The 52,705-nt window shown below is 34.8% G+C and overlaps 1 protein-coding gene and 1 non-coding gene across 3 annotated transcripts; one reads left to right on the top strand and one right to left on the bottom strand.

The window, feature by feature from the left end:
• Positions 1-10,142: 10,142 nt before the first annotated feature.
• Positions 10,143-45,872, bottom strand: Tcea1 (transcription elongation factor A1). 2 transcript variants are annotated; one of them, XM_047516291.1, is made up of 10 exons: positions 45,623-45,872; positions 38,677-38,739; positions 30,691-30,796; positions 25,659-25,746; positions 20,921-21,063; positions 19,498-19,554; positions 16,813-16,967; positions 14,686-14,832; positions 13,447-13,518; positions 10,143-11,367 (listed from the first exon to the last, which is right to left on the bottom strand). In XM_047516291.1, the coding sequence occupies exons 1-10, from the start codon at positions 45,683-45,685 to the stop codon at positions 11,359-11,361; spliced, it is 903 nt and encodes a 300-aa protein (XP_047372247.1). In that variant the 5' UTR covers positions 45,686-45,872; the 3' UTR covers positions 10,143-11,358. The 2 variants fall into 2 exon arrangements, with proteins under 2 accessions (XP_047372247.1, XP_047372240.1); XM_047516284.1 differs by having other exon boundaries at positions 20,921-21,066; positions 45,623-45,870.
• On the top strand, positions 36,428-36,500 carry Trnaa-ugc (transfer RNA alanine (anticodon UGC)). Its single transcript has one exon. It is a non-coding gene; the product is annotated as a tRNA-Ala (tRNA).
• Positions 45,873-52,705: the final 6,833 nt, after the last annotated feature.

Genomic DNA, 52,705 nt, shown 5'->3' with positions numbered 1-52,705 from the left:
TAACAGAAGAAATTAACTGGTTAATAAATACAACAGGCATAATAAATATAAAAAGATAATCATATAAATACAGTTTAAAATGATAGTGATTACTATTTCTACATAGATTTGCAAACATCAAAAGAGTTAATGGTATCCAGTATTATCAGCAAATGTCAGAAAATGGGAACTTATACCCAGTTGACAAGCAGGTAGACTAGTATGACTTTTGGAAAACAATATGTCAATATCTGTCATTTTTAATATACTATCTACTAGCTAAGCAGTTATACTTCTAAGGCTCTATCCTAGCAAAACATCAATTGTAAACAGAATAAAGATAAGGGTATTAATTATAGTATTGTTTATGGTAACAAAACCTACCCCATAGAATAGTTGAAAAGAGAATGGCATATACCCATGGATTTCTCTATAGATAAATGAATGTGATATATCTGAGTTAGCAGGTAAGCATTCTAAGATAAACTGTGAAGAAAAAAAAAGTTGAAGGATATGTATATGTCCCCATTTATATTAATAATGGTCATTCCAAAAACATTCCCCTCATTGACTGAGGTAGGTATTAAGTACTTTATACAATATTGTTTAGTCTTATTGGCTGAAGTACTATTGGTTGAAATGGTGTTGCTATTTATAGAATAGGCAGAGAGGTGGCATACCCTCCTCAAACTCATAGCTAATACATGGTGGAAGCAGGTTTGAATCTGAATAGATCATAAGCCTACTCTGTAATGACAATTTCCTAGGAAGCAGGACTACGTAGCTATGAACAAACACACATGCACGACATACACATGCACGCGCATACACAAATACACAAAATCACAAAGCTGGGAAGAACATTCCCTCCAGTTCATGATTTTAACCTAATGGAAGATAACAGGAATCAGTTTTAGGCATGGTAATAGCCTTCAATAAAGCTACTCTGCTATCCAGACTTGTGGAAGCCTAGGCAGCCACACTATTTTTCTTATAGAATTTAAGATAAAATAAACATTTATTTTAAAAATTGGCTTCATGGGGCTGGGGTTGTGGCTCAGTGGTAGAGCGCTTGCCTAGCATGTGTGAGGCACTGGGTTCGATTCTCAGCACCACATATACATAAATGAATAAAATAAAGGCCTATCAACATCTAAAAAAAGTATTTAAAAAAATCATCCTTCATAAATATAGATGGTTTTACTGCCTTACACAAGTCAAATAGTGAAGCATTTTCTTTTTTCTATTATTAAACTTGAAGCTAAACTACCTAATAAGTTTCTTTCCTGGGATCTGAGTAATCAAAAATTTCAATGCTGTGGGGCTGAGGGTATAGCTCAGTGACAGTACACACACAAGGCCTTGAGTTCAATCCCCAACAACAACAAAAATTTCAGTGGTGAATTGTCTAAGCTGAATAAAAGTATAGCACTCACCAAAAAGCTTTTCCTGAATAATGCCCAACTTAACCTCATGGAGGGATGAAACTAGCCGTGATATTACAGTGTGTCTGTTTGAAATAATTGTTCCAGAGGAATATACTAGAAGGGCAAACAATTGACCTAAATATTCATTATTAAAAAAAAAAAAAAAAAAAAAAAAAAAACTTGAGTTCAATTTGATTAGTCTACGAGTGGGAAGTCTAGTTTTTTTGTTGTTGCTTTTTGTTTTTGGTACTGAGGTGGAACTCATCGAGGTGATTTACAACTGAGTGACATCCTGTCTTATTTATTTTATTTTTTTGAGATAGGGTCTCACTAATTTGCTGAGGCTGGTCTCAAACTTGCGATCCTCCTGTCTCAGTCTCCCAAGATCCTGGAATTACAGGTATACACCATCATGCCCAATTTGGGAAGTCTGAAATTTTACTTATCTACTTAAACAATACAGAGGAAAAAATTTGCCATCAGTTCCTTTCTCACCTTGCAGAGTTCTATCTCTTCTCACTTAAATAAATCCTACTACTCAACTATTGCCTTTTCTTATTGTCCATGGGTTTTATTCTTCAAATCTGCAAGACAAGAAGCCAGAATGAAATTGGTGAATCAGAATCTAGTTTCATCACAAATTCTGGTTTCATTTTTGACACCCAAGAAGGGGCACATTGGAAAGTTACCTGCCAACGCCACAATAAACCTCTCTCTTGGATTTCCCTAATAAGCAAGATGCCCAAACTACACACAGCCTTATGAATGGAATCCAGAACCAACCATGTGTGAGGCACTGGGTTCGATTCTTCTATTAGGGGTCCTCTGTAGAAGGACTGTGACTGCTATGTCCTTTTAACACTTCTTGCAGCCTGAAGCAGCCAGAGTGATCATTACCCCTTTCCTCTAATGGTAGTTAAAGGCACTTCTTCAGAGGGAGGACAACAAACATAATTAATGGTCAAGCAATCAGAGTAATGGGGCTCAATGAGGATAACCTGTAGAAAAATCCAAATATTCCAGGCAACCCCTTTGTCCTAGAATTGTGGGAAAATACATTTGGGGAGAGAACACAGTAAAGTTCAAACTCAAAAGGCTAAAGGACACAGCCAATTCCAACTGCCATTAACACTTTTCCAATAACTGTTTAGCAAAGGTTCTGATCAGTGCTCCTACCCCAAAAGCCCCCAGACTACTTTAAGTGGAAAACTAGCTCTCAGTTCCCCTCCTCTCCTTGTGAGAGTTCTCTTTTATTCTTGCTTAAATAAGTCCTCCTCTGATTTGGGGGAAAAGGTACACTCATACATTGCTGACAGGAATGCAAATTGGTGCAACCATTATGGAAAGCAGTATGGAGATTCTTCGGTAAACTTGGAATGGAACCAGAATTGACCCAGTTATCCCACTCCTCGGTTTAAACCCAAAGGTCTTAAAATCAACACACTACAGTGACACAGTCACATCAATGTTTAAAGCAGCTCAATTCACAATAGCTAAACAATGGAACCAACCTAGATGCCCTTCAACAGATGAATAGGTAAAGAAAATATGGTATATATAAGATGGAATATTACTCAGCTTTAAATAAAATTCTGGCTTTTGCTGGTAAATGGGTGGAGTTAGAGAATACCATTCTAAGTGAAATAAGCCAAACCCCAAAACCAAAGGCTGAATGTTTTCTCTGATATGCAGGAGCTAATTCAAAATAAGGGGGAGGAGGATAGGGAAGAATAGAGTTACTTTATATTAGGTAGAGGGTAGTGAAGGGAGGGGAAGGGGTTTGGAGGAAGGAATGATAGTAGAGTGAAACAGACATTATTACCTCATGTACATGTATGACTGATCGATATGATCCTGCAATATGTATAATCAGAAAAATGAAAGATTATACTCTATGTATGATCTATCAAAATGTATAAATGCATTCTACTGTCATATACAATTAATTAGAACAAATAAAATTTAAAAATTAAAAATAAATAAATCATCCCTTCACTGTTGAAAATAAATAAACATTACAGAGGTTTTAATGGGGAGAGGTTTTAATGATCGTACAGACATGCTTCGACTAAAATTTTTTTGGTTTTGTTTTTTAAGAAGATTAGGACTATAATTTTAAGGAAAAGGATGAACTTTTATGAGAGCTCCATGGGAAGAAGGGACTCACCTAGAGAAAATACACAAAAGGAAAACAAAGAAATAAAAAGTAAGTCACTATAAACCATCAATAAAACACAAAGGATGCTAACAAGACAGGAAAAGAGACAAAAGAGTTTGAAGACAAAAAATAATGAACAAGACTCTTAATAATTACTTTTAAGTGTAAATGGAGTAAACTTCCTAATCAAGAGACAGAAAGTGGCTTAATAAATTAAAAAAAAAAAAAATCCAACAGTGCCCTGTACACAAGACTCAGGCTTAGAATACAAATAGGTTTAAAGTTTGGGTCTATGCAAATGGTGGCCATACTTACATCAGACTGAGTAAAAAAAATGCCATGAGACAAAATAAGACATTATATGATACTAAAAAGGCCAATTTACAAGGAAGGCATAGAAATTGTTTATGTGTATGTGTCTGTATGTGTAATCAAAGCACCTATATATAGAAAGAAAACACTGAGAGAACTGAAGGGAAAAACAGCAATCTAACAATAGTAGGAGACATTTAATACTCCACTTTCAGTAATGGATAGAATATTCAGACAGAAAATCAGTAAAGAAACAGGATATGAATGGCACTACAGACCAAGTAGAACTAACAAAACTGCGGAGTGCCATCCGTGGTCTGCAAGTAAAACCAGTCTTGGTTGAGCTATCAGACACAGAAATCTGGCTCTCAGAAACTGACAATCATAAGAAATTGTTCCAGAATGCCTGGAGTATGTAGTTTCTGTGTGGTGGTTCACCACCAGAATTTTCAGGCCCTGCTGGGATGATCCATTAGAGTAAAATGGCTTGTTTAACTCCACCCCATCCTGTTTCTCATGGAAAAAGCTCCTACCTGTCCCCCTTTGATCTGTACCACTATAAATAAAGGAAATGTAGTTTCCTCCATTTTCTTAGAGCCAGACCCTTATAAATGGCTCAACCCCTGATGCCCCATTCAAAAGATAACTGTCTCCTGTTGTTTTTTCTATTAAATAAATTTCTTAGTGATTAGTTTACAGTCATCCCATCCCTCCAACCTAAACCCTTTCCCTCACCCACACTGGACATGAGGAGAGACAGAACGTTCCACCCAACAACAGCTTTCTACCTTTTCTTCTCAAACAAACAGAACATTTTCTAGGACAGATCACAAGTGAGTCACAAAAAAAGTCTTAACAAACAAACAAAAATATTTAATTCACATCAACTACCTTTTCCAACCAAAATGAATTTTTATAATAAAGAAAAACTAAAAAATTCATAAATATGTGGAAATTAAAATAACACACTCTTGAACAATTGATGGGTTAAATATCTTGCAACAAACAAAACTTCTAAAACATATGGAATTCAGGAAAAGCAGTACCAAGAGAAAATCTTACAGCAATAAACACATGTTAAATAAGAATAAAAAATATCAAATAAACAACCTCATATTATACCTCAAGGAACTAGAAGAACAAACTATGCCCAATATTAACAAAAAGAAGGAACTAATAAAGATTAGAGCAGAAATAAAACTGAAAAATTGGGAAAAAAATCAAAATTGAGTTGGGTTTTTAAAAGAACAACAAAATTGACAAACTTCTAGCTAGATTAAGAAAAAATAATGGCTGAAAATATAATCAGAAATAAAAGAGATGAAAGAGAAAATACCTTTCTAATACCTCAGAAATAAAAATGAACGATTATATACAAATTGGATAACATAGAGAAATGGATAAATTCCTAGAAACACACATTCTACCATGACTAAATCATGAAGAAATAGAAAACCCAAAAGAGTCAATAAGTAAGGAGATAATAATAACACATCTTCCATTGAAAAAAAAGTCCAGGTGCAGATGGCTCCACTGGTGAATTCTACCAAACATTTAAAAAACTAGTAACACTCTCAAACTCTTCCAATACTTAATGTGGGAACATTTCCAAAAATACTTGAATTCGCCAGAATTACTCTGATACCAACATCAGAAAAACACACTACGAAAAGACTACAGGCCAATATTCCTGATGAAGGTAAACACAAAAATTTCAACAAAATACTAGCAAGCTGAATTCAACATCACATTAAAATGATCACACACTATGATCAAGCAAGATTTATCTGAGATGGATGCAAACATAGTTCAACATTAAAAATTCAATGTGTGATACCCCACAGAATGAAGAATAAAAATAATTTTCATATCGAGTTGCCAAAATAGCATTTAACAAAATTTAACAATAATAAAAACTCTTGGCAAACTAGAAATACAAGGAAATTACTTAATAAAGGTCATATATAAAAAGCCCACAGCTGACATCACTCAAACAGTGAAAACTGTTTCCTCTAAGACCAGGGAAAAGAAAGGATGCTTACTTCATTCTATTAACAGAGTTCTAGCCAGAACAATTAGGCAAGAAAAAGAAATTAAAGACATCCAAATCAGCAGCCAGGTACAGTGGCACATATCTGTAATCCCAGCAGCTCAGGAGGCTGAGACTGGAAGATCATAAATTTAAGACCAGCCTTAGCAACTTAGCAAGGCCCTGTCTCAAAATTAAAAAAAAAAAAAAAAAGGGTAGGGATGTGACTCACTGGTTAAGTGCCCTTGGTTTCAATCCCTGGTATCAAAAAAGTAAAATAAAGGCATCCAAATCAGAAAGGAAGAAGTAAAATTATGTCTGCTTATAGATGTCAAGTTCTTACACGTAAAAATCTGTCTCCAAAACAGTGAACCTCTTAGAGCAAAGGAAATTCAGAAAAGGATACAAATCAACACAAAAATATCAGTTCTACTTATGTATGATAACAACAAACTATCTGAAAAAGAATTAAGAAAATAATTAACAATTAATTAAATGAATTAAAGACTTAGACCTGAAACCATAAAAGAAGAAAACAGGAAATGCTCCATGGCAATAGTCTTGGTGATGAGTTCTTGGGGATGATACCAAACACAGAAGCAACAAAAGCTAAAATAGACAAGTGGGAGTATATCGAAGTAAAACACCTCTGCTCTACAATGGGAACAGTGAACACAGTGAAAAGGCAATCTCTAAAATGGGAAAAAATATTTGCAAATCATTTATCTGACAAAGGGTTAATATCAAAACTATATAAGGAACTCCCACAACTCAAGAAAACAAATAGCCCAACCTAAAAAAGGTAAAGACAGTTCTACAAAGACATACAAATGTCAACAGGTTTATCAACTATGTTCAATATCACTACTCATTAGAGAAGTGCAATCAAAACCAAAAGGTGGCATTTCATACCTATTAGAATGGTTAGCCATTTTGAAAACAAAAAAATAACAAGTGCTGGCACATATGTGGTGAAATTGTGGAATCTATACACTGTTGGTAGAGTGCATATGGAGAAGCTATTTTGGAAAACATTACGAAAGTTCCAAAAAATTTAGAAATTGAATTACCATTTCATGCAGTAATCCCATTTCTGGGTATAAGTGAAAAAAGAATTGAAATCAGAATGTCAAAGAGAAATATAAACTCCATTTACTGCAGCATTACCACAACAGACAAGATGTAAAATCCACCTAAATGTGCATTGACAGACCAATGGATTAAGAAAACATGTTATATATACACAATGGAATATTGTCCACCCAAAGAAAAGAAGAAATTCCTACAAAATATAACAGGATCATGGTGATGGATAAAACTTGAAGACACTATATTAAGTGAAATAAGCCAATCTATAGGACAACAAATACTGCATGATTCCACTGAAAGAAGAAATCTAAAATAGTCACACTCATAGAAACACAGAATAAAATGGTGGTTGCCAGGAGTTGGGGAGAGGGAAAATGGGAAGTTGCTGTTCAAGGGGTATAGTTTCAATTATGCAAACATGAACAAGCTCAAGAGATATGCTGTAACACATTGTGCTTATGATTAACAATACTGTGCTGTAAAAAACTTGAGTGGGCAGACCTCAGGTTAACTGTTCCTACCATAAGAAACATTTTTAAATTTAAAAAGATGGGCAGATCAGCAAGGGAATTCTGAATTAAATCATTCTGATATTGACCTGTTGCCTTAACAGAAACTTTAATGCTCCTCTAGATCTCTTCTGCTTCTGCAGGTAACTGGAAACCTTAGCAGCGCACTCATGGCTCTTGATATTCTGTATCAAAAAGTTATTAACTCAAATACTCACCCAAAACAATTTTTTTCTGTTGCTTAAGCACAAAGGAAACTGATATTCTTTCAAGATATTTATAGTAGTTCTAATTTCCACGTAGCTGGATCCATCCCAGATTTCTGCACGTGGTAGGCATTAGAGGCAGAGAAATCCATATATAGCGCATGCTAGCTTAGCTATCATTGTTCATATAGTAATCCCAAAGAAAAGTATGGGGTGGGATAGGACACTGAATTAGATTCACGAGGGACATATGGAGGGAAGAAGTCATCCTCTAAATGATTCCAGAAAATGCTTAGGAACTAGAGCCAGAGAGAAAAGTTATAGCTATGCCTTTTAAACTCTAGTGCTCTCATGGTGGTTAACTTTTATGTATCAGCTACACTTTCATACTGGCATTTTTACACAAACAACTTTCATTTCAAAGCAGTTCATCAAATTTTGGAAATGTGAGTTCATTTAACCAGACTATATGGCCTAATGCATATGAAGTGTTTCTATCTTTACACTTATGGCCATTAAGAAAAAAATAATAACTGTCTTTTTTTTGGGGTGCTGGGGACCGAACTCAGGGCCTTGTGCTTACAAGGCAAGCACTCTACCGACTGAACTATCTCCTTAGCCCCAATAACTGTCTTTATATGGTATCCAGGGAGAACTAGAAGCAGGCCAATCATTTGAGGCAGTTCCCCACGCTTTCATTTACATCTTCTGGTAAACAAGTGCAAAAATATACAGGTTGATTTGAGGGAAAAAAAGGTTTTTTTCCCCAATTAATAAAACAATTGAATCACTGTAAAATTAAAGCACCAAAATGGATCATCTCCCAACATCGTATCTAGATTCTTTCTTTCAAGTTAGGAGTCTAAAACATTACCATCCAATGCCCATTGTACTGCTTCAGGTCCCTGATCTGTGAAATGTTCTTTACATCCTAAATTCTATATAGCCAAGAACAAAGGTATTGCACTGACACAAACATAACCAAGAAAAAACTATTTCATGAGCACTTAATGTAAGATAAGCATTCTTCTAGGTGCTAACTAAATAGCAGAGAACAATTTTCCTACAAGAACTTAACAAGTTCACCTTCACCAAGTTATATCTACTGGTTATCCTACACAGCCACAGTCATGAGATTTTTTTTTCCAATGTGCTTCTCTATTACTTCTGACTGACCTCAATTTACTTAAAGGTTCTTCAAAGTAATTCTTCTAGTACCACCTAGGAATTCATCAGTATTTCTTGATTATTTCTTGATATGCAACTTTCACTGATGATTCCCTGTCAGTAATTATTCTTATCACATTTCCCAGTAAGATATTCAATTTTTCTTCAATGGCTAATATTCTATAGCTGAAGAGAAGGTGGGGGAAAATGTTGACTAAAACTCCCCTAGATCACTACTGTCTGATTACAGTTTTTATTTTGAAAATTCAATTCAAAATCCCCAAATTATACTGTGACATATAAGAACAATCTTTAAGCAGCTATAAAAGTAGAGACTGTCCTTCTGTTGTCTTATTAATATTTTAAACATTTTCCACTTGTGAGGTATAGACAGATTTAGATATTTAGGCATTTATAAATATTTCAGAACTTTTGCTACAGTTTAGCAAAATTTATGAATCAACATTCATCCACAGTTGGGTAAGCAAGTACACCAAGGTTTTTACTGTTTTCCCAGGATGGTTCTGTACTATTCACCACTTTATCTTGACTACCTTATTCCTTTATGGTTATTTAACAGCCACTTTGTCCAGAAGTAAACATCATAAAATATTACCCTTAATAGTACTTACTTCTAATTATTTGATAACTGTTCACTATTCCTCAACAGTAAGACCCACATACTATAGTATGTGCACACAGGGATTCACTCGTGTCTACGTGGAACCACCACTCCCTCCCAATCACCAGCAGTCCAGGAAAAGAAAAAACATGCTCTAACTATCGCTCAATTCTCATCTGAGCACACTTCACTTACACAAAATTATACTCTAGAAATACCCCAGTAGTTGGAGGACAAAGGGGACTTTTTAAACAAAAGGTAAAACAAAATTCAATGTCTAAAAAGAATGACAAAATGTGATACACACTTATCAACAACAAAAAAAACTTTATTGAGTTACAAATTTTAAAATGGATCACTTAATTTAAAAGTGGGACTATTTTAACCTTATTCTTAAAAATGTACTTTTTATTTCTGAAATGATATAACAAAAGGTTCAACTATGAGCTGACAAAGTAAAGGTGGGTTAGTGCCCATAGTCCAATCCTTAACATGGACATCAAAATGATTTGCAATAAGAAAGAGGAAGAAGGTAAACAAAGGAGAGTGCAAAGCACGTATGGAGGTCTTTCTATGGTAAATGACAGAATGAATCTTCAGCATGACAAATAGCACACTTTGCAATGGTGGCCTTTTAAGATGTGTTAGAGCAACTGTACCAAGTAACCTAGGTAAAAACCTTTTTTTTTTTTTTTTCTTATTCCTAACATAACAAATGGTAAACACATAAAAAATAAAAATTGCAAGATATGTACTGTGAAGTGACTCACTGTAACCCATGTTTTCAGTTGGTTCAACAATCTCATTCATCATATAAAAGAACAAGTCTGCAAATAAGACTCAAAACAAAAATATCTTCTATCAATCTCCATACAGAAAGACCACAGCTTGAATGATTCCTACAATCCTTATGCTTAATCCTTGGTCAGTATAGATTTTCAAATAAAATGAAGTCATGAACTGTTTACAATAACTACTCTATACTAAGATGCTAACATTTTCTTCCCAGTACATTTTCCTATGAGGGAAAAAAACTGTCAGAAGCTTGGTTCTTTGCCTGTTTAAAGGGATTTATGAAAAGCCCTGTGAAACTATAACAATGTTCTTTTATAAAACTAAAATACACTACCAAGTCAAACAGGTAAATAAACAACAAACCAAACTGATTTTAACAAAGTCAAGTCATGTTTCCAAAAGTAAAATCTATTAAGAACAATTAATATACATGTACAAGAAATTACAAGAAATGATGATCACGGTTAGTTACAGATGCAAAATAATATCTAATTAGCCCAAGCATGTGAACATAATAATTAAAATCAAATTCATATGCTAGTTCAAATATTATGTACAATTTAGATAAGCTGGTCAAGTATTATTTGAATACACACCATATTTGGTAAACCTAAACTTATATTACCTTTTCTCTTCCATTAATATTTGTAGGTACATGCCAATATGGGAAAAATGTAAATTTTATTTATGTATTACAGAGAATAACAGAATTTCTACTGTGTATGCTTCAGACTGTAAAAAAGTTAAGGAACATTTTCCTTTAAGAAAAAAAATGAAAATAAATTGCCAAAAGTTTAATTGATAAAAGTTTAATATCAGCTTACTTGTAAAAATGAAAAAAAAAGTATTGAAACAGATATCATAAAATTATTGTATGATCTCCCTACTGATCTGAAACTACAGAAGGCATTGAAGGAAGGGGTATTAAGTCAAAAACAAACACTAACCCTGTGGGATGTATGCTGATTTAAAAATCTGACTCGCAAGAAACCTAGTTGTTTGGCCTAGTTTTAAAGCTAATTACAAAATCCATTTTCTTAATGGTCCAGATCCAATTCTTCCAACTCAACAGAACTGTCAAAAGAGAAGAAATATTTTATGAGAACTTTAAGTGCAAACAAAGAGACATGTACTTCCCATTTAACATAATACACACCGTACCTTTTTTTTAAGAGGCAGTTTTGGAAAAGATACATTTTTCACAGAGTAGTCAACTTTTCAAAACTACTTAAAATGAGCAGGAATAGGTAACTAAATAAAAGTATAAAACATTTAGGGTTTGGGGTTTCTTTTGTTTGTTTGTTTGTTTTGGTATTGGTGATTGAACCCAGGGGCACTCAACCACTGAGCTCATCACCAGTCCTTTTTATATTTTATTTTGAGACAGGGTCTCACTGAGTTGCTTGGGGCCTCACCAAGTTGCTGAGGCTAGCTTTGAAATTGAGATCCTCTTGTCTCAGCCTCCCTTGCTGCTGGAATTACAGGCTTACAGGCGTGCACCATTACAATTTTTTATTAAGGGCCTCTCTGTTTTTAGGTTGAAACAAGTAAAAATTCTGCTGGGTGCAACGGCACATGCCTTGTAATCCCAGAGACTCAGGAGGCAGAGGCTGGAGGATTGCAAGTTAAAAACCAGACTCAGTAATTCAGTGAGGCCCTAAGTAACTTAGCAAGACCCTATGTCAGATTATAAAATAGATTGGGTTGGGGATGTGGCTGAGTGGTAAAGTGCCTCTGCGTTCAATACCCAGTACTCACCCCCCCAAAAATGTAAAAATTCCTACCAGTTTTCTACATTAAACTGAACTTCTTATATTCACTAGGTACTGTCATAAATTATGCTGATTAAGTTTGTGTTCAAAACAAGCTGCACAATACATTCTCATAATAAAAAAACTGACCCAGTATGCAAAACAAATATAAGAGAAATTTCTAAACAAGCCAAGTTTGTTCAACAGAATTGAAATTTTAAAAAATAATAATAATCAATGTCCCTCTCCTAAATCAATGTAAAACATTTTACCAACTCAGAAGGGTAAGAAACACTGCTTGAAACCATGAAACATTTTCAATACCAGTAAATTTTTCAGCTCAGAATTAAATATCTGTATATAATAGAAAACTACTGGACTTAACCCTTTAATAGTGTCTAAGGCCAAAGTCCCAAATTATATTTGTGGAAGTTATTTTTCTGGCTTCCAAAACACTTCTAATTTCCAGAAAATGCTTTGACCTATATGAATAATTCAAAGGTAAGTATTAAACAAAAGTCTGTCAATGTAGCCAAAAATAAAATCCCTTTCATATACTTTACAAAAACTGATAAAAACAGACAACATTTTTGGGACTGACAGGCACTTTAAATATATTATCTCTACTCTTCATCACAATCTGCAATGCCAGTTGATTTACATTTAATACATGAGAAAATGATAGTTAGTGAAGGAATGTGGCAAGGGATTTTAAAATCAATTTATGTGGTTCCAAAGACATTCCTACCATGAAAGTCTCCCAACCTCAAACCCCTAACATCCCTATCTATATTAATAGATAGGCAATATTAAGGTTTAGTGAAAATGCCTATCAAACCATGATACTGCTCATCTATAATTCCTAAATAATAAAAATTATTGGGCTTAATTTTCAACAAGGTAAAGAAAGTTTTACAGAATAAAAATCAATTAAAACAAGTTTCAAACATAGATTTTTCTGGGAGTTCAAGGGCAGAAACAATACAATGAATATAGTATATATAGGACTGTGTTATGGTAACTGGGCAGGCATTTAAGATTCTCTCCTGGGAGCTAGGGAGGTAGAGTTTGGTGGTGGAGCATTTGCTTAGCAAGGCCTTGGGTTCAATCCCCAGTAACTAACAAAGAGAAAAAAAAAAAAAAAAAAAAAAAAGAAGATTCTCTTCTGGCTACTCCTATTTCTACACAAAAACATATATACAAGGTAGTAAAATCAAGTAAATTATTTTTAGTAGGATACAAAATAGCTTATTCCATTACTAGCAGTTAATCAGGGACTTCCACATTACTGAATAATGTAAGCATACATGTATGACTTAGATACAAAGTAAATTTATGAAAAGACTGGAAAATATTATTCTATTATAAATGAGTATAACATGAATTCAAGAGGGTGCCATACCTTCCATCGATTTCCACATTCATTACAAACAACAAATGTTGTCATTGGTTCATCAGCACTGCGGGTTTGTACCTAGAACAAAATCAAGTAAAAAATCCTACTTTTAGCAGTACCATAAAGAAAAAAAAAAAAAAAAACCTGAAGCATATCTGCATATAGATCTGTAATAATCACAATGGTACCACAATAAAACATATAAGAACCTAAAACAAATCCAAGTAAACAAATTAATATCAAAGGAGCATGTATTTCCAAACTTGATTTTTCTAAACCCCTTTCCTCTTTCATGTTTAATTTATCCCAGATAAGTGGGAAAATCCTCTAAAATTACCCATTAAATATATCTAACCCCCACTCCCAATTTTTTTTTTTTTTTTTTTTTAAAGTAAAGGCTCATTTGAGTTTGTTATTTTTTAGGTGCTTAATTTTTTTTTTTTTTTTTTTTTTTAGATGTTGATAGACCTTTATTTTATTCATTTATTTTTATGTGGTGCTGAAGATTGAACCCAGTGCCTCACACATACTAGGCAAGTGCTCTACCACTAAGCCACAACCCCAGCCCGTTGCTTAATTTTCTTACAAGAAAATTCAATTCCCTAAATCCATGACCTAAAACATACCATGTTAAACAGAAATTTTTTAGTTTGGTAGATTACAGTTGTGGGGAAAAAAACAATTTGGCAAATAAAACAGCAATAAATCATTTTCACAGACATATAGAACCAGAAATACTACAATGTGGATCTTTTCAGTTGTTCAAGAGCAAAGAGCCCAATTACATCACGCATGAATATAAAATTCATCAATGTTACAAAAAGGAACACCTTTCATCTGTAAGCCTGTTAAGCCTTAAGTACCCATATGGCAGGAGAGGAGACTGTAGAACTTTCCTTACTTTAGATAGTCCTGAAAACTAAAAAGAATTATGGCCTGTTTACATAATAACCAGAAATCAACTGTTGATGAGCTGTTAAAAAACAAGTCATTTTATTAAATATCCTATATTTTATTTAACTTACAGATAGTTTTCACAACAACTATTTCTATGAATGTATAACTTTATCAATTTATTTTCTCTTAACTGCAATCAGTATTAAGAAAAGCATTCTTTCCCTTAAGAGATAACATCTCTTTTTGAAAATTACCAAAAGTACTGGTAATTATCCTTACTACTTGTTTTAAAACATTAGTTGCAAGCATTATTAATATGAAAATAAGAATCTATAAACAACCACAAACCTGTGTGTAAGTACAATTCTTCTTTTTACATTTACCACATGTGAACAAATCAGTCTGAGTTCCACCCGTCTTGGCCATCTGATGCTCTCTGATGGCTTCTTTGGTCAAGTTTTTCCGCATCTCTTTGAGCTCATCACTAGCCATTTCCTACAATGGAGGTGACAATGCCGCTCAGTTACAGAAACCTTCTACAATATGTACATCCTATAGTCTAAATGTTTTAATGTTCAATTAGCTTAATAATACTAAAAATTAGCTCTTATAGTTTTAAAAGTATAAAATTAATATTTTTCCTCAGAGGGCTTACAAGAGTTTGCTTCCTTTAAAATTTTCTTCAAATACTTGTAAGTTTGCATGTGAAAACTGGATTTAATTGTTGTTTAAAGGCCAGAAACAATGTAAACCTGTAACAGTGAGCACATCTGGTATCTCTAAATACCACAGCCCAGAAGGAAGCGAGGGACCTTTGGAGAAATGTTTTTATTCAAGTCTTGAGGTAAAAAGTGCAAAGATAAGCCAGGGTCATGCTTTTATACCAGAAACCACGGAAGAAACCAGAGAGTATCATGGTTGAGTCCTATGGAAACAGAGGTCAATGCGAAGGAACTCCTATTAGCCAAAAATAGGATAATTTCTTGAAATTAAATTACTGTAAAGAACCAATCCCACAGAACAAATAAAAAGTCACAAGTCCATGACAATATTTAAGAGGGGGAACATATATTCAAAAACAAATGAAAGTCACCACTAGCAATCAACTAGGCACCAACTACTGACTCTGATAACTCATAAACAATGAGAAAACTTACAGAGTCTGCCTTTCCTACCAAATCAACAGCTTGAGTTTATAAGGAAAAGTCCTTTCTTTATCAAACAAACCTTGCTAATAAATGTAAAAGGAATAATTTTAGAAATCATTCCTTTGTAGCCAAGGATCATCAGTGGATAAACTCATTAGATGAAAGGTTGATAGAAAGCTTTACAGTTTACAAATCACTCTAATTATCCAAACTCAACTAACAAATCTTAACACACTAAGAGATCAAGACATGTGCCTCCTGCTGTGAGAAAACTATAATAAAAAGCATCACTTATTAAATATTTATACAGAAGTAAATGGAGTTTGAATATGATCAAGTCTACTGAACTAGCTTCCAAAATACAGAAAATAATGTGGACAGAAAAAAATCAGACAACATCATGAGAAACAAAGTCATAATGTGAGATATGGAAGAAATCCCATAATGTGGGATACAGAACTGATTTCTTCAACAGAGTAATAAAAGGAAATTAAAAAAAAAAAAGGAGGGAGGATATAAGGAAAAGGAAAAGAATAAAATATGTAAATTATGTAAGAAACATATCATATTTGTAAAAGTATCTCCCAAATATAAAAAGGCTTAAAAAAAGATACAATGTCTAGGATGTACTTGAAAATAAATTCAAGAGAAAAAAATGGGGGGTGAAAAGTTAAAACGGTGATAAACTCTCAAAAATACTGGAAGCTTGAGTGATGGATACATGGCATCTCACTGCACTATGTTCACTCCTTTGTAAAAGCTTTAAAATATTTTATTCAAATTTTTAAAGGAATTTTTTAAATGCAGCAATTTTTGTTAGCTATGCAAAAAAAACAAATTCACTCTCTTGGATGCTTAATAGACTGTAGACACACAACAGCTATTATCTATGAATAACTGTCTATAAATAGCAACCTTAAAATTTTCGTTTTTTTCCATTATCTCCTATATAAATTTAAGAAAAAAATCAGTAAGATAAAAACAATTTCCAAGTGTTTAACCATGAAAAAAGGCTTAAATGGTACAGACTATTTGCAATTAGATTCATGATTCTATAAGAAATCATAAAAAGTAAAACACTTTTGGTTTTAAATAATTTTTTAAAAAAGCACCCAAAGATCACTAATGGTATAGTGGTACAGAAGGAGTAAAGCATTAATGCAAATTCAATAACATTAACTATCTGCCTGGTATATTTATGTATCTATAGAACCAGTTAATAGAAATTACATATGTAATATTTACATAGTACCTTATGATTTAAATAGGCTTTACACTTGACATTATGCAATCACATCACAGAAACTTAACATATAGGTAGACTCACCTCTGCTGTCATCCTAGCAAATAAGTCAGGAGGAATATTCCCACACAGTACATTTTTCCTTAAATTTGGATTTTTTGCATCTTTAAGATTTGATATCCTACTTCGTACTCTATTTTTGTATTTCATATCTGTATTCCTTATTTCTTGATATATAGGTACTTGGCTGTTAAGGAAAAATGGTTAAATTATAAAGGTAAAACAAATTTTCCCCTGTTCTGCCAAAATGAGAACTCCTAAAATTTCTAAGGAGTTCACAAAAACTGTCTCCAATTTAATAAGTTTTAAGGGGCTGGGGAGATAGCTCAGCTGGTAGAGTGCTTGCCTCGCAAGCACAACGCCCTGAGTTCGATCCCCAGTACCGCAAAAAAAAAAAAAAAAAAAAAAAAAAAAAAAAAAAAAAAACCTCCAAGCAATAAGTTTTAAAAAAGGCACTCTTTCTGATTCCTTGATTCATCCATAATTGGCAAATAAGTGTCAGTACTTTTAAACTGCAGACGAGTAATGCTTTTCTCTTGTTTAATCATAGCAGCATGCAAATCAACAGGGTTTCAAAAGTAACTCAGGTATTCAACCCAAGTGAACAATTTTTTTAAAATGAGCTTGAGATGATACAAGCTTTAACTTGTCCAAATCTGGATTCCACTGAGAATCCTAAGTTTTAATGGCATTGGCCACAGAGTTTCCTTGGGGCTTTCCGAAGAGACCAAGGTAGCCCTGGAAGTTATCTCCTTTTCCAGCTCAGTGTGAAGCTAGTTTAGCAGGTTTCTCTCCACCAAGGTCAGCCCACAGCAGAGGCTGAGGCCTGGAAGAAACTACCTTCCTAACAAGGATATTTCCTTAACAAGAACAGTTCCATAAGCAGTGTGGAGATTCCTTAGAAAACTTGGAATGGAACCACCATTTGACCCAGCTATCCCACTCCTTGGCCTATACCCAAAGGACTTAAAATCAGCATATTACAGAGATACAGCCACATCAATGTTCATAGCTGCTCAGTTCACAATAGCCAGGTTGTGGAACCAACCTAGATGTCCTTCAATTGATGAATGGATAAAGAAAATGTGGTATATATATACAATGGAATATTACTCAGCCATAAAGAATGATAAAATTATGGCATTTGCAGGCAAATGGATGAAACTGGAGAATATCATGCTAAGTGAGATAAGCCAATCTCAAAAAACCAAAGGAAGAATGATATCGCTAATAAGTGGATGATGACACATAATGGGGGGTGGGAGGGGTTAGTGTTAGGGTTAGAGTTAGGTTTAGGGAGGGGGGCAAGAATGGAGGAAGGAAGGACTGTATAGAGGGAAAAGAGGGGTGGGAGGGGTGCGGGGGAAGGGAAAAAAATAACAGAATGAATCAAACATTACCCTATGTAAATTTATGATTACACAAATGGTTTGCCTTTACGCCATGTACAAACAGAGAAACAACATGTATCCCATTTGTTTACAATAATTAAAAAAAAAAAAAAAAAAAAACATGGGGATTGTATAAACCAGCTGCAAAAATTAATGAACAGATTACTTGTTAAAATATGCAGACTCTTCATCTAACTGTTTGATCTACTTGAGTTCAGCTGGTTTGGTTCAAGGGGGTGGGTGCAAACCCTGGATCCTTAGCCAGGGCCATATTCTAAACTCTTGATATAATTCTCTTTGTAGTTATAATATTAGTCTATCAGTATGTTATATCCTCTCAAAGAAAGTTTAAAATTTTGTATACCGCTTACTGTTGGAGATTAAGTGATCTCCTTTGGTTAGAATGACAAAAACTTAAAAGAATGGTAACTGAGAATAGCACAGATGCCCTAAGTTTTGGTCACACTCTCACCTAGGTGAGAACCTCAGCTAAAGGGGGAACTTGTTAAATATAAATTAGAAGCCATTGTTTTGGATTAAGCTCCTGTACTGGTCTTCAAGATATCAGGCTGAAATCAGACTGGAGTCACCAAGGTGAAACTAAGCTTTTTATTTATCTTCTGAGAAATCATAATGAGATAACAGCCAAATTTCCCAAACAGGCCAGTTGTAATTGGTATGATACTGAAGTTCCCTCTGCTTTAGTCCTTATACAAAGAGAGTAACCTGAAATAACCTGATGTTAACTAATCAGTTATTTTCCTATTGTTACATTTCCCTATTCTACCTTACAAATAAAGTAACTTTTAAATTAAAAAAAAAAAAAAGAAAGAAAGAACAGTTCCATGTCACACTGTCAGCTACATATTACCTGCTCCCCTCCCACATGCAAGACCTGTATCCAGGGACCTTTCTGTGGTGCCCAGCACACACATTTCCTTCTAGGATAATGAGCTCGGGAAATTACATGTGCTTCTACATGTGAGAAATCTTCACACGTAGGGATAGGTAGGTATAGGTAGGTGTAGGTGTGTTTGTGTGTGTTTTCCATGCCCTTCTGCACAAATGAAATTAGATACTACATTCTCAATTTGCAAGGCATAAAAATAAAAATACCATCAACACTATGTGGTTTGCTTTTGAATGACAAGAAAAAACAAATGGAATAAACTAAGATGAAAGTCCTTCTTTCTGATCAAAAGTATACAATCAAGAAAGAAACTGAAGAATAAACCTTAGAATTATTTACAAGAAGAAAAAAGTACAATTATCCTAATAGATTACTTAAAACAATTATAAACAGGCACACAAAGGATATCTTCCTCGATCTGAGATCCTAGTTCTTCCTCATCAGCTCCGATAGCAATGTAGTCATCTAAAAACAGGCATAAAAAATTGTCAAGTTATGGCAACATACTAAAAGAAAATTCCAGCAGGTAAGTAAACTGCATTCCTATTTCTTCAACCCCATTTGCCTCATATAAAAATTCTTTTAGTTTAGTTTAATTAGAATCTGGTCTCTTACTACCCACTAGACTCCTCCTTTCAGATTCACCTAATATCCACAGTGCTCCTGCACTGATGATTCCTTTTCCCTCAGGAGTAGGGAAGTAATTCATCTAGCAGGCAATTCTTCATTTCACAACTCCATAAATTCTGGTTATTCTAGCAGAGCGTAGACAAAGAAAGAACTGTCTTGTCTCATATGACTCAGGGTTCAATGCAAAGAAATCATCTGCCACTCACATATATGGACACACTCAGCAGAATCCTATACAAATATTCAAAAGGATAAAAGGAAATAAATAGAAACTAGGAAGAAAAAAAGAGACAGTGAGGAATTCAAACAGAAAAAGGCAGAAAAAAAAAAATAGGTCCAACTAGCAATGGTGGTTGAGCATAAAGAAAATAAAAGGTATAAAATGACAAATATTCCTGTATATGAAACGTTTTCTTTTCTTTTTTTTAATCTGTTACATATAAATTATATGAATTTATGGGGTACTATGTGTTGTTTCACTGTATATGATACTTTAAAGCCAAAATTAATTAATTTGTTTTTATATGGTACTGGGGATTGAACCCAGAGGTGCTTTTACCACTGAGCACATCCCCAAACCTTTTCATTTATTTGAGACAGGTTCTTGTTAAGGTTGCCCAGGTTGGCCTTAAACTTGCAATTCTCCTGCCTCAGTCTCCCCAGTTGTTGGGATTATAGGCATGTACCATCATGCCTGGCTTAAAGTCAAAATTTTACATGCTAAGACTAAATACTTTCAAATACAATTAAGTTCTCCTATATAAATCAAGATTGCTTTTCCACCTGTAAAAATTAGAAAATGAAATTACGAATACAAAACTTACATAATATATGTCATGTTAAACATTTCAGAATTCAGAAATTGTTAACTTTCAGAATCTAAGGACAGAGAAATGCAGATGAAATGAAGGTAATAATTAAGATTTGAGGGGGGAAGTTTAAAATTTTTATGATCAGGAAAAACATTCATATACTAGAATGAATCTACTACTTGGAATTAAATAGTAATACGCAGATATTCCAGTACTCTTCTTTCTTCTTACTCTTCTTCAGGGACTGCTATTAGCTCCTTCCCAAGCTAAGCAGTGGTGGGCAGCTACCACCAAGATGGTACTTATAAAACAACAATATAGAGGTGGAAAAAGTACTAGTAGTGGTGATGAAAGGGAGGACAAGTAAAAATAACATACACTAAACTTACCTCCTGTTCGCAGAGCTGCAGCAAGCATCTCCCTACACTTTAACCGCACAGAATCAGAAGTGCTCGGTGCCCGAGGAAAAGATGAAACATAAGTATCTCGAGCATTTGTCTCATCCTTCCTGCTGCTTACGTTGCCACTGGAACTACTAAAACACACATGCCAAAAATAAATTAAAAAAAAAAAAAATTCTTAAAGTATCAATACTATCACTCTCTGAAAACAAAAATCTGGGGTCTAAATAAATGAAATGGTATGTTAGTGACTTGTGTAAGGAAAAAAGTTACCTGCATATACAGTAAAAATAAGTTCTTAAATTATTTAAAAGAGAGACATCTCACGTCATCTTACCTTCATTGCCCTTTTAAACCTTGAACAATGTTTTAATAGAGAAAATACACATAAAAACTCACTATAATACATGAAAAGTAAGGCTCATGGTTTGAGGGAAGGGGTGAAAGGATGGGACCAAAAAGGTATGGAGGCTAGCAAACAAAATTAGAGGGAGGAAAAAAAAAGTTTGAAAAATTCTATTCCAATTAAGACAATGGGTTTCTAATGATGTACACTGAAAAGTAAATCTTGAGATTATAAAAAGGTCTCAATTTCTCTCCAGAAATACCAACTCTATCTGGGTAGCAGGACAGTTTAATGACTTTCTAGTCAACCTAATCACTTTAATTGCTCTGATTAACTTATTATATTAGATTTTCACCAAAACAGGTTCTTTTAAAATACTTTCCTAACTAGTTTCAATTCAGTTGTATCACATAAAAGACATCTACCATAAACCTTTTTCTTTTTTTTTATTTCCCTTTGGTACCAGGGATTGAATGCAGAGGCACTCAACCACTGAGTCACATCCCCAGTCCCTTTTTATATTGTATTTAGAGACAGGGTCTCTCTGAGTTGCTTAGGGTCTTGCTAAATTGCTGGGGCTGGCTTTGAACTCATGATCCTCTTGCCTCAGCTTCCCAAGATGCTGGAATTACAGGGGTACACCATCAGGTCTGGCCATAAACCTTTCTCAAAGACTGATTAAATCACTGCCCTTCATAGGTCTAACTTGCTGCACTGCTGCAAGAATATACCCTTCTTGCTTTCTCTCCAAAACATAACCACTGCTAAAACTTTGAAAACAGGTTACAGTGGACAAAATGGTCATCTGTACCTTCTAACTTTAGTCAATTCTTTCTGAAGCTTTCTATTATGTCTCTCTATACTTACAAAGCACTGAATACAAGCAGGTTTGCAATGGCTTTTCATTTCCCCCTAACCACGCTAAGTTTCTTTTTCTCTTTTTTTTTCTTTTTTGAGGAAAAAACATTTTATTTAATTGTGAAGACAGATTATCTCAACATTTTATATAGACAAGCAAATACATATATACATGTTTTCAAGACACATAGTAACTACTCCAAGAGGACTTGACAGAACTTCATAAGACAGACACAATGATATGACTAAGTAGAAAAAGGACATTTGATTCTCTTTATTGGGCAACAATAATTCAGTCCTTCTCCCACCCCCCAAATACTTCAGGAAAAATAAAATGACACTGTCCAAGAACTTCCAAAGGTATTATAAATATATTTTGTTTACATACTGTGTTATACATAGTTCATCCTAAATATACTGGGTAATAGTGTAACATTTATGTTAGTTATGCTGATTTAAACAAAAGAAACATTAACTTCTTATACCATTGATAGGAGGTAGCTCTGCACCTTGGAGGGAGAGTTCCAGTGAAGTCTGGTTCCTCACCCACAGAAACTGGGACCAGGCTAAGATTCTTAAGAGCAAAATCTCTTAGGATTTAATTTTCTTTGTGCTTTTAATATGTCAGCAGTAAATAAATGAATAAGCCAATTTAAAAAAAAAATCTTCTTAGGGGTGGGTGTTGCGCAGTGATAGAGAACTTGCTGAGCATGCTCAAGGCCTGTGTTTAATCCCCCGCACCACCAAATAAATAAATAAATACTTCAATTATATGCTTTTGCTTCTGTCTGTAGCCAAATGCCTAGCCCAGTCAATGAAAACTACTCAAGTGAACTGATGGAGTCATTTCTCACTTTGCTAATGCTGGCCTCATCACCTAACATTCTGGTATCTCTTTCTAACCATTTAAGCACATAATTTTCTCAATTTCTTGAACATAAAATGTAAAACTCCATTCAGCTACAAATCATTTAGATCTAATCTTATACCCTCCCTTCAGACTAATTTCCTGAATCCTCTACTTCTCTGTGTATGTGTAAGCACGCACCTGCACATCCGTAGACAGACACCACCCAATCACTTTAACAGACTTCATACATAATAAATCTATGCTTTTGCAGTCAGGCTCTACACCTAAACTTCAAGTACATAAACTGATAAAAATATACTAAGAAATGAATATGCTTTCAATATCTACTTAAAATATGTATCTACATTTGTTCTGGACACAAACCAGTGACCCTGAATAAACCAAGCTGAAAACATGTTGAAACATTCATTAGGTTGGGGTCTATAGTTCTCAAAATTATCAAGGTCAGATTGAAGAACTATTCCAGATTAAAGGACATCAAAGATATAGGACGACAAAATACCATACAGTACTTTTGGAGAAACATTTTCCCTTTGCATTAAATGACATTATTGAGATAACTGCAAAAGTACGAATAAGGTCTATGATTAGAAAACAGCATCATATCTATGTTAATTTCCTGATATTGAAAGCTGTACTATGGTTATATGTAAGAAAACATGATATATTTAAGGGTAAAAAGCACGCTGTGCTTTGCACAGTGTCAGCAAAGCACTCATTTGGTTCAAAATAAAATTAGTTCATGTGTATGCATTCACATGTATATATGCATATAAAAAGCACGCTGTGCTTTGCACAGTGTCTGTAAAGCACTCATTTGGTTCAAAATAAAATTAGTTCATGTGTATACATACACATGTATATGTGCATATACATATATAAATATTAGAGGAGCAATTGGGTAAAGAGCTTACAAGAGTTCTTTATACTATTTTGCAATTTTTTAATAAACTTATTTGTATCATTAATATTTTTAGTTGCAGATGGACACAACACCTTTCTTTATCTATTTATTTATCTACTTATTTATTTGTTTGTTTATATGTGGTGCTGAGGACAGAACCCAATGCCTCACACCTGCTAACCAGGCACTCTACCACTGAGCTATAACCCCAGTCAGCAATTTTTTTATAAATCTAAAATTATCTAAAAATAAAAAGCTACAAGAAAAAAACTGCACAAATTTTATTAACAAATGCTGTTGAACCCTACCTTTGGTTTACCTCTTTTAACATCAAACATATTTAGTACTAAAACATAAAATAACACTGTGTGTGATATTAATACAGGTTATTAAGAAAAATAAGGAACATGCCGGGTACAGTGGCACATGACTTCCAGCAGCTTGGGACACTGAGGCAGGAGGATTTTGAGTTCAGAGTCAGTCTCAGCAATTTAGCAAGACCCTGTCTCTAAATAAAATATGAAAAAAAGAACTGGGGATGTGGCTCAGTGGTTGAGTGCCTCTGGGTTCAATCCCTAGTACCAAAAAATAAAAAGTTAAAAAAATAAGGAACACTGCCTGGTGCCGTGGTGCACACTTGTAATCCCAGCTACTTGGGACGGGGAGGCAGGAAGCAGGAGGATCACAAGTTTAAGGTCAGCCTAGGCAACCAAGCAAGACCTTGTCTCAAATTAAAAAGAAAAAAGGCAGGGGGGTGAGGGTGAGGAGAATGTAGACCAGTGGTAGAGTGCTTACCCAGCACACAAAGTCCTGAGTTCAATCCCCCAAACCTCAAAAAAATATAAAAATTGTTTAACAAAGAATAATACATGATGAATTCTGGTAAACCTGGAAGAAATACAATTAAAACAGAAGTAGCCTTAATGTCCTTAATACCTCTAAGGATCTAGGTAGGTCAAAATTTCAGGGACAAAACAGAAATTAGGAAGTCAAGAGAATAGAAGCAGAAGTTATAAAACCTGGGTGCCTTAGGAGCTTGATAAAAACAATTCCTAATAGTTCCAGGGTGAGGCCTGAGCATGAGTTTCTAATAAGTTGCCAGGCTCCTTGCTCTACTTTGGACTTCTTTGAGAACCACTGCTCTAAGTCAATGTCAATAGTTAAACTACAAGCTTCACTAGAACTAGAGAACTATTTGTAATCTATTATGAATACCAACATTAAGCAATGTGTTGGATACTGCACAGTTCATGGTATGTAATAGCAAAGAATAAATGCAGAGATCTTATAGTAGCCAAGGAACAATTTGAAGAACCCTTTATTGCTGAACTTCATATTTTAAGTTCCTATGACAAATGGTTAAACTTGAAAGGAAAAAAGCATAAAAATGAAAATGATCCAGGGCAAAAATAAATGCAAAAAAGAAATGTGGTAAAGAGAGGAAGTAACCCTTTGAATCCCAAAGCAGTACATTCATTAACAATTCTAACAATTCTAACAGTGGAATTCCTAAGCACAATGCAAGTATACAATTTCTTTTTATTTATGTAATCTACTACTTTTCTTTTAAATTTCTTCAAAATCTTGCTAAAAGCCTTAGAATACTTGGCTATATTCATTTACTAGCTCTATTTGATTGGAAAACAGAAAGGAGTACAGATATGTGATCAGAAGACCATAGAGAAAGTGATAGAGTTGATAAAACTATCTGACTTCAACATTAATGAATTTCCATAAAGTGAAATACCTTTCTTCTCTTGCCTCAGGGCTATTCTGTGAAGTAATTGCAGGTTCTTTTTTCTTTTCTTCAGGGTCTTTATCAGTTGATGGTCCATCTGAAAACGTATGAAATTCCTAAGTTGCTAGTATCTATGAAAAATAAAAACTGAAATATTGCATGTTAACAGGCTACTTACCCAAGGGGGAAAAAAAAAAGAATTCTAGGTTTCCCACCAGTAAATGACGTTTAGGCAAACTATTCTATTAGCATACATACTTGGGCATTTTTCGTAACCCCACGTTCAGTTAGCACTCATTTGGTAAGAACTGCAAATTCATATGCCAAGGGAAATCTAAAAGTTTAAGAGCAAAGTATAGAACAAAGAGAAGGAAAGAATATGGGAAAAATACGAGCACTGTCATTTTTAAAATGAAAGCATATTAACAATATACTGTTTTAATAGTTTTTCATGAAGTCAAAAAGGTGGTACCTAAAATATAAATGTTTCTGTGACAGTAATAAAAAATATTTTCATATAAAATACCTCAGGATTAGTAAGATCTATCTAGTATCCCCTCAATCTTAAATGATCTGTAAAGCAACACAAAGTACACAAGTTTTAAGATTTAAAGATGTAAGCAGTCAGACACTGTGAACGGATTTTAGGCTGATTTTAGCACTGACAAACATTCACATCTAAATCAAATCTGCCTTGAAGACAGGTTTAGAAAATGTTTAGGTCTACAATAGAAATTGCCTCACTTATTGATATTTTGCTCCCTACAAAAGTTCTAAGAGATACATAAAGAATTCTTTCAATTTTCACATCTCTCTATACAGAATACAAAAAGAACATACACTCAATTGGATATAAGGATCACCTAGGGAACTTTTAAACATACCCTCATGCCAAACTCCATTCCAGATCCAGTGAGTCCAAATCTCTGGCAGTAAGGCACAAGCATTATAATTTTTTAAAATTCCCCACACAAGTCTAATATGCCAGCTGGATGAGAAGCACTAATAGAGAAAATCCATATTACAATTGCACAACTTATCTTGTAAAGTGCAGCTTTATCAAACCTAAAATACAATTTAAGCCCTCTGTGATATGAGTATACACTTTAATTTTCACATTCTCATTTCACTGTTCCTTTTTCTTCTCTATGATTCACCTTGAAAGCTTTAAAACCTAAAGATGGTATATTATTTTGAGGCAGAAAACAAAGATTATTAATGATACATGGCATGGACTAAGAAGTAGTCCAAAAGTAATAGGGAAGAAACTATTTAAAAGGAAAGGTGATATAACAAAGAAACATGATCTTGCAAGGATCCAATGCTGCCAAAAGTGCAGTTAAAATTGATCTCCCACACTACCCTGGCACAGTGAATTGGTGTAATCCTTTTTAGAAAGCAGAGAAGTAAGAGGCATGAATACAATATCATAGGCAATATAAATATAGCACAGCCCCAGGAAAGGCCTTGGACTATATGCAGTCAGATTCTAGGTCAGGTATTCACCACTGATCCAACTGTGTACAAGGTACCTAAGTGATCAATGCGTTGGTTTCATTATACTGGATTATAGTGAGGATCACTATTACAGGTCGACAGCATATCCTAAGTATTCAAAAATATGCTCATAGTAGTAGTATGTGTAGTAGTAGTAAATCTTGGTAGTAGTAGTAAATCTTCTAGATATCTAGCTAAGGATCTGAAGAAAAAGTTTTAGGCAGAAAAATATTTATTAAGACATTAGTTATAACAGCCATAACTTAAAAACAAAAATAACAAACCTAACAACAGGCAAGTGACTAATAAAAATCAAGGCAGTCATTGGATTATTTTGAAACCAATAAAAATAACAGTTATTATGGACAAATACAAAATATTTTCATTAAAAAGGCACTAGGTATACATGAAGTATAAGTAAAATAACAGTTGAAACACAATCTGTGCATTAGGGGGAAAATAGTTAAGAAATACAATAAGATATTAATTTATGGTTGCAGTCACAAATAGACAAGGATTTTTTTTCTCCTCTAACTTCAAATTTTAATGAATAAGTAAATCTTCACATAATAAGTTTTTTGTTTGTCTGTGTGTTTGTTTTTTTGTTTTGGTACTGGGGATTAAACCATGTCCCCAGTCCCTTTTTTTTTAATTTTTATTTTTTTTTAGATGTGATGGACCTTTATTTTATTCATTTATTTATATGTGGTGCTGAGAATCGAACCCAGCACTTCACACATGCTAGGTAAGTGTTCTACCACTGAGCCATAACCCCAGCCTTTTATATTATTCTTGAGACAGGGTCTTGCTGAATTGCATAGGGCCCCTCTAAGAGAATGGCCTTGCCAAGAATAGTCCTGAACTTGTGATCCTCCTGCCTCTGCCTCCTGAGCTGCTGGGATTACCAAAGCACTGGCACAAAATAAGGTTTTTAAAGAAGAATGCGAACGCCAATAAACCTAAGAGTAAAATTTCTTTAAATATAAAATCAAATGAGCAAAACTGCAATGTCTAATATCTTCTCCCACAGAATATAAACCATCTTTCTATAAGCAAAAATAAATGTGTAAAGGTTCTCAGTCAACTTTCCATGACTAATCTTAATTACCTGAAAATACAAAATTAAAATTAAATAAAAATCTACAGTTTCCACCTGTCTTTAAAGATCAGACTTTTTAAAAAAATTTTACTCTGGAACAATTTCAAATATGCACAAATGTAATAAGATTAGTTAAAGAACTTCTATGGACATATTATTAAGATTCTCCAATTACTAATACTCTGGCACATTTTCTTTCTCCTTCCTTCCTTCATTCTTTTTTTTTTCCCTTCTTCCCTCTATTTATAGATATAAATGAGAATATGTACACACACAAAAATTCTCACAGTATAAACTTAGTTCTTTTGAACCATTTAAAATTAAGTAGCAGATATCATGTTCTTTTTATTGGTGGGTACCAAGGACTGAACTCGGGGGTACTCAATCACTGAGTCACATTCTCAGCCTTATTTTGTATTTTATTTAGAGACGGAGTCTCACTGAGTTGCTTGAGCACCTCACTTTTGCTGAGGTTGGCTTTGATGACATCCTCCTGCCTCAGCCTCCTGAGACTCTGGGATTACAAGCATGCATCACCACACCCAGCAGACATCATGTTCTTTTATCCCAATACCTCCAATGTTTCCTAAGAATAAATTAATCTTTCATATAACCAGGAAAACAACTAGCAAATTCTGCCATTGTCCTAATAATGATCTTTTGGGGAATGGTTTTCTTCCACTTCAAAATTTGATACAGATCATGTATTACATTTATTTTTCTTAAGACTAGGCTTTTAAAATTTTATAGGCTTTAAATTTAAAATTTTAATACTATCAATACTATCAAAGCACTGAATAGATCATGAACTGAATTTTTTTATACTAGGGAAGTAAGCTGATTGGTTTGTGTTAAGTTTTGGTTATCTTTTCATATGCATAATAAAAAAAAAAAAAAAAAAAAGCACTGAATAGGACCTGCCAAAGGAACCAGGATTCAGTTTAAAGGGGTGATCACTGGTCAAATCTGGGACAATGTCAATACCAAAATAAATCTAAACCATAACAGATTATACCATGAATCTATACCAATAACAAAATCACTGGGAGATAAGAGGAGAGTGCTTTCTTAAGTATAATAATGACTTGTAAATACTTAAGTGGAAGAATCAGAACATTCCAATTTTGTAGCCATCACTGTAAAGACTGGTTTGGGCAGTATTAAACTGGGGGTCAGAGAGCAATCTGATAAAGTGCAAGATGATTTCAGGGTCTTAAAGTGTCTCCCACAGAGTGACTGTTAGAGAAAGAAAAGTAATAAACGACACAGTGACTGAGTAAGAAAAATAATACACTCACACCCTGACTGAGTGTGATACCTTGAGAAGGATAACACAGGTAAGCAGCATTCCAACTATGGACGTACAACCTGATTTAATAACTAGAAAACAATACACAGTCCCCGAAGAAGGAACAAACTATTATTAAAAGGGGGGAAGGGTGCTTTACATTCTTCAAAATTTCAATATCATAAAAGAGAAAAGATTAAGAATAATTTCACATTAAGAAACTAAAAATCTGCTCATGGGCTGGATACTGCCCTAGACAAGCGGGGGGCGGGGGGAAGGCCATAAATGACATTGATTGGGACAACTGATAAAACTGAAATATGGACTGTAGATTAGAATACTGTACCGATGTTAAACTTCCTAACTTTCCTATATTATGGCTATGTGAGAAAATAAGCATGTTCTAAGGAAATATACACTTAGGTTTTACAGAGTAAAAGAGCATGAAATGTCAATCTCCTCTCAAATGATTCATAAAGGTAAGAAAGCAAGAGAAAGAGAAATGATGATAAAGAGATGATACAATAAATATGGTAAATATTAAAAATTAATGATCTGGATAAAGGAAAATATATAGGTTCTCTTTTATTATGCTTGCAAGTTTTATATAAGTTAAAAAATTATTTCAGGCTGGGCATGATGGCACATGCCCATAATCCCAATGACTCAAGAGACAGGAGGAGTTCAAAGCCAGGCTTGGCAACTTAGTGAGACCCTGTTTCAAAATAAAAAGGGATGGGGATATCAATGGTAGAATACCTCTGGATTCAATCCCCAGAATCACCACAAAAAAATAAAAAATAAAAAAAAAAAGGTATTTTTCAGTGCTGGGTTGTAGTTCAGAGGTAGGGCACTTCCTCAATATACACAAGGACCTGGGTTCAATCCCAAGTACCACCAAAAAAAAATTTTTTTCTCAAAAATTTGTACACCCTTTCCCTTCCAAGAAAATTCTTCGTGAAGAGCTTATCTAGTTGTGTTCAAAGTCAAGAAAGTTGAAATGACTAGCCTAAAAAGCAAAAATTTCAGAGATTAAATTTTCCTTATAATGAGGCATTAGTTTCAGTACATCTAAACTCATAGAGGAAAATAAAATTAACAACCATTTGACAAATCCGAATATTAAAAAAATGTATGTAAGGAAAGATCAATTATACCTAATAACTTTTTCCAGGATTTGATGAGAGATTTTGCTAAAGATGTAACTTCTTCATCTGTACTCTGCTTGCGAATAGCATTAACTGACATTCCAATTCTTGTGGACTGCAAGGCAACAAAAAAAAAATTTGTACACCAATGTATTTCAAACAATTAGTATTTTACCCATACTTTCTTCTTTCTGAGATTCCTGTTTCTACTTTAGAATAAAATAATACTTCTATAATTTGAATTCTTATAATAGCACACTATACGGACTTAAGTAATGTATATGTATCTTCAGATCAGAAACTGAACTCATTCATTTCCTATCACTGAGATCTGCAAGCATTCAATGTGTAAGAAGGCTTGTTAACAAATGAAATGAAATCAGTCTTTCCACAAAGAAGAAATATGAAATTGTACTTGTATACAAGGCATTCTGAAACAGTCATGACCAATATATACATCTCTTAGTGTCTATATTTTATTCTCCACAAAATATTTCATAGAGCACCTGCTGCAACTTACAATGAAGCTATTCAACAAAAACTACCATCAACAGATTTAAAAGGGTTTTTTTGGAGGGTGGGGGATCTGTAACAAGCATAAAATCACAGATATTTAAATGGACTCCACAAAATATAGATAAAATTATTCACATGGGAAAAACTTATGTGCCCAGGATTATACCCAAAGCATCAACATTCATTAATTTCCTATAATCCTTCAAAGTTGAGATCATTATCCTCATTTTCAAAAATGAAGAGATTGGAACTATCAATAAATAACTTGCCCAGCATTACAGCATTACTAATTGGTAAGGCTGAGATTTTAATCTCAGTTTGTCCACCTGCAAACAGTCCATGCTGTTTTCAACTCCTCAATGGTATTCAAACTGTGCTCAAAGAACACAAAAGCTATGACAGTCCAATTATGGATGATAAATAAAAAATGATAAATTATTTACTAACTTCAGATTGCCAGTAGACAATCTTTGAAAACGTATGGTCTATGGAAGAAAAAAAACAAAAGAAATTCTTAGTAGTTATAAAGAAGGGAATCCCTGCTGTAAGCTTTGAGGCAGAAAAATAAATGGGTTCTTAAGGTTTCCTTCTAAATTATTCAGTTCTCAGCAAAAAAAATTCAGGACAGTTTTGTTCAAGAATTTAGAATATGCTATTGGCCAGAGTATTCTACGCTACATCTCTTGGAAAACTAAGTAAAGCACATAAGTTTCAAAAGCAAAAAGATAATGGTGACCCTATAGTTTTTCAAGTCCCCAAATGGTTTTGGGTTATCAAATCAACATTTAGGGGGTATTTGTTTTGTTTGTATTGGAACTGAACCCAGGGGCACTTAACCATTGAGCTATATCCCTATCCCTTTTTCTATTTTGAGGCGAGGTCTCACTAACTTGCTCAGACTGGCCTTGAACATGCAATCCTCCTGGCTCAGCCTCCCAAGTCTCTGAGATTACAGACCTATCATTTACAGATGAGTGGAAGAAATAAGTTACTAACATAGTTCTGAAGTTTAGGACTAACACAGATTGGCCAAGAAAATGGTATTTTCAGAGGGGTTTGAGGACAGCAAGGGTATGGGAGATTAACAAATTGTATGTTGTGTGCTTTTTAATTGTCACAGGATTGTTCTGATTGCTAAAAATCAATGATAATCTCACTCAACACTAAGAAAATCCATACTGAGAATAAATTTACCTGTAATAAAATATGTTTTCCTAAGGAAGAGATTGTCCAGTCAAACTAATAAGAAATGAGGTTGGTGAAGTAGAATGCAAAAATATTTGAGGTGTGTTTCTATTTCCTCTAGGAACTATTCTAGGAAGAAAGGAGAAAGTAGACAGGAAGGATTAGGAAGCTGCTTACTTGGATACCTGGTTTAGATTTGCCTCTAAAAATTCTTCAGACTCTAGGATTTTCTTCCTAAAATGGTTATACTAAGAATTACAGAATGTATTAGGTGAACTATAAAAAAAAATTTTGTATTCAAGAAACTATGAGATTAAACAGCTTTCTTGACTGACTAGTGAAAATTTTTAGCATAAATTATACATTGTGAAAATCAAGCTAAGAAAATATGTGATTTTGCCCAAGGATTCTACAGAACATCAGACATAAAGACATTACCTTAGAAAGGTGGAAAGTGCAGCACATTAAACAGACTTAAGGAATCAGCTGCGTACTGATGGTAAGGCAGAATGTAAAGAGTACTAAAATTAAGAGATATTTTAACATCGCAGGAAACAAGCAGATTAGTGGGCTCAAGAAGAAAAATGTCCTTTATGATCACTCATGAGTTTCTGCCAAGATGATTTAAAGTCAACCACTAAATCTGAGGTAAAAGCATATCACTGCCAGGCACAGTGGTACATGCCTGTAATCCTAGTTACGTGGGAAGCTAAGGCAGGAAAATCCCAAGTTCAAGGTCAGCCTGGGCAACTCAGCAAGATCTTGTCTCAAAATAAAAAATAAAAAGGGCTGGGGATGTAGCTCAACAGTAAAACACCTCTGGATTCAATCCCCAGTATTGTGCAAAAAAGTGTAACTACAGTTACACTGTAGTTATATATATAAATCTACTATAAAAGACTGAAGGAAATTAAAGAAACCTAAAGAAAACATATCCTATGTTTAAGGATTAGAAGACTTAACAGACCACAATGATGATCAAGATAAACTAGATTCAAGTCAGGTGTAGTGGCACACATCTTTAATCTCAGAGGCTCCGAAGGCTGAAGCAGGAGGATCAAAACTTTGAGACAAGCCTCAGGAATTAGCAATGCCCTAAGAAACTTGGCCAGACCTTGTCTCAAAAAAAAAGTAAAATAAAAAAAGGGTTGAGGACATGATTCAGTGGTTAAGCACCCCTGGGTTCAATTCCCAGTACCAAAAAAAAAAAAAAAAAAAAAAGAAGAAGAAGAAAGAAAAGAAAAGAAATTATAGATTCAATGCAATTCCTATAAAAATCTCATTTGCCTTTTGTGTAGAAATTGACAAACTTATCCTAAAGTTCATATGGAAATGCAAGGAACACAAAGAGCCAAAACAATCTTGGGAAAGAAAAAGTTGATACGGTCACAATTCCTGATTTCAAAACATACTACAAAAGCTAAAGTAATCAAGAGAGCATAGTACAAATATAAGGAGAGACAGGATATGAATGGAATAGATTGGAGACTCTGAAAATAAACAAATTGTTACTAAAAAAAAAGTCAAGACAATTCACTGGAGGGGAAAAAAAAACATTCTCACCAATGCCGCTGGAAAAACTAGATATCTATATGTAAAATAATGAAATCAGAGCTGGATGTGGTGTGGCATGCCTGTAATCTCAGCAGCTACCGAAGCTGAGGAGGAAGATCCCAAGTTCAAAGTCAGCATCAGAAATTTAGCAAGGTCCTAAAAGCAGCTCAGCAAGACCCTGTCTCTAAATAAAGTATTAAAAGGGACTAGGGGTGGGGGTACGCTGTGGCTCAGTGGTAGAGCATTTGCCTAGCATGTGTGAGGCACTGGGTTTGTCCTCAGCACTCCATAAAAATAAGTAAGTAAAAATAAAGGTATTGTGTCCATCTACAGCAAAGGAAAAAAAGAAGCCTGAAGGACTTAAAAAAAAAAAAAGGACTGGGGATGTGGCTCAGTGGTTAAGTACCCCTGGATTCAACTTCAACTCCTGGTACCAAAAAAGAGAATGAAATCAGAATGTTTATTACACCCCACACAAAAATTAACTAAAAATGAAAAAGAGTAAATCTTTGTGACCTTGGATCAGGCAATGATTTCTTAAATATGACACCTAAAGCACAAGCAACCAAAGAAAAACAAAGTGGACTACACAAAATTTTAAATTTTTGTGCTTCAAAGAACACCATCAAGAAGTAAAAAAGATGGGCTAGGGAGATGCTCAGCTGGTAGAGTGCTTGCCTTGCGTGCACAAGGCCCTGGGTTCCATCCCCAGCACCGCAAAAAAAAAAAAAAAAAAGTAAAAAAGAATCCACAGGAGATAATATTTGCAAATCCTGTATCTGATAAGGAACTGTATTTAAACAAAGAACTATTATAAGTCAATAATAAAGATGCAATATGATTTTTAAACTGGGCAAAAGGGTCTGAATAGACATTTCTCCAAATAAGACATAGAAAAAGCCAACAAGTGCATGAAAAGATGCTCAACATCATTAAGTCATTAGAGAGGTGAGAATCAACACCACTTCACATACACTAGAAAGGCTATAATCAAAAACACATCATAACAACTGTTGGCAAGGATGGAACCCTCATTTACTGCTACTGGGAATGTAAAATGGTGCAGCCACTTGAGAAAACATTCTGTCAGGTCTTCATAATGTTAAACAGGTACTTCGTGACCCAACAATTTTACTTCCAAGTACTGAAGAGCAAGAAAAGCATGTTCACACAATCTCTACATAAATATGCACAGCTGCAGGATTCAAACAGCCCAAACCAACCTAAATGTCCATTAATTGACAAATGTATACAGGTGATATACAATACAATGGAATATTACTCACCCATAAAAAGGGATGGAGTTCTGATATATAAAACATGAATAAACCCTGAAAACATGCTAAGTCAAAGAAGTCAGACACAAAAAGTCATATATTGTATGATCCCACTTAAATGAATTCTGCAGGATAGGCAAATCTATATAGAGAAAGTGGATTAGTGGTTTCCATAGAAGAAAAGGAAGGAGACCAGATAGGTAAAAATGGAGAATAGGGTTTCTGTTTAGGGTGATAAAAATGTTCTAAAATTGATTATGGTGAGGATAGCAGAATTCTTTGAATACATTAAAAACCACTAAACTGAATACTTTAAAGGAATGAATTGTATGGTTTAGGAATTATTCTCAATAGAGACATTTTTAAAAATCCAGTTATATTTACCATCCTATCAATAAACTCTATGAAGGCAGGGATGTTTGGTTCACCATGTAGAATTCAGCACATAGAAAAATACCTAGCACACAGCAGGCACTAAATTATAATTACTGAATGAAAGAATCTACTATATATTTAAAAACCTACAAAATTAACTCAATCTATTTTAACATTTGTCTTCCTGTTTACTTCTTGACTTTCAAAACATACCAGTCTTCTGCTGTCATTCCCTGTACTATGCCAGATTATTCAGTTTTCATTTTAATTAACTAGTCTGCTATATCTGAAGAGTTTACCCTTCCTAGAGTATATAATCCACCCCAATGCTATTAAGTTCCCAAATAGTCTCTAAACTTTCCTCCTTTCTCCAACACTGTATAGAGCTATTTACACATATGGCTACTGAGATTAAAATTGAATAAAATTTAAAATTTAGTTCTTCAGTCCCACTCTAAGCACTGTATAGCCTGATATGGTCAATAGCTACCAGAGATACACAGACATTAAATATTTCCATCATTGTAGAAAGTTCTATTTGACAGGGCTACTCCAGGTATAATCAACTATTAGGTATCTATAAGGTATTTTTTCATGAGCATCTCAAATCCCAATGTGTCCAAATCATCCTTTATCTCTTAACTCTCCACCTTTCTTTCTTTCTCATCCCAACTCCAATTCCATATCACCTTTTTAATATTTTGTATACTATTAAATGGTACTATCTACTTAGTCACCATATCAAAAGTCCCAAGTCACCCTAAATTCCTTCTGTTCTTCACCCTAATCTAAATAGTACCAATTCTTATAGGTTTTCCTCCATTATAAAATTCCAGGCTAGGGATATAGCTCAGTTGGTAGAGTGCTTGCCTTGCAAGCAGGAGGCCCTGGGTTCAATCCCCAGCACCCCCCCCCCAAAAAAAATCCTCTTCTATTTCTGTTGCTAATATCTGGTTCAAGTCCTTATCACTGCTCACCTGAATAACTGCATTAGTCAACAAGCCTTCCTGTCTCTAGCCTCCAACTCCTAATGTACAAATCTGGCCATGTACTTCCTGCCTAATAGCTTTTGGTACTACTGCTCTTAGGAATACACGTGAAGCCCTGCATGCCTTCATGCCTCCATTCTCAAACCTGTTGTAAATAGCTCTTCCTTGAACTTCCCTTCTCCTAACATGCAACACTATTTCCTCTACTGGAATACTCCCTCTGGGCCCTAGCTGCTATTCGTCTTTTGATACTTTAGCTTTGTCACCCATTTGAAAGCTTTTCTGAACCTGCCAGACTAAGTGATCAGATTAAGAAGCAAACTTCTTTGTGATTCCTCCCTCCCCAAATGAACACTACAGACTTCCACCTGGGTACTTACATGTGTTTGTTTAGGTGTTGGTTTTCCACTCTTAGACTTTAAGCTTAGTAAGGAGGAAAAGACTTTGTCTGATTCATCTTTATAAACCCAGCAAAATTCAAATGTTTTTTATATAAATACATAAGACCTTCCAAAACAAGAAGCCTATGAGAATATTCAATAGGTATAAATGAATACCATATTCAACCTCCATACCCTCTTTAACTCTACAGAGTGCAGAGTGTAGAGTTGCAAAAATGGATTAACACATTTGCAGTTATAAGTTAACAGATGTTAAATGCATGCTGGGATTGCTAAATTGTCCAGATGGATAAGGTATATCCCAAAAGGAAGTTTATTCTCTCTCAGGGTTGATTTGAAGAGAAGCTTCAGTCCCTGGACAGGAATTTGAACTGAAAAGTCAGTACCTCATGACTTTCATCCTTTCTCTTTCTGAGTCTACATTTAGAGGAGGCATTCTTAAACTCTTTTTTTTTTTTCACCAAGGATCCCTCCATTTGGTAGTCTGGTAAAGTGTATGAACCCCTTTCTCAGAATGTTTTTAAAATGCATAGGATTACAAAGAAAACCAATTTATAATATGTAATTCCAAAATATTTTAAAATTTAATAAAATAATGTATCTGCCCCCTTGTTAAAACATTAAATAGGATCTAGCGTAAGGTGTAACAGCAACCATATGATGAGCAAAAATGGATTAACACATTTGCAATTATAAATTAACAAATGTTAAAATATTTGTGATCTCTTTTAATTATAAACACTGACAACGCAAAGGCAGTTTACTGCCTTTAAAATTGAAAGAACTGCTCTATTTGTTAGACATTAGTGAAAATAAACATGTGACTTTTTCCCCCAAAACATATTCACACACTCCTACAACTCCTTGTTAATTTTTCATTTAATGAAATAAATAGAAATATCAAGGAAGACACTATGGATAGTAAGATATGTCTAGACCAAATTCATGTTACTATGTTTACTTTTCTTTCTTTCTTTCTTTTTTGGTACGGGGAACTGAACCCAGAGGTGCTTTACCACTGAGCAACATCTCCATCCCATTTTTTGAGACAGGCTCTGGCTAAGTTGTTGAGGCTGGTTTTGGACTTGTGATCCTCCTGCCTCAGTCTCCTAAGCTGCTAGAATTACAGAGCATGTGCCACTGCGCCTGGCATTTTGACTTCTGTTAAAATTTCATTTTGTTTTAGGCTTGATGGAACATTAAAATAAGACTTCAGTAACAAATCTATATAATGTGTACATATTTGACATTCCATTATGTACATGCTTGGGTGATGTTAAAAGAGAAAGACATGGAAGCTAGAGAAGAAAAATGAAAAGAAAGGTGGGGGAATCTCATGAAAATCAAAGAGACAGTAATAGATCAGAAAGTCAGAGGAAGGGAAAGAGGGAGAAAGTGCACGGTAGTGATATTGGTCAAATTATACTGTTAAATTATGTATGTAAGAATACTTAACAACAAATCCCACCATTATGTACAACTATAATGCACCAATAAAAAATGTGGGGGAAAAAAATTTCTTGCTCAGTGACAAAAGGGAGAGAGAAGAATGAGTGATACCCTGTCATCCTCGCCCTGATGCTAGATTCATGATGGCAGTAGCTATACATGATAGACCAAAACACTCATACTGATACTGAAAATTTTTATTTTAAAACAACTACCAATTTAAGAACTGTGATACATATGAGCACACACCTGTAATAATTCCAGGGTCATGGGAATATTCTTGAGCTCTTTCAGCAAATCCAATGCTCCAGCCTATAAAATAGAATAATTTTATATAAAATTTCCATAACACTGAAGCAGGGACAAGTCAATTAAATCACTCAAACACACACACAAAAATCACATCATTTATTCATGTAAGAACAAAGATACACATATGCATAAAAACATAAACAGTGTCTCTCAAATGGGGTTTGAAACTCATCAGAAGATCATAAAATTCATTTATGGATCACAGGTTCTCACCAGTACTTTTGAAGTAATTTATATGTACTGTTGTGTGAAAGTATTTGTTTATATGTATATTCTAAATAGAAATGTAAAATTTCCAAATTTCCATGGAGAATACCTGCCTGAGAAAGGAACCAACCCTGAGAAAGTGGGAATGAGGTCCAAAGATGCTGCAGCACTCATGCACACAGAGAGTAACAAAGGGCATCACTGCTAGAATTTTTATTAGGTTTTTCTGTATCTCACTGTCTGTCAGTCTGTCACAAGAACACACTGTTTACCTGATTCCTGCATAGTAGATAGGAGTTGAAACTGAAAGAAAATTCAAAATTAAGATCTATGTTAAGCCTATAATCCTACCCATTGCCAATTCTCATCTGGAGTCAAAAGCTTTACCATGTAGATGATGAAGAGGGACCAAATAAATGACTCATAGCAGAATTACTGAAAGCACCTAAAGTTAAAAGAGGAATAAAATTAGATGAGAACCAATAGCACCACCTATAGTTTTTGGCCAAACATTTCAATTGGATACTCATTTAATCTCACTTCATCTCATATTTAGAGTATTTACTTAATGCACTATATTTAGACACATCATCTACCAGAAACAGAGGAAAAACTATTAAATTATATAACTTTTTTTAAACTTTTGGTTACTGAAAGAATTTCTTAGACTTGGAATTTTTAATTATGTCACTTTTTATATATATATAAAATAAAAGTAAGCAAAACAAACTGAAAAAGTATTAATAAAAATACTTCACATTCAGAATCAGGTGCTTATGAATCTTTTTTTTTTTTAACTCAGAGTCAACAATATCTGTTTCTAGCCCCCAAAGAGTTTTATCAAAAATACTAGGAATTCATAAGAGAAGGCATAAAAGAGCTAAACACCATTAGCTCTCAGGCTGCCTTTGTAGTACACAAAGCAACTTTTCACCTCTACTGCTGTTCACAACCATTTAGTCCCTCAGGGTTCAAGAGCACTCCACTAATGTTTCTCAGATTTTCTTCTAAGCCAATAACATCCATTCCACAAGTTTTAATGCTGGGTTTGACATTCTGCTTGTGAAAGTACATTACAACAGCCATCTGGTCAACAATATTGGTAACATCTTACTTCTCAAAATAACTAAAATCTGAAAACTAGGTACCTTACAAATCAACAAAACATAGCATATCCCAGAAAAATAAAAAGTCCCAGAGAAGGTCCCTCACTACGTACCCTAAAGGAATAAGCAAGAACTTTCATGATATCCTTTTTCCTAAATAAAAATCAAATAAAGGCTTCCAGCTATGAAATTATTCCATATTGAAATTGATTCACATTAGATCTCACCTTCCAGAATAAAATAGCAATAACTTTTCTTCTGGCAACATAAATAAAGGTCATTCTATTTCATTTATTTTTATTTTTGTGTGGTGCTAGGGATTAAACTCAGGGCCTTGAACACTCTGGGCAAGCAAGCACTCTGCCACTGAGAATACATCCCCTGCCTCCTTTTTATTTTACTGTTTACTATTTTATTGTTATTTTGAGACAGGTTCTCACTAAGTTGCCCAAGCTGACTCAACTTGCAATCCTCCTGCTTCAGAATCTCAAATAGCTGGGATTACAGACAAGGTCCACAGCACTCGGCTAGATCATTTTAACTTAATTCAGTACCTCAAAAATAAAATTTTAAGTTCAATAGGAATTACAAAACAGGTTACTACAAAGGGTTTTAATAACTCACTACTTACAGATACTTTCTGATCTTAAAATGCTATAAATTTTTTTATTCAGAGACATTGAAAAACTTTAAAGAAGAAAACTTACATCAACTTATAATTTATTATTTAACAAGAATTTCTACAGCATTACATTTTGGGAAGCAAATGAGGTCTTCAATTGCTTATTTGCAAATCCCAAAACCAAAAACCTTCAAAAACCAAAAAGTTATAGATTTCTCACAGTTTTTAATAATTTGTTTGGTAGCAAAACCTAATCTTCACAGATAAAAAGCTATCCCACTTAATGTAGGAGTACTGCACTTCACTTATGGAAATGTTAACATTTGATTACTAAAAACCACCCAGATTCTACTAGGGAGTGTTCTGTAATATATGATGATATACCATATTATTTCATAAAATCTGAAAAATTGGGAATTCCTTAATATATCAGACCCCAATGGCTTTAATAGATGTGGACCTGTATCCTCTATCTACCATGGCCATAACTTCCTCCCACATCTCTGTTAACTTTCTGATCCATTTCCGACTACAGATCAATTAGAAAGGAAGAAAAAAATCATACTTCTAGGATTTTCTTAAAAAGGAGTGTCTCTCCTGAGGTTTATATAATGCCATCCAGCATACATGAAGTTGATTCTTCTAACACATCAGCAATGTGACATATGTTTTAAGTTGTTTGACAAAAAGAAGTAATAGATTTGCATTAATTTCATTACTTTCCTTTCTATTCAGAACTCTTTAGTGAAATTAGTTTTAGAGATACAGGTTTTGGCAGTAAGGAAAAAGCTACATTAACACTGATAGGATTAAAAAACCCTATAAACCTTTTCTCATAATTACACTGTTTTCTAACCAATTGAGACAATATTTTAGTGCTGAAGATGGAGCTCAAATGCAGAAAGTTTGCCCAGCATGCACAAGGCCCTGGGTTCAATTCCTAATATTATGATGATGATAATAATAATAATAATAATAATAATTCACTTGTTTCTTTAAGAAACAACTATGATGATCAAAATGAGTGCAACTGGCAAAAAGCAGAAGATTACTGACATTATTTTAGTGACAACACCTTTGGTGTTTACTGTGTGCCTGGTAGTGTGTGAAATAACTTTACATGTATTATTTCATTCCACCTTCATATTCAACACTATGGACACAGGATATCTAGTATCTTTATTTTGCAAATGAGAAAAATAGAAACCATGAAATATTAAGAAACTTGAACAAGGTCATATGATTACTAACTAGAAAAGGTGAAACTTTCTCATTTCTGTCAAATTATACTCTATTGCCTCTCAACAAATACTCATTAATACTATGTACAAAGTTCTGTTCTGTGCCAAGGATACAGCAGTGCACAAGACGGAAACTTTCTGACTTCACAGAATTTTATTTTATTTTGGTACTGTGGTTTGAACCCACAACCTGACACTCTACCTCTGAGCTATTACCCCCAGGCTCAGGCAATTTTAAAATGAACAGAAATCTTCAACCATCCACTTCAAATTCTCCATTACACAGGAAGAAAAAAAAAAAAGGAAGGAAAAGAAAAGAAACTTCAACCCAGAAATGGCCAACATCACACCGGTGAGTAATATAACAGCAAGTACAAAAACTAGTCCTCTGACTCTCATATCACCACTCTTTCCATTCTACTAGTCCACCAGTAGCTGTGCTGCTCTGTGAACTCAAGAGAACACTACCAAATAAGAAGCTGCATTCTATCCTTTTCCAATCATTGCTTGCCTGCAAACGTCAAGCTGATTATATTGCAACATCTCCTATAGATAATGATGCAAGAGAAAGAAAGATTCCACCCTATAACTTTCAAAGTTATATTTAGCTCACAGTACTGGCTGAAAACTAAACTATAGCTATCACACTATTTTATTATGTTATGAGGTGCTTCTGTAAATAGAAATAAGTGCTTTTACAAAACACAATATTCAAATTTGTACTGAGTGCCCAGTACGTACAAGACAGTAAGATACAAACATTCCTCTCAAGGAGATATAAAAAGGGAACAAGAGAGGTCTTAACAAGTAAGAACATGGCTATATAGAGGTTCAAATTCATGCTCTTGTTTCCTAATTTTATGATCTTGGGAACATCATATGTCCTTGTTAAGTTTCAACTTCTTCAAAGGCATAATCACTGACATGAATAGGTGAAATGGTCAAACGAGACAAAAGATGAAGTATCAAAATAGAGAGAGGGCCTGACATATAAATACCACAAAGGTAAGTAAGTACTGTTACTTGGCACAAAGTGTGGTTTTATCCCCCAAGTGCTGCGGACCTGGCCTGTACTCCCAGTTACTCAGGAGGCTGAAGCTGGAGGATCACAAATTGGAGGCCAGCCTCAGCAACTTAGAGAGACCCTGTCTCAAAGAAAGAAAAAAAAAGGTACTGGGTTCAATCCCCAGTACCACACACACACAAAAAAAGTGTCAGTTTTTTGGAGTACTATTCAACAATAACAATGAAAATGAAGTCATATTAACCTTCAAAACATTATATACAAAGTGAAAGAAGCCCGTCCCTGATACGAAACTTCTACAACAGGCGAACACCTAGAGACAGAAAGTATATAGTGGTGCCTGCCAGAGTTTTAACTTCCTAAACTCTCATTTTTAGGATGGGAATAATACTTATCTTGCAAAGCTGTCTGAGCAATAAAGGAGCTAAGGTAAGTAAGTACTGTTACTTGGCAGAATATCTGGCTGAGTAACATTGGGAATATTTTTATTTTTACCTAAGTGTGACATCTGCAGTTCTATCAAAATAAAATGATATCCAAAAACAGCACTTAAATTTGTCAAATGAGATAACAACTATTACTCTTCAAGCAAAGTTTCCTCTCATCATATAAAAATACAAAATATAACACATGAGAGAAAATCCACACACCACAGGGGGAAAAAAAATCTTCCTTATTTCTACAACCCCCAAACAACTTCTGAACATTTAGAAAGCTATCTGTGGGTTGATTATGTAGTTTAGGGAGAGGGAAGGCGTGTCTTTCTGACCTTTCTCTTTATTTCATCAGCCTGTCTGAATTTCTAAAGGATAGACAGGAAAATGAAAGAGAAACAAACAAAAAAAAATTTTAAGCCAGTTTTACCTTTCTTTGGGGGAGGAGGACAAGTTTTCATATTAAGTTTTGAACTATCGGAAAACTTATTTTTTAAGAAAAACTGGACTTGAAGATTACCTGGCGTTTATCCTTATTCTCCCCCAGATGTATTATTAAAGATCAATTTGAGATCTGAAGATAAATACATACTTCTCTTCTTCATACTTGTCCACTAAGAAATTACTCATTTTAAGAAATGTATTATTACAAAGAAAGGGAATAAAGAAAATCAAATGCCTAATGTATTAGATGATTAAAGGATACACACATAGTCTGAATTAAGAGAAAAAAATCATGCATTTTCCCCCCATGACAGCTTCTACTGTGGGAATCTTGAGAACTCCAGGAAGAGAGGAAATTTCCCAATTTAAAAATTTCAAAATAACAGAATGTTAAATCTATCAGGTAACCAGAATTCATCACTTGTGGTGAAGAATAAAATAGGTTGAACCAATTTTTTAAAAAAATGGCACAGGTAATATTTGGAACAGAAAACAAACAGGAAATACTTTAAAAGGCCAAACTTGCAAATACAGATTATCAGGGCATGAAATAAAATGCTGGGTAATGCACCTGCTGAAGAAGAAAAGAGGAACAGAGGATGTTTGAAATCTTAAATATTTAGCGTTAACACTAATTCCTAATCTCAATGATGATGTGGAAAGCATGCTTACAGTAGAAAACCCGTTTCCTGGCTTAAATAGGAGCACTTAATGTCTGACTCAGTTTCTTAAACTGTAAAGTAGATATTCCTTATGTACCCACAGCTGTGTTATGAATCACAAAAGAATTTTGCACAAATGGTTTGCAACTCAAAAGTGCTGTGCGATTCAGAGCATCATCCCTTTTCTTTTTCACAATCATTTGACACGAAGTTTATTTCATAAGTGAGAGAAAATTATTTCAGGTACATCCATAGTGAAAATGTGCTGAGCAAGGAGAAACAAATTCAGGTGAAGACCATCATGAAAGTTTAGCTAAAAGATGACTCTAAAGCCAAGGGATTGAAAATGGTACACAGAAGTGAACAAAAAGTAGAAACTAGTCGTACGACGATCTCTCACACACTAAAAGAGAACATGTTCACATTAACACATATCAATAACAAGATCAAGACAGCGGTATTAACGGTAAGTCACTCAGAAAGTACCCAGAAATATTTATCCAAATCCACCTACCAGCAGCACCCTGGTTAGTGTGTGTGCTTTAATCACATCTCTTTTGTACGCCAAGATCCACTTTTTAAAAAAATGTGTAGCCACTTGCATGAGACTGGCAAGTTGTACCTTTTTAATTACTAAAGAAGCCTGTAACGTAGTTTCGATAAACAAATACATGCTTAACCTTCTTCAAATGTTAAGATCCGGGAGATTTACATTTTATCACCTAATACCTAAAACCGGATCAGAAACCTCAATTTGAAGCAATTTCTAGTGGTTAACCACCGATCAGCGCAGGGTATTCTTCCAAACAGTGGGACTTTTCTTGACTCTTCGATTCTTACACAACATAAATGAGGTTTTAGTACCACTGAAGTTTAAAATCACAGGAGAATGTGCCCTAATTCCCAACTCGATCAGGCTCTTTGCGCTGTTCCAACAAGGAGGGACCAAGAACCGGCCTTAACGCCGGTGGGCGCGGGACCCGCGCGCCCTCTCCACGCCGCCTTTCCGAGCACTCCGGCGCGGCTGGAGCCGGGTTGCGGCGCGGGAGTCTCCAGGACCGGGTGTGGAGGGTCAGGGGAGCCCTCAGGGCCGCGGCCCGGTCGACGCGGCCTCCCTCCCAGCCCGCGCCCCGTGGCGCTCACCGCGTTCTTCTTCTGCACCATCTTGTCCATCTTCTTGGCAATACGAACCACCTCATCTTCCATGGCTCCGGCAGGTCTTCCCCACGCCCAACCCGCTGGGGACGGGAAGCGGGCGAAGCTGGCGCTAAGGAGACAGCAGAAAACGAGCTAGACGATCAGCGAACCCCACCACAGCAGGCCGGGCCTAGGCCCTTCCTCACACACCAGCCCAGCGGCAGCGGCGGCGGCGACTGCGTCGGAGGCTCCTCCCCCGAAGACAGCGCCGGTCGAACTCGGCGCGCGCCGTGCAGGCACTACCAATCGCCCGCCGATATCTGAGAAGGGGCGGGACGAGCTGACTCCCGCCAGGCAGGCGTCGATCCAGGCGCCAGCAAAAGGGCGGCGGGCTAGTCACTCCGCCTGCCTCCCGCCAGTAAGTCCTGAAAGGCGGAGCGTTTTGTCACTGCCTTGGGCTCTGACTCCGCCTTCTCAGGGAGCGAGGGTTTCACCTTCCCGCCCCTCCAGGCACCGTGTAATGGTAGAAACCACCCAGGACCAAGTACCTTCAAACTGAGGCCAATTCTTAGGAACTTTGGTGATCTTTAAAATTTGTTAGAACCGGAGCACTTTCACCAAGGTAGACGGCTGTCGTGAAAAACACTCCCTTCACACCCCACTATTACACGAAATTGTTTAAAACGTTTCATAAAAGTTACATCTTTTCACAGTTACAACGTTCATAAACTCTTGAGAACTGAGACCCAAACTTGAAAATAACATGTTGAATATAATTGAATAATAGTTGATAGAAACCTGATCAAAGAAATTTAGGCCTCTCTCATCTACTTATGGAAATTGATATCTGTAAGGGTTAAGACTAACAAAAGACAAGGTAGAAAAATGACAGGTATGTTGCTAAAGTGGAGAGTATAGGCACCTTCAAAAGGTCTTTGCCCAATTATACCTTTTACAACCAATTCATGCTATTTGCAGTCACAATCCCACTCGAATTTTAATTACATTCATCAAAATCTACCGCCTAATAATATTCTTTCCAGACCAACAAAACAGATTTTTCCTAATTGATTCACTTCTTGGGGGGAAGTGGATTAAAATCGTTTGGACCATTTATTTTATTTATTTTTTAAATTATTTTTTATTGTTAACGTCTAACTTAAATTGTGGAAAGAATATGAGAAGTACCTGGTTTTAAAGTATTTATTGAATTTGTCTTAACAATTTTCATTAATATACTGTCCTGAAAAAGAATTTATATTCTGTAAGGCAAATACTAAATTCTGTATAGCCAGAGGTTGTACTGGACCAATGTTTGTATCCATGTTTGCTGTCTACTTGGTGCATCAGTTAATGAATATGTTCTTTTTAAATTCCATTTAGCCAGTTACAGTGGTCCACACTAGTAATCCCTGCTAGTGGAAAGGTGAAAACAAGGAGGATCTCAAGTCTAAGGCTAATCTGGACAGCTTAGTGAGATTCTGTCTCAAAATAAAAAATAAAAAGAGCTTGGGATGTAACTCAGTGGTAGAACACCTGCCTAGCATGCCCAAAGCCCTGGGTTCCATGGGGAAAGGGAACCTTATAGATTTGTATGTGTTTTTTTCCAGTAATTTAATAATTATGTCACTTGTGGTTCTTCCCCCCACCAAAGAATCAGTTGATTGTTTTTATACTGTGGTTAAAATGCACATCAAATTTATCATTTTAGCTATTTTAAAGTGTACAATTTAGTGGCATTTATAAAGAGGATAGTGTTGTACAGCGATCTCCACAAGATAGTTCCCAAAATTTTCCAAAAATCTTGATCACCTCAAAAAGCAGCCCTGTGCCAGTTAGGCATTCACTCTTCATTCTGTCCTCCCAACTCTTGGCAACCACTAATCTGCAACCACTACTATTTCATATCAATGGAATCAATATGTCACCTTTTCTACTGACTTTTTTCACTTAGCATAATGTTTCAAGGTTTACCTACAGTGCAGTATGTATCCATATTTCATTCCTTTTTATTACTCAATAGTATTGCATTATGTGTATATACCATGTTTTGTTTGTTAAATTAATGGTCATATGAGTTGCTTCTACCCAAATTTCATGCACATTTTCACTCTTGTAAATAATGCTGTTATGAACATTCCCATACAATGTTTTGTATGAACACCCATTTTCACTCCTATGGAACATGTACCTAGAAGTGGTACATATGCTGGGTACATATGTACCTACAATACCTACAAAATACTGGGTCATATTGTAATCTGTATTTAAATTTAAAGAACTGTCAATCTGTTGTTCCCAGCAGCTGCACATTTCACATCCCCACTAGCAATGTATTAAAATTCTAATTACTTCACATTCTTGTCAACAATTGGTTTTGTCCATTTTTTAAATTCTAACCATCCTAGTAGGTGGAAAGTGGTATCTGATTTTAACATGATTTGTATTTCCCTAATGACTCATGATGTTTGGCAAATTTTCACGTATTTGTTGGCCATTTGTATATATTCTTTGCCCAGTTCTAAACTGGATTCTCATTTTCTTATTGAGTTGTAACAGTTCTTTTTATGTTTTGAGCACTAGATATATGATTTGCAAACATTGTTCCCATTCTGTGGGTTTTTAAAAGATTCTCAGGCTGGAGAGATAGCTCAGCTGGTAGAGTGCTTGCCTCACAAGCATAAGGCCCTGAGTTTGATCCCCAGTACCGCAAAAAAAAAAAAAAAAAAAAAAAAATTCTCTTGATATTTACCTTTCCAATTTTATCAAAGTCTAATTCATCTATTTTCTTTTGTTACCTTGTGTTCTTGGTGTCAATCTCAGAAACAATTAAAGATCATGAATATTAATCATTGCCATTTTAACAATATTAAAACTTCCAATCATTTTAAATGAAATGTCTTCCCGTTTGTTGAAATCTAATCTAATTTTTGGTCTCTTTTTTTGTAATTTTCGGTGAATGATTTTTACACTGATGAAATTTATTCCTAAGTATTTTATTTTTTGGAATGCTGCTATAAATGGAATTATTTTCTAGTTTTCCTTCCAAATTGTTCATTGCTAGTGTATACAAATACAACTAATATTTTTGTGTTGATGTTTTATCCATCAAATTTGCTAAATTGGTTTATTAGCTCTAATAGATTTTGGTTTTTTGTTTTTGTTTTGGTACTGAAGATTGAACCTAGTTGTGCTATACACTGAGCTACATGCCCACCCCTTTTTATTTTTATATTTTGATACTGGCAGTGAACCCAGGGCTCATTCCCAGTCCTTTTTATTTTTATTTTTTTATTTTGTGACAGGGTTCTACTAAGTTGCTGAGGCTGGCTACCAACTTATAATCCTCCTGTCTCTGACTCCTGGTGTCTTGGTTTACAGGCATATACTACCATGCCCATAAAAGAATTGCTTTTATAGCAGTTTTTTATTTGCAATACATTTTGTCTTTTATTTGTATAGTCATCCCAGCTCTCTTTTAGTTGCTATTTTCATGGAACACCTCTTTTCTATTCTTCTACTTTTAATTTATTTGTATCTTTAGATCTGAAGTGTGTCTCTTATAGATATCATACAGTTTAATCTCTTTTTTTAAAAAATCAATTTTACCAATCTTTGCCTTCCAGTTGAATAGTTTATTCCTGTTATGGGTTAAGTGTTTGAGTTCTCACCACCCAACTTTGTATGTTGAAGTCCTACTCCTCAATGTAGTATTTGGAGATGGGGACTGGGAGGTAATTAGGTTTTGATTAGGTAATCAGAATGGGACCATAATGATGGGATTAGTGCACTTATAAGAAAATGAAGATAGACCTCTCCATAAACACACATGAAGAAAGGCTACATGGATACACAATGAAAAAGAGGTTGTCTACTAGCCTGGAAGTAGGTCCTCAATAGATGCTAAATCTACCTACACCTTGGACACCAGAACTGTGAGAAACAAATTTCTGTTGTTTGACCTACCCAGACTAGTCTATTTTGTCATATGTATATATAAATTTATTTTTGTCCTCAATTGCTTCTATTTCTTCCTTTTTTCTGATTCAGTTTTAGTAGTATACCATTTTATTCCTTTCTCATTTCCTTTTATGAATTTTTAAAATTCCTTTCTTAGTGGTTACCATGAGGATTATGATTAACATAAATTTATAATAATTTTATTTAAATAATATCAGTTTAATTTTAATAATATGAAAATGCTCCACTCCTTTACATTTTGATACTTCCTGTTTTGTGTAGTCTCAAATTTTCTCAAATTAAATATCTATACAATGTTTGTCCATCAACAGATTTATAACTAACATTTTATGCATTTTGTGTTTTAAATTAAACATAGATTCAAAAAAAGAGGAGTCACAAGTCAAAAGTATAATACTGACACTTATTTTTCCCTATGTAGTTACCTTTTGGTCTTCTTATTATGGCTCAAGTTACCGCTAGTTTCCTTTTTACTTCAGACTGAAGGACTCCTTCAGCATTTCTTGAATGACAGGTCTATTAGCAATTAATTCCTTTAATTTTTTTCAGTATGTGAATATCTTAATTTTTCCTTAATTTTGAAGAACAGTATTGCTGTATAGAATTGTTCATTAGTATATTTTTTCTTTCAGCACTTTAAATATATATCATCTCATTGTTTACCGAGAATATTTTTGAGGAATCCTTGTATACGATTAGTTGCCTTACCTGTACTGCTTTCAAACTTCTCTTTTTATCTTTCCACAGTTTGACTACAAGTGGCTTATTGTGGATAGCTTTCAGTTTTTTCTCCTTGGAATTCAATGAGGTTCTTGCATGTGTAGATTCATATGTTTCATCAAATTTAGAATTTTAGGCTCCATTATTTCTTCGATTATTCTTTCTGTTCCCTCTCTTTTCTGTCTTCTAAGAATCCCATTTGTGTGTATGTTGGTACACTAGATAGTGTCCCAAAAGTTTCTTAGGCTCTGTTAATTCTCCTCCTTTTTTCTTTCTGTTCCTTAGACTGGATAATTTCAATTATCCTGTCTTTAAGTTGCTGACTCTTTTTCTGCCTATTCAAATTGGCTGTTGAACTCTTTTAGTAAATTTTTCATTTCATTTATTTTTTGTTTTAGCCCTCAATATCTATTTGGTTCCTTTTCATAATTTTATCTCTCTATTGACATTCTCTAGTTATTGAGTATTATGGTTTGGATCTGAAATGTCCCCCCTCAAGCTCATTTGTTGAAAGCATCCCCAATGCAGGGTCAGAGGTGGGGATTTTAGGCAATGATTAGGGCTCCGATTTATCAGTTAGCTGAATGGACTACTGGCAGGTAGGAACTAGTTGGAGAAAATAGGTCACTGGGGGGCTTGCCCTGAAAGACTTTATCTTTCTCCTGGTTTTTTCTCCCTTCCTCTCTCTCTCAACACCCCCCCCCCACCACCACCACCACTGTACTATATATCTGCCTTGGATCCAGCTGACCACATGAACTGAATCCTCTGAACCCATGAGCCAAAATAAATCTTTCCTCCTGTATTCTTGGGTATTTTGATCACAATGATGAAAAGCTAACACACTGAGATATTGTTCTTTTTGGTTTCTTTTGTTTGTCTGGATTCCTTGAGTCCATTGAGGTATATTTAAAACTGTTGATTTAAGTCTTTGCCAATTGAGTCCAGTGTCTGGACTTCCTTGAGGAGAGTTTAAATTTTTTTCTCTGTCAATGTGCCAGATTTCTTGTTTCTTGGTATGTTGTTTTAGTCAGCTTTCATCACTGTGACCAAAATAACTGAGAACAACAACTTAAAGAAGGAAAAATTATTTTGGCTCATGGTTTCAGAGTTTCAGTCCCAGGGTCAGGGTGATTCCATTGCTCTGGGGTTCATGTGAGGCAGAATATCATGATGGGAGGTTGTGATGAAGGAGGAACACTTCTGTGCTTATTGCAGCCAGGAAGCAAAGAGAAATGGGAAGAGAAAGGGGCAGAGCAGAAGATGAGCCTTTGCAGGAATCCTCAGCAAAGAAAAGACGAATAAAACATTGAGAAATTGTTCTCCTGATTTCTTTTGTTTGTCTGTGCCCTTTAGTTCATTGAGGCATATTTAAGACAGTTGATTTATGGTCTCTGCCTAGTAAGCCCAATGACTGGATTTCCTTAGGGAAAGTTTAAAATGTTTTTTTCTCCATCAGCAGGCCATATTTCTTGTCTTTTTGAAAAATATGCTTTGTATTTTTTGTTGAAAATGGACATTTTGAATATTGTAATTTAACTCTGGAAGAGATTGCTGCTTGTTATGGGGTATAGTTGGATGGGGTTTTTTTAGTTTGGTTTTTTTCTAACCTCTTTTTATAAATAAGTATTGTCATGCATGGTTACTGACATCTCTAGTTACCTTAATGTCCAGTTAGGGAGACATTCAGCAGAAGCTGAGTACAGGACAATGCACCTGTAGTGCCAGGGAGGCTTATCCCAGAAGTTTAAGACCAAACATAGCAAGACATCACCTCAAGAAAAAAATTATTTGGCAGTTTATTTCCTTAAATGCCCAGAGTAATCATCATCATCATCTCCCAGTCTCTGTAGTTGTTCTTTGTATTGGGGCATGTCTCTAATACTCACACTGGTCAGTTTACAACTCTGCTTTCACCTTCAGGTCCTGCTTGCCCAGGGCTTCAAGATTAGCCAGTAGTGAATGCTTAAGGCTTTCTCACATCTTTTCCGAACATGTGCCCTGCCTAAACGTGCACATAGCCTTCTAGATTTTCAGAAATATGTGGAAACTTTTCAAAGCCTTTAATCCCCAGAGTATCTCACTCCTGAGCCTCTCTTCCCAGACTTTTTGGTGTGTATATTGTTTATTCCAATTTATATCCTTTGCCCCAAATGATAGTGATTGGCTCATTTGTCTTTATTTTTTATTTACTCATTTATTTATTTATTTTTTGGCAGTGCTGGGGATTGAACCCAGGGCCTTGTGCTTTTGAGGCAAGTACTTTACCAACTGAGCTATCTCCTCAGCCCCTGTCTTTACTTTTTGACCAACATTGTCTGAGTAGCCACTTTTACACCCTGAGAGTTCTGAGTTAGATGACATAAAGGCATATCCTTTGGGTTAGTC

The sequence above is a fragment of the Sciurus carolinensis genome, chromosome 1, assembly GCF_902686445.1.
Source record: "Sciurus carolinensis chromosome 1, mSciCar1.2, whole genome shotgun sequence".
In the NCBI taxonomy this organism is placed as follows: domain Eukaryota; kingdom Metazoa; phylum Chordata; class Mammalia; order Rodentia; family Sciuridae; genus Sciurus; species Sciurus carolinensis.
This window is presented reverse-complemented; position numbering and strand designations above follow the sequence as displayed.

Coding starts and splice junctions, on each gene's coding strand:
- Tcea1 (XM_047516284.1), bottom strand. CDS start 45,685: ATGGAAGATGAGGTGGTTCGTATTGCCAAGAAGATGGACAAGATGGTG. Junction 38,740..45,622: donor TGGTGCAGAAGAAGAACGCG/GTGAGCGCCACG, acceptor TCTATTTTATAG/GCTGGAGCATTGGATTTGCT. Junction 25,747..30,690: donor ATCCTGGAAAAAGTTATTAG/GTATAATTGATC, acceptor ATACGTTTTCAG/ATGGACCATCAACTGATAAA.